Genomic DNA, 72,089 nt, shown 5'->3' on the forward strand with positions numbered 1-72,089 from the left:
GAAAGAAAAACCTGCATAGGAAATGTTTAAAGTCCACAGAGTACACGGGGGAGCGGCGGGTGGCCAAAATATTATCGTCTCCTTTGCCTTATTTAGACTGAAGACGTGACACCTGCGCTTCCACGAACCACCACGTGCCAGTGTGTGCCAACACGGTGTGAAAGCATGGTGGCAAACACACATTCAGCTCAAATGATGAATGAACACACACACACACACACACACACACACACACACAAAAACCCACACTGGTGGATGTGGACGCGCCAGCAGCACCCATCTAAATTCAGCTGGCCCCCGCCGACCCGCCCTGCCTCTTGGACTGTGAGAAGGATACATTCAGTGGATTTTCTGCAGCGCACAAACACAACGCCCACTCGACACGCAACCTGCTGCCACAACACACAAGACACAACAGAAAACAAGACTTTGGAGCCAATGAGCCGCGGGGCAAATGTGTCCCATCTCAACAAGAAGGGTAAAGCTTCAGTAGGAAACTGGAGCTGTGTGCTCCACCACAAACACAACTCAGCGCACAAAGCGCTGCTGGCGTGGTGCATTTCACTCCAAGAATTTGTTTTTATTCCCTCCCCAATATTCTGAGGCGTCTGCTGTGTGTTGTGTTTAAGTGAGCTGTTGTTTGTCAAGATAAAGATGCCATTAAACCCTTTTCTTCACAAAATACATTCCAAAAGGGATAATGAGCATCAAAATAGTGTGATGTATTTGTACTCAACTGAAAAGAAAAACAACTCTGGGGGAACTAATCAAAAAGCACTTTTTCAGACTGAGAACTAACACTTTTTTAATATGTAACTGGACACATAAAAGAATCAGACTAATATCGAACGGTACAGGGGAAAGAAATGGGAAAAAATAAGTCACTATCATCACTACGAGACATTTCAAAGAGACACCTGCAGGGCAGGGCTGCTGAGATCTACCTGAGTTTATTTTTAACTTTCTACATTTTTTTTCCTTTAGAGTATACAATCAATAAAAGGAGGTCTATGACCTTGCACATGTCACCTGGTGCAGCGTTGCTTTTTTTCTCTCTCTCTCTCAAAGTCACAAGAGGCCAGAAATAATAATAATAAAAAAAAAACGCAGGGGCCCAGTACAACACCGCCAGGCAGGAGGGCAAGTCAGCCAATCGCAGGCATGGCAGACGTCAACGCGCTGCAGGCTGACTGCTAGTTTGTGCTGGAGAAAAATATCACAAAAAGCCAAACTGTTGTATCACTGCTATTACACATAAATGCTCGCCATATGGACCCGTCTCGAAAAAAGCAAAAAAGGTATAAATTTACACTGAAAAATTGAGTGGGAATCATTGCGGTCACTGAAATTACATTAATATGCAACATGTTGTGCATATTAAAGGGAGTTGAAGGAAATTAACGGCACTGATGGCTGACGGGCGCAGTGTGTCTGCAGTTTGGGATTTTCTTTTGTGAGGAATCGAGGCGTGGCTGGCTGAACAGGTTATGTTGTGCAAAGCCTCTAGAGGAAAGGAAATACAATCGCAAAGGTCAATTCCAACGCAATCCTAACACACACGCACACACATACATCTTTGGATATATATATATATTTTGGTAAAACCATCCAGAATTTTCTTTAATTTTCTTTTTTCAAGCTACCCACCCCATCGGAAAGACGTCAGTACAATACAAGGACTTTTTAAAGCATGCAACAAATGGGGGCGGGGGACAAATCAATAAAAGGTTTTAAATACATTTTTCCTCTTTAAGAGTGAAGATCTAACGATCTTAAAGATAGAATTCTGCAATCTTATTATAAAGGAGCGGGAAGAAAATGGCAGCAGAAAAAAATAATAATAGAGCGTTTCAGAGGGTAATACTGAAAAACAAATACAATCGCACTGGTGAAACATTGGTGTTGGGTTCAAAGCAGCAGCATCTGTGGATTCAAACTGGCTCGCCACCACTTAAAGAAGACACAAATCTACCGTCACACGTCAGGGTGCAACCTTTCGTAATTGCACTCACTTCCTAAAGGCTCAACCGCAAAAAACCATAAACCGGCAATGTTGTGGGTGAAAATGTGAATGGGGTTGGGTGGTGGGCAGGGGTTGGTTTTGCGTTTGAACAATAATGAATGAGCTTAAACCTAAAGCTGGAGCCACACTGTTTTTTTTTTTTAAAGGGCTGATTAGAGGTTGGGTGGCGTCCCGGGTTACGCCGTAGCAGCTGCAGATTATTTGTGTTCAAGAATTTCAGCTGTACGCGTGCAGCGGCACTGACTCCCATTTGTGTTACTTAGAGCCAAATCAGCCGAGACAATTCAATTAAACAGATTTATCCTTTCTTACTGGTTCATTTCGCGGTCAACGTCTACACCGCAAAAATGCAAAATCTTACAAAGTATGTTTGTCCCATTTACAGTCAACATACCTAATTACACTTAATGTAAAACCAAAATCACTTAAGTACATTTCAGGAAGATACAAAGACTTGTTTTATATAAATGCAGTTTAAATATCACGATAAGCTATAAAGACTTGGAAAGAGCTTGCTTTAAGTTGCATCTGAGACAAAAAACAACTTTGGACTCGCTGCAAGATTTTTAAGCTGCTGTGTTGTTTTTAAAAGATAACACTTGTAAAATAAAGCTCTTGTTCCATTAGCACATTTTGTTTTTACTCATTTCAAGTAAAAAAATGCAACTATAGCGATTAAAAATAATCATCTGCCAATGGAACAGAACATTCACTTAAGATTTTTTAAGATTTCTTAAAAATCTTAATCGCAAGTCAGGAAAAAAAAAAGCTTTTGTCTCAGATATGACTCAAAACGAAATGCTTCCAAGACTCTTTAGCTTAAGATATTTACGATGTATTTAACTAAAAACAAGTCTTTATATCATACTGAAATTAAAGCGATTTTGACATGTATCGAGTGTAATTACATATACAGAATGGATATTAGACAAATGTACTTTGTAAGATGTTGTGTTTTTGCAGTCTAACAGTCAATGGAATGGCAACAACACAGAAAGTTAAGCTAGCATGTAGCCATAGGCTAACCTTTGTGAATACCAAACATTTTCACTTCTAGCCGATATGACACTGAAAACAGCCAATACTGTACCATTTCCTTATCTTACACTATATTTTGCATTTTTGTCACTTTTTTTTAATCTCTACTGGCAGCCATGTTTGCGTTGGTGGGTTTTTTGGGGTGGGGCTTGTAAGTGTGGCCCCAGCTCAAGTTAACACTTCACATACAGTAGTGTTCAGAATAATAGTAGTGCTACGTGACTAAAAAGATTAATCCAGGTTTAGAGTATATTTCTTATTGTTACATGGGAAACAAGGTACCAGTAGATTCAGTGGATTCTCACAAATCCAACAAGACCAAGCATTCATGATATGCACACTCTTAAGGCTATGAAATTGGGCTATTGGTAAAAAAAAAGTAGAAAAGCGGGTGTTCACAATAATAGTAGTGTGTCATTGAGTCAGTGAGTTTGTCAATTTTGTGTGAATCAGGTGTGAATCAGGTGTCCCCTATTTAGGGATGAAGCCAGCACCTGTTGAACATGCTTTTCTCTTTGAAAGCCTGAGGAAAATGGGGCGTTCAAGACATTGTTCAGAAGAACAGCGTAGTTTGATTAAAAAGTTGATTGGAGAGGGGAAAACTTATACGCAGGTGCAAAAAAATTATAGGCTGTTCATCTCCAATGATCTCCAATGCTTTAAAATGGACAACAAACCAGAGACGCATGGAAGAAAACGGAAAACAACCATCAAAATGGATAGAAGAATAACCAGAATGGCAAAGGCTCACCCACTGATCAGCTCCAGGATGATCAAAGACAGTCTGGAGTTACCTGTAAGTGCTGTGACAGTTAGAAGACGCCTGTGTGAAGCTAATTTATGTGCAAGAATCCCCCGCAAAGTCCCTCTGTTAAATAAAAGACGTGCAGAAGAGGTTACAATTTGCCAAAGAACACATCAACTGGCCTAAAGAGAAATGGAGGAATATTTTGTGGACTGATGAGAGTAAAATTGTTCTTTTTGGGTTCAAGGGCCGCAGACAGTGTGTGAGACGACCCCCAAACTCTGAATTCAAGCCACAGTTCACAGTGAAGACAGTGAAGCATGGTGGTGCAAGCATCATGATATGGGCATGTTTCTCCTACTATGGTGTTGGGCCTATATATCACATACCAGGTATCATGGATCAGTTTGGATATGTCAAAATACTTGAAGAGGTCATGCTGCCTTATGCTGAAGAGGACATGCCCTTGAAATAGGTGTTTCAACAAGACAATGACCCCAAGCACACTAGTAAACAAGCAAAATCTTGGTTCCAAACCAACAAAATTAATGCCTCGCAGATGTGAAGAAATCATGAAAAACTGTGGTGATACAACTAAATACTAGTTTAGTGATTCACTCTTTTGAGTTTGCAGTGTCAACAACAGATGCTACTATTATTGTGAACACCCCCTTTTCTACTTTTTTTTTTTACTAATAGCCCAATTTCATAGCCTTAAGAGTGTGCCTATCATGAATGCTTGGTCTTGTTGGATTTATGAGAATCTACTGAATCTACTGGTACCTTGTTTCCCATGTAACAATAAGAAATATACTCAAAACCTGGATTAATGTTTTTAGTCACATAGCACTACTATTATTCTGAACACTACTGTATGACACCAGCGATCTCAAAAGCCACATTCGTCACAATGAAATACTTGTAAATTGTGTTGAAACTAGAGGTTATTTTGTGCATTTAAAGGCAGGCTGCTGTCTCAACTTTCTCTTCACGCCAACAGCATGAAGGTCATGTCATCATGAGGTAAAGATAACCGGGGTGGGCATCAATCAGAAAAAAAGAGGATTTATCCCCAGGAATTCTGATCTATGATAAACTGGTCCAGTGACATGAATGCCAACCGTGTTTGGCACGGAACTCTCAGAGGTCATTTTGGCACAATGTTTTCATCTGAAATATTTGGTTTCCCGATGATGAAGGCATAGTGTACCAGGCAACATACAGCAGATTCAACAAACCCAAACTGTTCAGCTAGAAAGACTCCTGTAACAAACCTTCTACCTAAACCTGAAATACAGCAGCATGAACTTTGGTCCTAAAAGATACCGAACACGTGGAGAACTGTAACACAAGACTCAAAGAATGAAGTACATTTGTAATCCAGAACTATCTTCTTAGATATCATTAAATAAGAATCAAAAACTAGACTAGACACAAGTTGAGGTATTTGAATTGCAAGTAGGTATGTACGACATACTTGAGGTATTTAGGTACTGAGGTATATGAAATAAAAAACAAAAACAAAGATAAATCAATCAATCAATAAGGTAAATGATATCTAAGATATGAGGATGTAAATCCTGATTATGTGCAGACGGCCCCCTCAAACCTCATAGGTGAGAAGCAGTCGATGAATCTTAATAGGTCCCCAATATTCTCTGTTCAGGAATGGGCAAACAGAGTCCTTGTCTAGTGCTTCCAGTGGAACACATTGAACAGAGGGCACGGGAATTCAAAACCCCACAGTGCATTCAACACAACGGTGTACACGCAGTATTATTTTCTATAGTCATTGGATGCAAAGGCTAATTTCATGTGCTATGCTGAGCCAGTGGAAGGCATCATATTGATAAGCACCGGGCACTAAACTGAGGAACAGGTGTCATTTAACGGGCTGAAGTCACTTGGTGTTGGTGTAATATCTCTGCAGACATAAGGCAAATACTAGTACATTTTGAAATTTGCCTCACACAGGTGACGCTTATGTCTGAGCTGGATTTTTAAGTACTTCTGCACAAAAACTGTGACCCAAACATACCGTAAACTTCCAGTTTTAAGTCTCAATTTGACAGTGCTATGAACTCAACTCCACGAGTTTTCTGGACTTGCACTCAGCAATAATGATTATTTAACAAACAAATAAAAAAGTCATCTTTTAAAAAAAAAAAAAAGGTGGGGGGGGGGGGGGGGCACTTTAACTGGCAAATCTATGATGGCCATTATGCAGAAATTCTAACTTTGACTCTACTACTTGGTCTATAAAACATCTTTAGAGGACTGGTCGACTAGTGTGTGAGTTAGAGAGACCTCCAACTCCAAGTATCAATAAATAGGGCGGGGCTTTGTTTTACGCACTCAATGGACTGGACTAAATCCTAGCCCCTAGGAACCAAAACACAGTGGCTTTCAACCACAATTCTAAATCCAAAGGATTGTTTAGTTAGGCCTTAATCTGATGTTAATTATGTCCTCTGGGTGGCCATATTAGGTGTTTACTTCTGAGGCTTTTGTCATACAAGCTGCCTCGCAAAACGAAAAGGAAAAAAAAAGAAAAAAAAGGTGTCATTCCATCAAATGATAAAATCTTTAAACTATGATCAACAATAGATACCCATCTTGGAAAATTAATCTCCAAAATTAACTGGCGGGCCATCATTTTCCTAGAAGAGATGGAGCTCTCCTTGCACACTGATCTTTGCAAAGTGATGACCCACGTTATCTAACTTTATCACAAGATTAGGTCACCCTGTCTTACGAGACACGGGTGTGTATCAAGGCGTCTGGATAATAGAACACTGAATATATGGGTTTATTACAGCGAGTGTTTCATCTGAGGATCATCTGAAGGATTTGGGGGATCATATCCTGAATGCTATAATTTTACTCTTTAATAAATTCATCAAGTCAGCATCCATTATAATCAATTAGCCAGTAAAGCTATAGAGACAAAACTGATCATTTCAGTCCGTCTCCCGTGACCTGAGCTAATTTTGATTCTGTCAAGTTTGACATCGCGTCACACCTTTCCTCTTAGGTCATCATGACACCACCATCTCCACGGAGCTGGATAGAGACAAGGGTAACTAACTATCCTGTGATATCATACCCTAGTTTCCTCTCCAAGTGAAGCCTTCCAAACAGACTAAATCATACAGCCTCTCCAGCAGTCTGAGTATTGTCTCAGCAACAACATTCTGGAGTTTCTCCAAACTCATATTCCAAATGCACAGCAAAAAATTCCCTTAATCCTGTGCAAATATCAACCGAAGAGTCTTTTTTTTGTCTCTCTTAAATAAAAGTATAGAGGTAGACGTTTCTTCTTTGTAAAACTTCACGGACTAAACCTCTGCTCTGTGACTATGAGTACATTCATAAAAGAGCTAAGTGAGGTAGGTATGGAGCAGAGGATACAAGATTTCAAGAAAAGCGTAATTCCCTGAGATGGACATATTTAAGGAGAGCTTGCACAGATAATTAAGAGTAGCTGAGACTGGTGAAGGGAAAATGGCTCTTCTTTTTTTTAAAAATGATTATCATTTTCTACAGTTCCTTATATTAAACAAACAACAAATATTTGATTTGGAGAATATCAATGGAAAAATAAATCATAGTTTTATCAGTTTCCCTTCATTCAACATAGTCTTAATCCTCTATGAGCTCTCCTCCTGTTGTGTTTTGATTCATTCTCTCCATTTCCTTCATCAAGAAAAATACGGAAAAAAAAAAAACACGAAGGAAGAGAATGCAAAAACAACAACAAAAAAAAAAAACAAAACAAAAAAACCCAACCCTTTAGAACTTGAGAATGCGATTATTTCCAAAATCAACAACCATAATGACTCCATCGGGTGTCACAGCCACACCAGAGGGGCGATCCATTTGTCCAAACCCACTCCCCTGTGTGCCAAATTTGCATAAGAAGTTCCCATTAGGCTCAAACACTTGGACTCGGTGGTTGCGAGAGTCGGCCACGATAATGCGGTTCTCCTGGTCCACGGCGACACCCTGAGGCCTTAAAAACTGGCCGTTCCCAGTGCCCTCAGAGCCCAGGAAGCGAGCCGACTGACAGTCCGGCCGAATGACCAGGAGCCGGTGGTTGTTGAAGTCAGTTACCACCAGGTGGTCTTCGTGGTTAAAGGCCACTCCCCTGGGCGAGTCGAAGTGTTTCCACAGAGCCCCTTCAAAGCCGTACTTGTTGAGGAAGGAGCCGTCAGGGGTAAATAGCTGCACACGGTGGTTTCTGGTGTCTGAAACCAGGATCTTACCCTCAGAGTTGACAGCCACATCCCAGGGATAGTTGAACTGCCCATTTTTGGTACCCTTTTCCCCAAACTTCAGCAGAAACTGGCCTTCAAAAGTAAACACCTGCCAGACAATGCAAAGGTCTTCAAGTTTACAATAACCACAACAGTTTTTGTAGTATCTTCCACTTTTTTTAAACCGATTCCTTAAAAGTATAAACAGAAATTATCCTGTAGCAGTTGATGAATGTATGACCAAAGTGGAATATAAGCATTTATACAAAATCACGAGGTTGGAATGTGTTTGTTTTTGTACCTGCACACGGTGATTGTCCTTATCGGCCACAATGATTCGCCTCTGACTGTCACATGCAACCCCAGCTGGACGATCAAACTGACCAGGCCGGGAACCCAGAGAGCCAAACTTATGGTGGAAGGCACCACAAGGTTTGAATATCTGGAGAGGAATGCAGCAAAATAAAAAACTTGTTTTTGGAACCTTTGTGCTTCACTAGATCTTTGCAGTCCATCAGGTACTGATGATGACGATAAATAAATGGATAAATATGTTTACATAACACAGTGGTCAAACTCAGTTGCTGTATTTCTAAGATACTGCCAATGAAACATGCTAATATGAGCTTTAGGAGAAAAATATTGACATATTTAGTATAACTTGGTACAAGACTTTACAAATCAGAATACATCAGAGCAAGAAGGTAATGTTCTACCTGTATGCGGTTATTGCTGCGGTCAGCCACCACCACATATCCCTCCTTATCTACGCCGATGCCCCAAGGACGGCACAGCTGACCGTCTCCCTCCCCCTCGCACCCAAACGATGACACTTGGGAGCCCAAGGAGCCGTAGCTTCTTCCTGACTTGACAATCACCTTGAAGGGGCTGCCCTGGATGTGCTGGTTACACACCAACACCGACACGAGGTGCTCCCCCTCATTTTTAGGCACGTAGCTGACGGTGTACGAGCCATTCTGGTGGTCTGTAATCTCTGCTGCAGACAGGTTTCCATCAGTAACTGACATGACCACTGCAGACACTGTGTCACCACCAGAAAGACGTGGCTCGCCGTCATGGTCGTATCCTATCAAAGTAAAGGAGGCAGGCTTGCCACGAAGTGCACTTTTCAGACCGTCCCCATGGGCTTTGGTGACAGGGGCAAAGGCTCCACTGCTTATCAGGCCCATGGACTGGATGGCTATGTACAGAGCCTGTAGGATCAGACAGAAGAAATCCATGTTATCTCTGCTCAAGAAGCCAGATGAAAAGGCCAACTACTACTAATAAAAGCACCTTGACCCTTGGACGAATTTGATCCCTGCACTGGCACAAAAGTGAGTGCCAGTGAGTAAACACGGCATAAACTGTTGTAAAGTGCATGTGAACTGTGCGCGGCTATGTGCCAGTGCGCAAAGAAAATTTTAAAATGTTCAAAACTTCTGGCACGGATTAATTTCGTTAACTAGTCGTAGACACTGCGGAACCTATTCAAAAACACTGCATGTCACTACATGTCGTACCGCGTAGCACATCGGAACGATTATGACTAGATGTCACAGCTATAATAAACATAAGTTTACAACTACATTATCTAACTCATAAGAAGAAATGAAAATACACCTGTTTTACCAATCCATTTCAATATATATATATATTTTATAAATATTACTGAGGAGACAAGATTCCAAATGCGTTCTCCACCTCATAACGCACACAAGACAACCTGCAGCTGTAGATCAATTCTCTGTGATTCCTGGAAAGATGGGAGAATGGTTTCATACGCTAAATTCTAAGAGAAAATACATCATTGGCGATGAAATTATTATTTTATATAGCGTGGCGTCCAGCGGGATAAAGCAGAATGCATTGGCACGACAAATTGTGCGGCGGTGTGAGGATCAAATTTGTGCAAATGTCAAGGTGTTTCTGTGTAGGCTCTCAGTTGTCCAGGTGGTTTCCATAGTAGAGAAGCTTGAATCTTCGACTGGACTGGGTTGCTTGACGTGAGGACGTTTCGCTTCAAATCACAGAAGCTTCCTCAGCTAAAATTCTTGCTCTGGTAGTCTGACTTCTGTCTTGACTCTTGTAGAGAAGAATAAACCAGAAGCCAACAAAAGCTGGAGTTTTTTTAACCTAACCAGACCCCACCTACCGAGAGGCTGACTGCTATAGGCTAGTGACTAAACAATAGCTCTAATTAGCACCTATTGTGCTCTAGTTTAGCACTCTCCTAATGACAGGACGGAAGCCTCCCCTGATGGCTGATGATCAAAGAGCAACAACTTGTACGGAAAGCCCTCACAGTATGTGGGTACCCACGCTGGTCTCTGGACAAAGTGCAGAAGTCCCAGAAAGCAAAGGAGTCAGCCTCCCCTGAGGGAGCCATCAGGGGAGGCTTCCGTCCTGTCATGAGGAGAGTGCTAACTAGAGCACAATAGGTGCTAATTAGAGCTATTGTTTAGTCAGTAGCCTATAGCAGTCAGCCTCTCGGTAGGTGGTGTCTGGTTAGGTTAAAAAACTCCAGCTTTTGTTGGCTTCTGGTTTATTCTTCTCTACAAGAGTCAAGACAGAAGTCAGACTACCAGAGCAAGAATTTTAGCTGAGGAAGCTTCTGTGATTTGAAGCGAAACGTCCTCACGTCAAGCAACCCAGTCCAGTCGAAGATTCAAGCTTCTCTACTAAATGTCAAGGTGCCTAAAGTCAAAATCAGTATTTGTGTGGGACTCAGAGATCCAGAAGAGTCCCAAGTTGCTTTTTTGGTTAAATAGTTCATTTTTAGGGGCTGATACTGATCGTATTAGGGAGTTAATTTAGAATAATGATATATACATAAAAAATGGTGATGATTCCTAATATTTCATTATCAATCTCCTATGACAAAGAAATGTAACTGAGGCTTTACATAAAATAGACTTCTAGTCTGTTCTGGCCTCATCTAATTGGTGGAATAGCGACCACTTGTCTGCTGTCTATGTAAAATGAATGACAGGTGGTTGCTTTTCCTCAGTCTCACCAAGGGGTGATAGGGTCCCAGCCATGCTTGACAGGATTATAAACAATGCCGTCAGAGCTCTCTATGCTGGACAATCTGTGTGATGATTCCATTTGCAACAGACAAAATGACTTCTGGATTGTTTATTCAGTAAAATTAATTTTTCACATGTTCAAAAAGAACTCCTGTATTGATATGCTCATGAAAGGCTCATGTCGGCCAACTGATATGTTGTTGGGTTCTAATGGTGTGCACAGTGTTCAACAGGTAGCAGACAAACTACATGTAAATTCAACCACTGCTGTTTATTATTTTCCATTATATGTTGAGCATCTACTAACCATTTACTAACTTCATCTGGTGACTTAAACGTAGCCATTTAATTGCCATTTGACGTCGTCATTTGGTGTTCTTTTATTTTGGTGAATTACAAGGTGACACTGCTTATGTCAGCAATAATTTTATTTCTGAGAACACTGTCCAAATATATATATATATATATATATATATATATATATATAAATAAACCCATCAAAGTGGGATCTTTGATTCCTGACAGATGCTCCAGGGCCTACCTGGTCTGGAGGAGTGAACATAAAGCGATCATCCTCCTGTGGCTGCAGCAGTCCCCTGAGAGCCTTGAGTTCATGGATCTGAGTCAACATTCGCTCTCTAGCCAGGAGCACATCTAAATGGCGGCCCTCATCTAACACCTGGCTAACGGCAGCGATGGTACTGTCCAGCTTGGTCAGATTCTGATGCAGTTTCTCCACCTGCAGGTAGAGAGATTTGGCCTTCACCTGACGGATCTTCTCCACCTGCAAGGAGAGAGAAGACAGGGATGTGTTCATTTACTTTATTTAATACATACAGCCCTTATAGTTTTTAAAGTATCATACCACCTATATTAATGTTTGAAGCTAATATACACAGTCTGTCAGTCTATATTTATCAATATTCAAAATCTAATTTACCTTCATAGCTGTTCAACCAAGTCTTCTACCACATATCATCAACACTGATAGAAATATTCTCTTTATGGTACACATAAAGGTCAGAGGTGATTGGGCAGTGGATTGAGTTGAATATTCTTATATATGACAATCACAATATCAGTCACTTAAAGGTGCTTCTTCTGAAAAAGGTCGAACCTGACCCATCCGCTGAGCAAGCACACTGGGAATAGTGTTCAGAAAAAAAAAAAACAATTCCTTGAGAATTTTGATGACAGAAAGGAACCTCAAACACACCAGACTCAGTGTGGTGACTGTCCCTCCACATATCCTGCACCTCCCTTATATACTTCTCTGCCACACCAAACGTCCTCATATAATACCACATCTTTTCTCTTGGCACAATGCCATTAGCTTTCTTTAAGTCCACAAACAAACAAACAATACAGCTATTTTTGGCCTTCTGTCCACTTCTCCATGAGCACTCTCAGAGCAAATATTGCATCTGTAGTGCTCAGTCTGTGTAATTTAAAGCTATTCATACTTAAAATTATGGAAAATTCTTGTTTGAACATTGTTGGTCTTTGATGGATAAGTCTTTGCCATAGGAATTTCATGCTTTTCTATGCATCTACTTTCAGATTATTATTTCCCGCCTTGTGGCACTAACTTGTGACTGACTACTATGAAATTTGGCAGGCAGCTTTTTGTTCATTTTTCTGTCATTGCACCATGTTTCATGTTTATTGGATTTAATCATCTTAATAACAGACACATAAGTGTCCATTAAATGTATGCGCAGGTTGTGGAACGTACGCAGACCGCCTCCCGAGCCCCCACAAAGCCAATGTGAACTAAAAATGAAAATCTGAGCGAAAAACAATAGGATTTCCAGCTCTGCTGGAAATGGGAACAGCGGTACATTGCAACCACTAATAACTATTGATATGGCACTTTACAGTACAAAATTCTATCATTGAAAGTGCTTTGACATCAACAGTAACACTTTGAAATTAGCATAACTAAAAGTAGTACAAATTAAACAGTCCAAGAAATAATACAAAATGCCTAAAATACACCCTAATACAACAAAACTGAAAATGTGTGGACATGATTTAAAGTACAGCACACACTATTCACAACACAAACATTGCCAAATGTTTAACAGACCAAGTTCTCTCCAGTGATTAACTTGACTAGGCAGAACTACAGTCAAAACTGACATACAACTCATAAATGATGTTGGAGAGAATAAATGTGTCTTTCGTCTGGATTGAAAAGACTCAGAATCAGACTGTTCCATCCCAACAGCAAACTATCCAATAGAAGAGGCTATAATAACATTATTGCTGTGTTATTATGATGCGCAAGACATTTTTTAAATTCAACACATGCAGATGCAGTGAAAAGTTAGGCCGCTGTGTGTAAAAATGTGAACGCAGCAGCCACAAACTTAAAAAATTAATTAATTCTATGCCAGGCAGCAAGTTGTTTGCGTCATGCTATTTGCATGTCATTCATCCTCAGAGTGAATGAGGTTACCCCCCCGACACACACACACACACACACATATAATATCTAAATGTAACCAGCATTTATGTTATCACAGTGCAGTCAGAAAAAAAAAGAGCTTTAAAGAGTTTGGGAGAATCTGAGAAGGATGGACGGAACCATGTCTTTGTGCTGTCTGACAAAGTACAGCACAAAAGCTTTTATGGTGAGTGTGACTTCAGATGGCAGGGAGGGTCTCCAAAAGATACAAAAAAAGTCAAAAGAGAGGGGGCGCTCTTTGTTAGTCCTTGGCACAGTTGGAACTGCAATTTGCATTTGTGTGGCTAGAGTTACACTTTATAGCCAAAAAGGACAAAGAACCAATCTTAGGTTTTCTGATGGGTGGAGAAATTGTAATCCCTCATCCGAAAGCAACAGCAGGTAAAACTGGTCAAAAAAGAATTTGTTTGAGATTTTACATTGCAAAAAAATGGTGTTAAAGGAGACATTAATGTTCTTTGATGTGCACAAGAGTCACCAGTGCAACTCCTGCTGCGCACGCACACACACACACACACACACACACACACACACACACACACACACACACACACACACACACACACACACACACACACACTTGTACCTATCAAGTGTCCTTTTTTACCCTGAAGACAGATTTCAGTGCCTTTATTCTGGGTTTTGAATTCTGCTCAGGCTACCTGTCTGTGTCCCTGGACAGGATATTTAAGCTGCAATCTGGACCATGTCTAAGAACCTTACAACCCAAAAGTCCAGTTTGTTTGACTCGTGCGTGCTCTGGGCCGTAGCCTGGTCCAGTGGTGTTTAGCAGTCTGGGGGGGGGGGAACCAAATGTCCCTTTGTCTGGAAGTACTACATTTCACACACCTGTAGCGACATCCTGAGTGTAAACAGTGTGCTGAGCCGTTCTTTCAACAGTGTGTGGGGTATTTTACGAGCTAAAACGACTGCTCCAGATTGCTCCAGGTCAGCTTAAAGCGCCACAGATGTGTTGCGTGGTATTTCTGCCACAATCCCAAACCAACTTTGTAGATTTATCTCTTCGAGTGCCTCTTTAGCACTGCATCCTGGAAGTGTCTTAATTTGTTCACTGTGAAACATCGTGATAATACTATGAGCAGTTGAAACAGGGACTTCAAGATCTTCGGTGATTGTCCTTTGGAATTTAAGAATAGCATTTTTGACACTTTTAGGCTGTTCTCAATTTTGCCTAGTATCTAGGGGAGCTATGACCACTACCTTTGCACCCCCCCAGGATGAAACCAAACCAACTGTTTTAGGTTCCTTAGATGACCCCAAAACACAATCAGGATGTTCCCAAAAATAAAAACTGCATAAAGTCAGTTATCTAAGATGGCCGCCAAAATAGTTTTTTTTTTTTTTTCACTAAAACACCTTTAAACAACATATAAACAACTTAAATATCACAGAGATTCAATGGGAAGACCATTGCAGGTCATTCATAGGTTTAAGATTCAAAATGGCCGCCAATAGACCCTTATCATTAAAATACATAGTAGGAACAAACAATGACAGAAATCATTAGTGTTTTAGTGAAAAAAACTCTATTTTGGTGGCCATCTTGGATAACTAGCTAGAGGCCAGTTTTTATTTTTGGGAGCATCCTGATTGTGTTTTGGGGTCATCTAAGGAACCTAAAAAAATTGGTTTGGTGTAGTCCTTAGTAAGAAGAAACTGGAAATAATCTGGCCCTCTTAGTTAATTGAGGTCCTGTAAACACAGACGATGAAACATATTTGTTCTGTCCAGTTTTTATATATATATATATATATATATACATATATATATATACCGTATTTTCCGGACTATAAGTCGCACTTTTTTACATGTTTTGGCCGGGGGTGCGACCTATACTCCGGTGCGACTTATAAATGAAAAATATACCGGTAGGATCTCAATTAATTTACTGTAACAAAACAATTTTACGTGACAGAGTCGATCTATGTTTTAAAATGGCCACCGGAAAAGGAAATGCAATGCATCATGGGCACTGTAGTATGACGGCCATCCTATAGTTCACGCTGGTCGCGATAACCAATCAGAGAACAGAACTTTGGATGCGTATTCCTCACCTCACCCACAGCGTGTGAAGCTGACGAACTCGGTGCTTGCTGTTATTCTGGCTTGGCGAACAGAACAGCTTCAACCCTTGGATATCAGTGTGAGCAGAGTTGACGCTGAGAGCTGCATGGGAGCACTGAGCGATGGCGGAGGATTAGCGTCTCCACTTGGAAGGAGCTGGATCGACACCGCTGGGTGGTCATGAGCTGCGCAGGTAGGCGCTGCATGGTTCGGCTCGCAATGTGGTCCGCAAAATACAAACATATCCGTAGGTAAAATGCAGCTCACGAGAGGGCACTCGAGGCTTGTGTGACTGTTCCTGCGACTTCTGACTACCATAGAAAAATAAAAATTTTAACGTTACTGATAACATAACAAGACAACGGAGAAGGCCCGAAAAAATGCCACCAAAAAGAAAATCATACTCTGCAGATTACAAGTTGCGACTGGTGAAATATGCATCCGAAAACGGTAGCCGTCACAATATTATCATCTGAACTTTTCATGTTAACATACCTGTATGTCCATGGGACTTATAGTCCAGTGGACCTTATTTATGGTTTATTTTTCTTTATAATGGATAAAGTGGCTGGTGCGACTTATACTCCGGTGCGACTTATTTATGGTTTGTTTTTCTTTATAATGGATAAAGTGGCTGGTGCGACTTATACTCCGGTGCGACTTATAGTCCGGAAAATACGGTGTGTATATATATAGGGGGTTGTTCTAATTCCTGGCTAATGCAAGATTTTTTGTTGTAAAAAAAAAAAAAAAAAAAAAATTTAATTAATTAATTACTGTATGGCAGCAGGACTCCTTATGTTAACAGGATATCTTCAGTAGCACCAGGGTAATAATTTGCAAATGGCAACAGCTCACCTTCCACAGTAGTTCACACTCCCTCTCCTCCAGTGCTTTCTTGTGACTGAGGACAAGAGCCTTCACCTCAGTCTGCACGACCTTGGCCTTGAGCTCCACCTGCTCTGCCATGGCTTGGACCTTGTCCATACTTAGCTAGCAAAACACAACACAAGTGATGTTAGCTTGCTGAAGCAACAGAACATTAATTATTACAGTCAGTTGTACCAAGACAGAAACAGTACGACCCCACATCTGAAAAAGTGGGGATGAAATGGTAAATTGGGGGGGGGGGTGAAATGGATGAAGAAAACCAACGCCTAGATTTGATGTTTTTTCCTGTTTTGCAATCCTTCTGTACTCCACTCAAACATGAAACTGTGAATTGGGATACAACAGGCACCACTCCCAGTTTCTTCACTCACATCCGCAGAAGCCTATAATTCTTTCAGAGAGGTCATGGTGTCTTGGTGGCTTCCCTCACTAGTGTCCTTTCAGCATAATCACTCAATTTTTGGAAACTGCCTACTAGGACACAGATTTGCTGTTCTGATTGCACTTCTTAATATATATACTAAGAGACAACTGTATGTGTATTTTATATATATACAGTGCATCCAGAAAGTACTCACAGCACTTCAGTTTTCTACATTTTATGTTACAGCCTTATTCCAAAATGGGTTAAATTCATTTTTCCCCTCAAACGTCTACTCACAACACCCCATAATGACAACATGAAAAAAAGTTTTTGCGAGTTTATTATAAATAAAAACTAAGAATTCTCATTTACATAAGTATTCACACCCTTTGTTCAATACGTATAGAAGAGGAAATATATAAATAACTAAGGCTGATCAACACTACATCACATGGACGTCCAACGCCCCAGTCGTTTACTACTTGGTATGATGGATGTCCCTCCACTCCCAATAACAGGACACAGATGATCAAGAAATGTTAAACAATGTAAGCTTATGCTTCTCTCAACAATGTATAGGCCACAACTTACTTGGTTATTGTTATCGATTTCTTTCTCAGGTGTGGCTGCTCATGTAGCAGGGAAATGAAATGTGGGACAGGAAACCCACTTCAGTCACAACAGAATATAAGCAAATTTCCTTCCCCCTGTTCACAATCACTGCCCTAAAGGTGCCCCCAGTGTTTCAGTCACTGCATTAAATGTTTACAGCCACTTTTTAAACAAGTTTTTGTGGTGTATAAGAAGTCTTGTTTTTCTTTTTTTGTGGTGTACAGTAGTTCTGCGGGAGCACCCCCAATTCCATTGTAACCCCCACCCCCACGTACAATGACAATAAAGACTATTCTATTCCTACTGTGGTGATGGTTCTCAAAATGTGTCCAGAGCCAAATGTTTCTCACTGTCTTTTTTTTTAAGGCTGAGCTTCGACTCGGCATTCACAGCTGGGGTACCACGTTTGTGGAAGAACGCCGCTTTACTCACACCTGCTGTCAAGCCGAGTGCACCTGATACAGCCAATTACTTTTGGTTGGAACTAGGAAAAATGGAAAACATGCAGGCGTCTGGTTCCTCTGTGAAGAGATTAGGGTTGATTGTCCTAGTGAATCTCTCTAAAATCTTTTAAGCATTTTTGTGCCCCAAAATAGTTTTCAGTCTGATGTACTGTTACATGCCTATGAAAAGAATTTCCCCCTTAGACCTTTACTGTCTGTGTTATCACCCCCCCCCCCAACCAAAATTTATATTTATATATATATATATATATATATATATATATATATGTTAGTATTTTTGACAGCAATTTTCTCTTTAATCTCAGGTCGAAAACTACAATAAAACAAAATAAAAATTCAATTAAATAAAATAAAACTTCAACTAAATAAAAAGACATATACCCCTCCATTTTTCTTTAAGAATTCTTCCATAATCACACTTTTATGATAGTCAGCTGGCATGTTGTAATATGTTACATGAATATCTACGAAGAGATTTTGACAGACTGTTGTCAAAAATACAACAGCGTCTGGAGGGTTCAACACAAGCTGGACCATCCAAAACCAATGCTCGGCGGATCATCTCATTATAAACAAATTAGTGCCGCTACATTTACCAACGTCTCAGGAGCAGAACAACAGCTTTGGCCCCTCTTCTCCAACTCTCCCGCCTCCACATTGAGGAAACGGCAGCTGAAGCCCATTTGCAACTTGAAAGACTCTCCATCGGAGAAACCCAAGGCCTTCATTGAGTCTCATTCGGCCACGTTCTTGGTCAAAGGCCCTTTAATAGCCTCTGAACGTCGTTTGATGGAGAAAAGAATTTATGGAAAATCACTAGTGTCCTCAATCTTGAATGAACAAAGCTATAAGTGCCTTGACACTTGCACGGCTTTGATCCACACACATCGTGATGATCTCCACCCCGTGTTCCCAGCTGGACACCGCGCTTTGTTCCGCTGGATTCACCACAATGTGTGCTGGACGCTGTGTATATAAAATAATTATTCTGTAGCGGATTAATCACTTTTTTCTCAGAGTTGGCTGTTGAAAACGCCTCTAATCACTTCTGGAATCACAGAGGAACGCTCTAGCAGTAGCTTTTTTTTCCCTCTCTCGTGTAATGAATGAGGTGAAGAAGCATTTGAAACAGTCTAAAAAGGTAATTATTTGTAATGCTTATATTGTAACAGCTTGGTAAAACAGTTGCATGTTCAGTCCTTATGAGCAGCTGTAAAAGTACATTTATGACAGATTTAATATCTCGTTATAATCATTCATGAAGAATGGATAACGTGTATTTCTGCAGGGAAAATGACCAGACTGACAGGTAAGAAAGTTTTATCAGCGTTTTTACGTCATGTCATCCTTAGTATAGGTGTGTTTGGGTGGGAAAAAAAAAAAAAAATAAAAAAATAAGAGTTGGTAATTTCTTGTTATGTGTCGTGTGTCTTCAGCTGTTTGTAGCAAGGACAGTCACAGAGTGGCACAGAGTTTGAACAAAATAAAGAAGCAAAAGAATGTCTTTGTGAAGCTCAGTGCAAGTGCAAGATTATTTTTTCAACTCGAAGCTGCAGTGCAAAACTGCAGAAGAAAACGTTCGCAGCAGTTTAACCGAACGCCAACCTCCGCCTGCCCACAAGCAGGTAACACCGGTTTTAATGCTGAGATCAAGTGGCAATACAAAAACAATAGTAACACACAGTGACTCGGAGAAGCAACTTTAATCTGATTACTGATTTGGAGTATCTTGTTAGATTACTCTTTACTCAAGACAGCAGTAAGATTAGAGTAACGCATTACTAAGTAAGTTCCATCACTGCTCATAACACAGAAAAAAAAAGTCCTCTTCAAGAGGCATTTTTAACAGTTGTGACTTATACTCCAGAAAATACAGTACTTTTTTTTTTTTTTTTTTTTTTAAGAGGTACTGCAAAAACACCTAGTGATGCTTAATCAGTTGTGGAGGAAAGAATAAATAAGGACATCATGTACCTTTAGTATAAAGTGTATGACACACAATTGGGGAAATGGGGAGAAGGGAATAAATAAAATCACCCTTTATCTTTTACTGCCCACAGTTTGGGTTAAATGCACATTTTTTGCCTTTGTCCCTCTCCCGCCTCCTGTGTGTTTTATCTGGCTTTTCCTCTGGCGTTTTCTGGGAGGTTAAAGGGTGAAGCCAGACCTCACAGGGGCGAAGGGGAGGTGGGATAAGACTTCCTTTGTGATATCAGCCACAGGGATCAAAGGTCACCTAAACCTCCACAGGTCATGCTTTGCAGCCCCCAGCCTTAAGATGCATCGTGCCAACCCCCCACTGCACTCTCAGGAAGACAAAGCCTGGCAGCAGGGCCCTTTTTCCTGGTCATTCGAGGTGGGCAGCTAAAGGGTCAAATAAATCAGGCCCCCAGAAAGGGCACAGCAGGGAGGGAATTCTGGAAGAATGGGGGGAGGGGCTGTCAGTATACAATGAACAGAGGGTGGGGCCACATTTCATAGCCACTTATTTCTCTGCATTTTATTTTACGTCCTAATTTCTTGTTCTGCATGCCCCCCCTCCCCCAATCTCTCTACAACCTCCAAACACCATCTTCTTAACTTTGTCTCTTACGTACACATATCACTGATTTTCCATCATCAGCTTTTTGATCTCATCACCTTCTCCCATCTCTCATCTCTTTTTTTTCTCTCCTCACATTCCCAGAAAAGCATGGCTTCGAACACAAAGACAGTCAAACTGACCAATCACGCTGCAGAGAGAGAGACCTCCGTCCAACCAGCAGGTTACAAGTCCGATGTCAGAGGTCAGGCAAGATAATGGGAGTGGAGAGGGTGGAAATTTCCTACCTCGGGGAACTGGAGTGTGTGTGTGTGTTTACATATCATCTGGCGTCAGCATTTAGTCGCATGTTGACCTGAGACAAAAAAGAAGAAAAGTACACCAAACACAAAATACTAACAGATGACAATAAGGATCCTGGTACTACCTGTAACATAAGACGTTGGGTTACGGGTTTGATCCTTTGGGTTAGGCATAACCGTGCGCTGTGCGATCTGCTTTTAAATTTAAGGCTTCTATGTGCCCATGAGTCAAACATTTAGAAGTGAGCAGATCTGTGTTATGATAAGAGGTCCTGGAATTTGAAGAACACCCAGAGAGGTATAAGCACCCGTCCATTAAAGTGCACACTGTGACCCACTCAGACAAAAGGTCACATGAGAAAGAGGATAGGTGAAGCACAAATTGTGCTCAGGAGATAATACATGCGAGAACGTCACATGACCTTCGTGGAGCAGCTAGTGTTCCATATTCTGGGTAAGTCTTCACCAAGGTTATATTTGTTGCCCAACCTCCCAGGCAGATTAGACTGCAGCAGTGAGTGACCTCTCCCTGTTCAGCATGGGATAAACGTGACACCAGGCAACTTGACAGAAGGGTCGCAGCTGGCTGTGTCACCACAACGGCATACTGTTTGGAATTTGTGGAGGGAGATGCACTTCAGGGACATACTTTTCCAAAAGCAACCTAGTTGACTGAAATGAGGTAGAAAGACAAACAGGAGGTGACCTTGGCAATCGGTCTGGCAAAGAAGGCATCACGTGTTAACGCCCAAAATGTGAATCAGATGCAAATCATGAATTATCCGCAAACCGTTAATTGCAAAACGTGAATACTGAAAAAATATCTTGAATGCAGGTCTCGCAAAACGTGAATATCATTTATGATATAGTCAGTTTAAGTAGTTTATGGATCAATTACTGTAGGAAGTCTTGATCACGATTCGCGAAACCTATCACCGCAAAAATTATTATTATTTTTTTTAATTGTTTCATTTTTGGCGCGGGGTGGAGGTCACTACAGTCAGGGAGGTGCGGAGGTGATCAGAGCAGCTGTAGCTTCTGGTGTCAAGCACCCAGCCTTGCTGGGTGTGTCCTGCTCCGGGGACAGGTGAGGAGTTTGACTGGGACGGTCCACCTGTCAAACTCACAGAGGACAGAAACCTCCCCTTTTAGTGAATTTTATTGCTCATTTTATGACTTAATTTAAGGATTAAAAAACAAACAAACAAACAAAAAATTTTAAATTTTTGCACATTTTCCAAACTGAGTACTGTAGTATAACCAGCAGGACCCCACTGATGTGTGCAGTAAATCTTGTGTCACTACACCGTATAACATGGACACTCTGTTGGGAAAGTGTAGTGACACGGACCCACAACAGGGGGCGCAAATGAACGGTCAATAGATGAGCCAAAATATAACAATTTAATGTTGTGAATGTGCACAACGAACATACAGACAATCTCAGAATATCACAACAGTCAATACACAAAGGTGACGTGTGGGCAGGCTCGAGGATAGAAGACGTCTGTCCTGAGGAGAGCTGGAACCACACGATTTCCGCCGCCCCAGAACCTGGTGAATACTGGAGCCGCCAAGTCCCGAATTCCCAGGTGATCACCGTCCCCGACTGTCGGATCTGGTACTGCTGGCGAAGAACAAAGACAGTCAAGTGTGGGTGTGTGTACACCCAGTAACAATAACGGTGGGAATGCCACCTCCACCTCACACTCAGCGCGTTGCAGCGGTCTCAGCTGAAAAGGAGCGCCGTCTTGCACAGCCTCCTCAAAAACGACCGGTTCTCCTGCAAACACTCACAATAAACAGATTTACAAAAGGCTGAGGATATTACCTCCAATGAAGTATGATATCTCGGCAACGAGGTGGAGATGACGTCTGGTCTTTATGGAGTGAGATGATGTTGAGTAGATGGGTGACAGCTGTCAAGAGGTAATGAGCGACAGCTGTCACCCCCGGCTGTGTCCATGGCGGCAGCGCCCTCTCGTGCCTGAAGCCCGCACTTCAGGCAGAGCGCCCACTGGTGGTGGGCCAGCAGTACCTCCTCTTCTGGCGGCCCACACACAACACACTCTTGAAAATTTAAACAATAAAAAAATTCTCCAAAGTTTTTCACAATGACATTTTGTGACATGAGACCACTGATGTGTGCAGTGAATCTTGTGACACCACACCTGAATTTATTGAATATTTTTCTAGCGTCTTGTTTTTGCACTTTGTAAATGGTCCCTACGTTTCCGCTTCTCCACAGCCTGCTTGTTCAGATCAATGTTATTTTTCCAGCTCAGAGGCGGGCTCAAATGGATAAAAATAAGGTTGTAGTTCATTGTCTACCTTCCTGAGGTTAGAAACTAGTGTTTGTTTTTCTACAATGTTTCTCTTAAGACTATTGAGCAGTTTACCTGAGGGGGAGGTTTCTGTCCTCTGTGAGTTTGACAGGTGGACCATCCCAGTCAAACTCCTCACCTGACACTATTCCCGGAGCAGGACACACCCAGCGGGGGCCGGGCGCTTGACACCACAAACTACAGGTGCTCCAATCACCTCCACACTTCACCGGCTGTTGTGACTCCCGCCTCTGCGCCAAAAATAAAACAATTAAAAAAATAATAATTTTTGAGGTGATTGGGTTTGCGATCAAGACTTCCTGCAGTAATTGATCCGTAAACAGAAATCCATAAACTACTTAAACTGGAAATTATATATATCATGAATGATATTCAAGTTTTGCGAGACCTGCCTTCATGTTTTTGGAGATATTTTTCAGTATTCATGTTTTACAATTAATCAATCAATTCAATCAATTTTTTTATATAGCGCCAAATCACAACAAACAGTTGCCCCAAGGCGCTTTATATTGTAAGGCAAGGCCATACAATAATTATGTAAAACCCCAACAGTCAAAACGACCCCCTGTGAGCAAGCACTTGGCTACAGTGGGAAGGAAAAACTCCCTTTTAACAGGAAGAAACCTCCAGCAGAACCAGGCTCAGGGAGGGGCAGTCTTCTGCTGGGACTGGTTGGGGCTGAGGGAGAGAACCAGGAAAAAGACATGCTGTGGAGGGGAGCAGAGATCGATCACTAATGATTAAATGCAGAGTGGTGCATACAGAGCAAAAAGAGAAAGAAACAGTGCATCATGGGAACCCCCCAGCAGTCTACGTCTATAGCAGCATAACTAAGGGATGGTTCAGGGTCACCTGATCCAGCCCTAACTATAAGCTTTAGCAAAAAGGAAAGTTTTAAGCCTAATCTTAAAAGTAGAGAGGGTGTCTGTCTCCCTGATCTGAATTGGGAGCTGGTTCCACAGGAGAGGAGCCTGAAAGCTGAAGGCTCTGCCTCCCATTCTACTCTTACAAACCCTAGGAACTACAAGTAAGCCTGCAGTCTGAGAGCGAAGCGCTCTATTGGGGTGATATGGTACTACGAGGTCCCTAAGATAAGATGGGACCTGATTATTCAAAACCTTATAAGTAAGAAGAAGAATTTTAAATTCTATTCTAGAATTAACAGGAAGCCAATGAAGAGAGGCCAATATGGGTGAGATATGCTCTCTCCTTCTAGTCCCCGTCAGTACTCTAGCTGCAGCATTTTGAATTAACTGAAGGCTTTTTAGGGAACTTTTAGGACAACCTGATAATAATGAATTACAATAGTCCAGCCTAGAGGAAATAAATGCATGAATTAGTTTTTCAGCATCACTCTGAGACAAGACCTTTCTGATTTTAGAGATATTGCGTAAATGCAAAAAAGCAGTCCTACATATTTGTTTAATATGCGCTTTGAATGACATATCCTGATCAAAAATGACTCCAAGATTTCTCACAGTATTACTAGAGGTCAGGGTAATGCCATCCACAGTAAAGATCTGGTTAGACACCATGTTTCTAAGATTTGTGGGGCCAAGTACAATAACTTCAGTTTTATCTGAGTTTAAAAGCAGGAAATTAGAGGTCATCCATGTCTTTATGTCTGTAAGACAATCCTGCAGTTTAGCTAATTGGTGTGTGTCCTCTGGCTTCATGGATAGATAAAGCTGGGTATCATCTGCGTAACAATGAAAATTTAAGCAATACCGTCTAATAATACTGCCTAAGGGAAGCATGTATAAAGTGAATAAAATTGGTCCTAGCACAGAACCTTGTGGAACTCCATAATTAACTTTAGTCTGTGAAGAAGATTCCCCATTTACATGAACAAACTGTAATCTATTAGACAAATATGATTCAAACCACCGCAGCGCAGTGCCTTTAATACCTATGGCATGCTCTAATCTCTGTAATAAAATTTTATGGTCAACGGTATCAAAAGCAGCACTGAGGTCTAACAGAACAAGCACAGAGATGAGTCCACTGTCCGAGGCCATAAGAAGATCATTTGTAACCTTCACTATTGCTGTTTCTGTACTATGATGAATTCTAAAACCTGACTGAAACTCTTCAAATAGACCATTCCTCTGCAGATGATCAGTTAGCTGTTTTACAACTACCCTTTCAAGAATTTTTGAGAGAAAAGGAAGGTTGGAGATTGGACTATAATTAGCTAAGATAGCTGGGTCAAGTGATGGCTTTTTAAGTAATGGTTTAATTACTGCCACCTTAAAAGCCTGTGGTACATAGCCAACTAACAAAGATAGATTGATCATATTTAAGATCGAAGCATTAAATAATGGTAGGGCTTCCTTGAGCAGCCTGGTAGGAATGGGGTCTAATAAACATGTTGATGGTTTGGATGAAGTAACTAATGAAAATAACTCAGACAGAACAATCGGAGAGAAAGAGTCTAACCAAATACCGGCATCACTGAAAGCAGCCAAAGATAACGATACGTCTTTGGGATGGTTATGAGTAATTTTTTCTCTAATAGTTAAAATTTTGTTAGCAAAGAAAGTCATGAAGTCATTACTAGTTAAAGTTAATGGAATACTCAGCTCAATACAGCTCTGACTCTGTCAGCCTGGCTACAGTGCTGAAAAGAAACCTGGGGTTGTTCTTATTTTCTTCAATTAGTGATGAGTAGAAAGATGTCCTAGCTTTACGGAGGGCTTTTTTATAGAGCAACAGACTCTTTTTCCAGGCTAAGTGAAGATCTTCTAAATTAGTGAGACGCCATTTCCTCTCCAACTTACGGGTTATCTGCTTTAAGCTACGAGTTTGAGTTATACCACGGAGTCAGGCACTTCTGATTTAAAGCTCTCTTTTTTAGAGGAGCTACAGCACCCAAAGTTGTCTTCAATGAGGATGTAAAACTATTGACGAGATACTCTATCTCACTTACAGAGTTTAGGTAGCTACTCTGCACTATGTTGGTATATGGCATTAGAGAACATAAAGAAGGAATCATATCCTTAAACCTAGTTACAGCGCTTTCTGAAAGACTTCTAGTGTAATGAAACTTATTCCCCACTGCTGGGTAGTCCATCAGAGTAAATGTAAATGTTATTAAGAAATGATCAGACAGAAGGGAGTTTTCAGGGAATACTGTTAAGTCTTCTATTTCCATACCATAAGTCAGAACAAGATCTAAGATATGATTAAAGTGGTGGGTGGACTCATTTACTTTTTGAGCAAAGCCAATAGAGTCTAATAATAGATTAAATGCAGTGTTGAGGCTGTCATTCTCAGCATCTGTGTGGATGTTAAAATCGCCCACTATAATTATCTTATCTGAGCTAAGCACTAAGTCAGACAAAAGGTCTGAAAATTCACAGAGAAACTCACAGTAACGACCAGGTGGACGATAGATAATAACAAATAAAACTGGTTTTTGGGACTTCCAATTTGGATGGACAAGACTAAGAGTCAAGCGTTCAAATGAATTAAAGCTCTGTCTGGGTTTTTGATTAATTAATAAGATGGAATGGAAGATTGCTGCTAATCCTCCGCCCCGGCCCGTGCTACGAGCATTCTGACAGTTAGTGTGACTCGGGGGTGTTGACTCATTTAAACTAACATATTCATCCTGCTGTAACCAGATTTCTGTAAGGCAGAATAAATCAATATGTTGATCAATTATTATATCATTTACCAACAGGGACTTAGAAGAGAGAGACCTAATGTTTAATAGACCACATTTAACTGTTTTAGTCTGTGGTGCAGTTGAAGGTGCTATATTATTTTTCTTTTTGAATTTTTATGCTTAAATAGATTTTTGCTGGTTATTGGTAGTCTGGGAGCAGGCACCGTCTCTACGGGGATGGGGTAATGAGGGGATGGCAGGGGGAGAGAAGCTGCAGAGAGGTGTGTAAGACTACAACTCTGCTTCCTGGTCCCAACCCTGGATAGTCACGGTTTGGAGGATTTAAGAAAATTGGCCAGATTTCTAGAAATGAGAGCTGCTCCATCCAAAGTGGGATGGATGCCGTCTCTCCTAACAAGACCAGGTTTTCCCCAGAAGCTTTGCCAATTATCTATGAAGCCCACCTCATTTTTTGGACACCACTCAGACAGCCAGCAATTCAAGGAGAACATGCGGCTAAACATGTCACTCCCGGTCTGATTGGGGAGGGGCCCAGAGAAAACTACAGAGTCCGACATTGTTTTTGCAAAGTTACACACCGATTTAATGTTCATTTTAGTGACCTCCGATTGGCGTAACCGGGTGTCATTACTGCCGACGTGAATTACAATCTTACCAAATTTACGCTTAGCCTTAGCCAGCAGTTTCAAATTTCCTTCAATGTCGCCTGCTCTGGCCCCCGGAAGACAATTGACTATGGTTGCTGGTGTCGCTAACAGTTGCAGCTGATTCCCGTTTTGGGGGTTAGCATCAACACATATGCGTTTGCGGCACCTGCAGCTTTTCCACTGCACGCCAATCCACTGCACCCTTATCTAGGTAACAATATATTATATGGGCCCTATATAGGCCTGGAGGGCTGTGCTTATCTCTGGAATTCATCATGTGAAGAAGATGAGAGTCTACAACTCCCCCTGAATGGGATGCTAGGACCATGCAGGTTACTTCCAAACCCAGCGCTGGTACCCATTTACAACTTGGTGGACTCAGGAAATGGAGATTAAGCATACTCACACTATGCTCAGGTACCTTGGACCTTTCCCAAGCTTATCATGCCCCCCAACCCACCGTCCTATATCGTAACAGAAGATCTGACTAAGAAGGATGTGCTGTGTCTTAAAGAACAAGTGAAACTAACAAACATGATCTCAAACTGAAAGACCAAGCTCTTGAATAAAGAAAGAGAAGATAACCTTCACATTCCTTGGCACTAAACGTGTTTGGACTTTGTGGACATCAAGAATAGCAACAAGCAGTACAGGCAGGCTAAGGTAAGGCTAATATATTTTAAAAATGTGTAGGAGTTTTAAAACATTTATACATTTAGTTAAAATAAAAAACCAACAAAAAACAAACTGAATGCTACACCATCATCTCCCGCAGACGGACAGATGACAGGGACATTTAGTGAGACATACATGTTTTCATCTCTGTCTCTCTCACACACACACACACACACACACACACACACACACACACACACACACACACACACACACACACACACACACACACACACACACACACACACACACACACACACACACACACCATACTATATAAATATATTTATGTGTGTGCACCTCTTGGTTGGTGTGGTTGAATCAAAAGTCCCAGGACAGATCACTCATCTCTAAGGTTTTCTTTGATTCTTTCTTTGCTCTGACCTCACATTCCAGAGTACACAGGATTACTGAGAATGCCTTCAGGATATTGCATCTAGACGAAGGACCTTCTGCCCTATTGATTAGAGCCCCGACAACGTTGTGCACATTGTGAAAACCTGTGTTGCACTGCACACCTTCCTTCCCTCTTCTCCTGCATCAGATCAGTCTGCTGCAAAAGTATACTATAACACCTACATAACTACACAGCTAAAACTCAAATGCAGCGATTCAGCCAGGAGAATGGAGACACCATGTGTAAGGAGCAATAATGTTCTTAACTCAAAGAAATTTTCCCCAGGAAGGGCAACAAGGACACAAAAGACAATTTAATGACTGTTTTTTTCATACCATAGTGTGACTTGTGCCATGGCAATAAGCCTTGTGAAGCAAAGGTTTGCACATCTGTTCACACTGAGCTGACGGTTGGTGTCAGTGAGACTATGAACACCGACGAGCTGGTCAGTTTAATGGAATTAGTACACGAGAAGAGACATGGAAGAGGCAAAACCAAGTCAAAGACAAGACAAGAAGAAGAAAAAGTTGAATAATTTGGGTCATTATACATTAATCTACAGACTTTATAAATAAATAATGCTGACTGTTTGTCTGCGTGAGCATGTATAATTTTATGTGAAGCAATTGTAAATGAAGTTGAAAAAATATTTTATGCTGACTGCCAGCCACTGAAAGTTGCTCACAGACCATCTTGGTCGAAACTGAGTGACCAGCAAGCTGTTCTTGTTTCCAGCAAAAACAAAGAGTAAACTCTTTGTCTACTTTTGCATTTACACAGTACATAATACGAGCGTAGAGGCAGGTGCTAGGTGCAAAGGGTTAGGTTTAAGGTCTTGGTCATTAGGAATGAGCCTAACATAAAATCAATTAATCGGTGTTACATGTCATTCCTTTTACACAGGACTGCACCGGGCACTTGTGTTTGTGGTATTAAAACGCAAGTGAAATGGTGAGAGCTGTACTGGATTTGGTGGACTAAAAAAAAAAATCCTGCTTTTGTCCAGTCTCTCCCCATCCCGCCTACATCTTCCCTTGACAGCACCCTCACTAAAAGGTGTTCTGGCAAGTTAAAGGCTCTGTATGGACAGATAGCAATGAAATAAGACGGCACAAAAGACAATGCTGGCAACTGCTACAACAGAGGGATATTGTGTCCTTTAACACCTGTTGCATTCGCATACATGTGAGGAGTTTCAATTATTCTTTTTTGTGCATTCACAAACATGTCCTACACCGTCCTCCATCTCTATCTTAATGTTCCTCCATCCCTTCCAATAGCTTGAGTCATTTCCTTCCATAAATTGCTGACCCTTTGCATGTCCTTGTATTTTGTTAATCTGTTATTATACAGATCAGGATACTGTCTGACTTCTTTTACCTGTTTTTCATTAAAGATGTTCCTGGTGCATTGGTCAACAGACGTGACATCTGTGTGGCATTGCATGCATCTAGATTCGGGGGTCAACTCTGCCATTACAGTAAGAAGCTGTCAGATGACTGGACTGTCTCAAATTTTTGCATCAAAGATTAAATTTCTATCAGGTATCCATCAACAACACCCTGAGCTTCAGCTGTCTAAGTAACACTCACTGCTTCTTTACACTGTCATTTGTTTACTGCTGTTGAACATGAGGAAAAGGCTAAACAACTAACACTAAGTAATGTATTAAACAGTGATTAATCCTATGTTATGCCACGTTTCCAAAACCAATAAAAGAAATTGCAGGGATAACTCTGGTCAGCTCTAATCTTTTGTCTTACCTCTGAATGTCAACATGTTACTGGCTGATCGTTAGCAGAGGCCTTGCCACAGGGTGACCAGTGGTGGCTGTAAAATTTCTGGCCACGCTTGTTGTCACGGCACCAGGCCATTAATCCTCAGGAAGGTCACACCAGCCACAGGTCTAAATAATTTACAACTTAAATTTTTGGCTGTGCCACAGACAAGCACAACAATGCAGTTTAAAGTTGTTAAATGTTATTTTCTCCACACAGCTAAAGCAGAACTCAACAATACAGACAACATCAAAGTACTTCTCACATTTACATCTTACAACCATGAGACTTTCTTTGTGAATTTTTAGGGTACTCCTTGAGCAGACAAAGGTGGAAAAACAAATAGTACCGCACTTACACAACTGCTGTCCACAGCATCTCTCAAAAGATGGACTTTGAATATGAAATATTCATGTGAACATTGCACAAGTAAGAACATGAAGTTGTGATGGTGAGATGAAGCCTTGCTGAAGAGTCAAAGCATCAACATTTTAAGCAAACTGCTTCCCTAAAAGATTTGTAACTTAAAGGCTCATTTAAGGCTCAACTGAGACATCTACTGGTCAAATGATGTACAGCACACTTACTATGACATTAAAAGTTGGAGACTACATGTGCAATCTTTGAGGACATGAAATAAGCAGTATTATAGACATTATCAACAACATGGAGGACTACTTGAATCTTTGTTCCTATCATCATTTTTTCACCAAATCTAATGTAAATGCTCTATTGTTGATTTTAGGAAGAACCAGCATTTTGCCAATCTAAGAAATGACTTACCATCATTTCCAGATTATAAACCTCTACCTCTACTGTTCATACATTTTGAACAATGCGGTTTAAACAATGATGCAGCTAGTTTATGGATTTTTACAGGCTCTCTCATAAGTTGAAATGCGGCAATTGATGCTGTCCACTGATTCACTGAAAGCTGCAGTCCTCATGTGATGTAAATTCACACACAAAGTAAATATAAAGTTTTACCAGTTCATTTTAGTGGATTCATCATCACGTCCTGAAGAAGAACTATCTACATAAAGCCCCTGATTTTGGAAAACGATGTCTGAAAATACTTTAATTCCTTGTCATGGCTGAAGAAAAGCCTGTCAGGCACTTTGCTCCGTCAGAGCAGTCAGCAGAGCCTTCTCTCCACCCCCCGCTTCCCCACCGCATCTCTATCTTTGCGCTACAAGTTGAAAAAGTCACAGCGCCTCATTAACGTCTCATTTACCACAGACACCAGGCGATCCTGGATGCACGCGAAGAAATTATCTCATGATCCACAGAAGAAAAAAAAAGTTAAAGTTACTCAGTTCTCCGTGTGGAGCGGAGACGCTGTGTGCCACCATGCGTGTGCTGGATGTCATGCTAGTCAATATGTATGTGTAACACCTTCAGCAAAAAAAATAAAATAAAAGCATTCACGGTATGCATTTAATTACAATTTTAAAAATCTTTCTGTCTAACATATTTCTGTGTAAATATCTCATGTTACAATGTGGAGATCTGCAGCTTATAGACAAGTGAGGCCTATTTATGTACAATTTTTTTTTCTTTTTAAAATTGGTGGGTGCAGCTCATATTCAGGTGTGCTCTATAGTCCGGAAATTATGGTATAATCTCTACACAGAAGCAGAAGAGCTCTAAGTAACATCCTGTAGAGTTGTGTATCCAATCAACAGTCCAAAACTGTTTTTTTTTTTTTAACCCAGCAACTGTTGAATGTTTAGTTTTTAATTGAAAAATTCTTAAGAATGAATAGAACAATTATTTTAATACAATTTAATCAGACAAAGTGGAATTTAACTGGGTCTACAAAGCTACCAGCCCTTTTAGAAACATTCAAATGAAATGAGGCTGTGCGTGTGGAACACAGAGTAAATGCAATGCCGTACTAAGCGAGTGAATGAGTGAGAGGCTGAATAGAACCAGGGACAAAGTATTCCCCTTCTTCAAAAGAGGGAGTCTTCCTTCCTGTGAAATCCTTTAAATACCTCCTTTACCCTCCCCCCTTCCACCTCCTCCCCTCTGACCTTCAATCCTGCCCCCTCTAGACCTTAACCCATGGAACCAAACCCCTTTTCCTGGGCCAGCTGGACACCTCTAACCCCAGGCTACTCGCCAGCCTAGGCCTGGTCACTCTCAAATAAATACAATCTGATCATCTCTAAAAGCTTGGTGCGCTGGCCTAAGCGATGATGGAAAGATACTGACGCTCTTGATCTTCATCGTGGTCAAACCAGACATCCCTATTTGCCGAACTCCCTAGAACAGCCAACCAGCTGATGAGGATAGAGACAATAGGTTTTTTCTTTTTTCTTTTAAACTTGTAATTGTAACTAAACCAATTTATCCTATGGACCGATAAGATGATTGTGTTAAAGCAATCATATAGTACGTCATCAAATGTTAAATCAAATTAATGTGATCATAATGTTGTCTTTCAACATCAACCCCAACTAATTTTTAATGGCTTTCCCCGTTTAGCTCACGGTCGCCACATCAGATCCAATACAGATCCACATGTCGATATGGAACAAATATTACACCGGACACCCTTCCTGGTGCCACTCTAGATGTACAGAAAGGGTTGTGGCCTTGAACTGAGGACTGTCTTACATTTATTTTATGTCAGTTTTAAGTCTGTCTCAACAATCGCAGTCTTTCCCCCATGTAACTGTCTTCTCCAAATTCTTGCCTTACCTGTATGGCTTGTCGTCCCTGCTGTGCGTCTGCCAGCAATTGGATGGTAATGGCCCTGCAGTCCTGCACAGCATCCTGCAGGTAAACGAAGGTGTGGCCCATATGACGGCCCACGCTGCACTCTCGACAGATAGGCACCGAGCAGGTTTCACAGAAGAACAGGAACACCTGCAAATGCAGAGAGGTAGAGCGTCTATGTGTGAGTGTACAAAAATGAACAGTGGATAACCACCTGCTGTTGTGGCCAATTATAGAAAATAAAGAGTTGCAGATCACAAATTCAACTGTCCATTTAAAGACATTTAACTTAATTATCTCCATGAACAAATGGAGAAAGGAGCTGATATGATCATCTCTGTCTCTGCATGTCTGGTTTGTGTATAAAAATGACCCAAAAAAGTATTGGACTGAATGTGTTTGCATAAGAAAGAGTTGATTAAATTATAGTGGAGAGCTGAATCTGCCTCAAAAGCCTTTCTTTGGTCCTTTTATTTTTCCCCATGAGATCTAAGAACAATCTAACATCCATACCTTATGACCAGGGTTGGGAGGGTTACTTTAAAAATGTATTCCGATATAGTTACTAGTTACCTGTTGAAAAATGTAATCAGTAACGTAATCCAAGTACCATAATATTAAAGTAATGTAATTTGATTACTTTCAATTACTTCTGGATTACTCCAATATCAAATATGCTAATACAGACAAAAGAAACTAAATATAAATAGTCTTGACTACATAGTACAGTTTATTAAGCAAAAATAAAACAGTTTCTTTTACATGGCATGCTCTGTTTTACTTCACATTATGAATTAAGAGCACCACAATATTGTTTTAAACACACCCAGTGTTCACCTGCTAAATTTTCAACAAAAAATGCCAAACAAATGAAGGATAATGAAAACTCAGAGGTGTTTGAGGATGAACTTGTAATTAAAAGTGACTTGCAGAACAATATACAAAACAAAAGTCTACTACTTGTTCAGTAAATTCACACGTTTAACGTATCAGTCCACTTATTGAACTTTCAAAATAAGAACAACAGCATAATGAAAAAAAAGTAAATACTGTCAGTAAGGAGGCGTGATCGACATTTTAATTCCGGGCAAGTTAGTGATTTGCGTGCATAGAAGTTCAAGAAACAGGTGGAATATGCCGGAAAGCTGCACATGTTGGCAAAGCCACAAACGGAGGAACAAGGGAGACAATATTTCCTTCCATAAGTAAGTGGTTTTGGTTATTCTTGTCATTTTGTCCATGATATTTGGATGATAAACAGCTGTATGTCTCCTGCCATACCTGTGTCGCCCAATGACACGGACCATTAACTCTTCACTTATGTCTAGTTGATATTTTCCACTGCTAGACCAATGTCTAGTTAAAATACTTGTCATTAGTGATTAAAATTGTTCCACAAGACTGGGGATTTTTTTTAAATTTGCACCTTAAAATAATGTGATTATAATGACCCGCGCTGTGCCGCTCACAGTCACACCCACACATAGAGATGTGCACCCACACCACTGACTTCATGAATGAAACTCGGTCAATAAAGGATAATTGTGTAAAAATATAATATGTATATAAATGTATTGTAATGGTTTTAGGAGCTGCACTGTGCTGAACAACAGCTGCAGCAGGACGCCTCAGCTCAGCAGCTTGAACAGCGCAGATCCATGTAACTTTCAACACTAATATTTGGGAATGTGTGTGTGTCCGAGTAAGTTTAATACTTTCCTGACATAATTTAATGCAATTTAATTTTACTGGCTCAATATCCAGGTCAAAATGGCATTTTTTAACACGTATTTTGCAAGCATTTTTCCGAGTGTGTCCAGTCGCGGATCTCCATTGAAAATGCATTAACATCCGGGTACTTCATCAATATTTTGCCCGGTTAGGAGACGTCATGTCGCTGTTCATGAAGGGACGTTTTCGTTTCAAAGAAAAAAAATATATAAATTAAATTATAAATAAATATAAATTTAAAAAAAAATATATACAGATAATATCATAAAATGCATTAAACTTGTAATCCTGCGAAGTAATCCCCATTTTTACTAAATATACCTGTAATCTGAATATGTCTTTTTTTTCTGTAACTGTAGCGGAATACAGTTACCTTTTTTTTGTATCCTAATTACGTAACGCTGTTACATGTATTCCGTTACTCCCTAAGCCTGCTTATGACATTAAAAGTCATAAGGATCTGGACCGTGCCTTTACTGTGGATGTAACAACAAAAACCTCTCAATTTAATATTTTTGTTCACAATGTGATACGTTACTTTGAGGCATGTAATGATATGCATTTTTGAGACTTCATAAAAAGAGAAAACCTTACTTTTTTATTTGACTACATTTATACATGGTGACAAAGTATTTATTCCAGAAGAGAAATTCTGCTGTGCAAAATGAATAACTTGCAATTTCAGCAATCAGGTCCAAAACTAAATCACATGAAACATCATAACAAATAAATACGTAATTAAATAAATGTTCCCTCATATAGATTTGCAATGTCCAGCTCCAATGGTAGGTCAAGGAAGGTAATGATGTTGATATTACTCCAGTGGTAGAGGTGTACATTCAACAAGTTCCTCTTTAGAATAAAACTTAATCTATTCATCTGTGTGAATTAATTATGAGGCAATTTATAATTCTGGAAAATTAATCTAAACTGCTCTCAGTCTGCTGTGCTGCATGAAAAACATGCAACTACTGCCGTAATAATACCAACATCTTAGTAATTCAATAAAAGGTCAGTTTTAAATCTGAATATCTGCCTGTGATGTATTTTTATTTCTCTGAATGTAACTTCATAAGATGTCAACACAACCCTGTGAATTCACATGTATCTAGTTTCTATTAGCTGACAATGAATGAGACTGACTAAATGAATACACAAATCAGGTGTTAAAATTCTCCAACCCCCGTCATAATAAAAGACTGACTTATCTCCCCAGTTCATTCACATGCATGCGTGACTGGGAGCCTCAACACCCCGGAGAGCCACTCCCTTTCACAACAAAGTACCAGACAGAAGCAGTACAGAATGAATAAAAACCCACCAAACCAAGATCAACACTTATTCTGGATAATCTTTTAATCATATAAAGAGATGGGCCATAAAGACATTTTATTCACTCTTCTATTTTATGAACTCCAGCTGCATCTTAAACAATCGTGGTAGAGAAGCGCCAGAGGCACTGATCGCAGATGACCAAACTGTCCCTCAAAATAAAAGAGAAAATGTGATTTAATCTTTGCAGATTCTACCTCAGCTTTGCTTTTACATCCCTCATCTCAATACTGATCGTAGTGTAATGGAAGGCTAATTAAATATGCACTGCCCATCATACCCCAAAGAGTCACCAGATCAATGCTTCCAACAGTAGGAGACCTGAGAGGAAGGGGAGGAGCCTTCAATCAATCCATCAATAACAGCTGTCCCCCCCAGGGAAGGTATAATCTAATGACATGCTCACACACCTCGTCCTATATGGGACTTCCTCCTCCTCCAGATCCCCTTTCTTCTCTGCTGAATGCTCTAGTTTACCAGCACCGCACCGCTCTGTCACTCAGTGCCCTCCTCCTCTATACCCTCTTGTCCTATACCACCCTGACTGACATTTTTTAAATTCCAAGGGGACAGGACACACAAAAGCCTGGAATGCTACTGGGCAGAAGCAGAGGAGGAAGGTGGAGACGTGATGAAGGACATAAGGCTGGGACAGATGGGGTGAGGGAGGATCACAAAAGGACAGAATGCTGATCCACACCATCTGCATCATACTCAACAAATGAAATTGTCTCATTCACAATTACAAAGGTTGAGTTGATTATAAAATGTCACTTATTCATTAACAGTTCACATGGGCAATAAAATGTGTAAAGCATCTAAGGTTTTACAAGAAAATATAATGAAGATGTCCTTGTAGAGTAGCCTTTTAGCTTTAATGCAGAGGGTTTAAAAATACTTGTTGCATGTATGTACAATGACAATAAAGGCTATATTATTATTATTAATACTACAAAAATATTACATGATCCATTTAGGAATTTCAACCATATTTTTTATACAACCCCTGGCAATAATTATGGAATCACCGGCCTCGGAGGATGTTCATTCAGTTGTTTAATTTTGTAGAAAAAAAAGCAGATCACAGACATGACACAAAACTAAAGTTATTTCAAATGACAACTTTCTGGCTTTAAGAAACACTATAAGAAATCAGGAAAAATAATTGTGGCAGTCAGGAATGGTTACTTTTTTAGACCAAGCACAGGGAAAAAAAATATGGACTCACTCAATTCTGAGGAAAAAATTATGGAATCACCCTGTAAATTTTCATCCCCAAAACTAACACCTGCATCAAATCGGATCTGCTCGTTAGTCTGCATCTAAAAAGGAGTGATCACACCTTGGAGAGCTGTTGCACCAAGTGGACTGACATGAATCATGGCTCCAACACGAGAGATGTCAATTGAAACAAAGGAGAGGATTATCAAACTCTTAAAAGAGGGTAAATCATCACGCAATGTTGCAAAAGATGTTGGTTGTTCACAGTCAGCTGTGTAGTCATACTGGTAGACCAAGGAAGACATCAAAGCGCCAAGACAGAAAACTTAAAGCAATATGTCTCAAAAATCGAAAATGCACAACAAAACAAATGAGGAACGAATGGGAGGAAACTGGAGTCAACGTCTGTGACCGAACTGTAAGAAACCGCCTAAAGGAAATGGGATTTACATACAGAAAAGCTAAACGAAAGCCATCATTAACACCTAAACAGAAAAAACAAGGTTACAATGGGCTAAGGAAAAGCAATCGTGGACTGTGGATGACTGGATGAAAGTCATATTCTGTGATGAATCTCGAATCTGCATTGGGCAAGGTGATGATGCTGGAACTTTTGTTTGGTGCCGTTCCAGTGAGATTTATAAAGATGACTGCCTGAAGAGAACATGTAAATTTCCACAGTCATTGATGATATGGGGCTGCATGTCAGGTAAAGGCACTGGGGAGATGGCTGTCATTACATCATCAATAAATGCACAAGTTTACGTTGATATTTTGGACACTTTTCTTATCCCATCAATTGAAAGGATGTTTGGGGATGATAAAATCATTTTTCAAGATGATAATGCATCTTGCCATAGAGCAAAAACTGTGAAAACAGGATATTGGCTCTTCAAGGAGTCTTGTTTTGCATCTTCATCTTTTTTTTATTCACAATTTTACAGTCGAATAAATCGGCCACAAATTCAAACTTCACAGAGAAAACCATGTCACATGAAAAATGAGTTCTTTACAAATGATCACAGTTGCTCCAAAAAACATATTATTAGAACAGACCAAGCGTTTCACAGCCACGCCATCCCAAGACTTGTACTACGCAGAAATGTGGAAAAACGGAATAAGATGTGAAATAGGTGCAAAACAGAGCTATAAATTCCACAGATACCAACCTGGAGGTGCATCGTTCAGGTAGAGCGGATTCACCATCATACTTTCTTGTTTGCTTTGAGGGTGCTTAAGACATTTGCACAGAGAATATAAATTATTTACTTTAAATAAATATTTATATTATTATAATTTATATAATTTAGTATACCATTTTAAATAAGAGTAAAATATGCATGCAAAATGTGCAGGAAGTTGAAAACTGATGTCACGCTATCAAGATTTGGAAAACGCACAAACATACATGTGCATAAAAAGTAACAAGCTAACTCAATGCTTGGGTAGTTGTCGCTGTTGGAGAATGGCTGGTAACAGCAAGCCATCACCATAACACGCCATAAAGCTCTGTGCAGCAGCACTGAGGGGGAAGTGAGTTATTGTATTTCATTAGTGCACCGGATGTTGCTCATTCTCCTTCTTTCCCCATTATCAATTTACACACACCCACACCTATACTGGAGTGTTCGTGTGTGGTGGAAATGCCTGGCCATAAACCAAATGCATACATCTGGAGGAGGTTGGAGACTGTTCAGGTGGTCACGCTATTTCAGTTAGACATTACTGAAATATGAGCTAAACTGCGCTGAATACAGAAGTGAATTGTCAAAATCTGTAGGTTATTCTTGGGACAAACACCTCTGAGAGTCACAGGGATGGCTGTAGGAGATGACACAGGAAGCAAATGTACACTCTTGGTTGTAAATACTGATAGGAATTAACCGGTTCCAGTTGAGAGCTGGTTCCAAATTCTTCAATCCAATGAAATTATACGCCTCGGGCAAAGTAATTCCTCTCATCAAAGCTGGCATATTTTTTCCTGACAGCTCTATGTTGCAAAAACTCATGTGTCATGACAGCAGACGCGATGTCATAATGTGAAACTCTGCATCGAACAAGGAAGAGCTGCAAAGACGCTGACAACCTGTTGTAGGGCTACATATCTCCATGCAGAAAAATGGAATGCTTGGTCACCACACCAACAAGTAGGCTGAGAATAAGCCACTGAAATAAAGGTTTTTATATAACACTTAAATAGATCTTGTCATTTGATTGGTGGTTTGTATGTCATGTGATATTGATCATTTGTCCCATTTGCTATTGTGTTCCGTTTACCGTGCAAATTTGGTTCCATACGTTTTGTACCATTGGACGCCTGACCACCGCACGTACTCACACAAGCCGTGACGGCGCTTAGCTTAAAAACAAACATGGCAGGGTTTGTTTTGGTTTGCTTGTTTTTGCGATGACTGTTTGGAACCTGTTGACCTGAAAGGACCAATGATGCACACCAAAATGTAAGTCCCTTTTCTCTTGTTTATAAATTAATAAAATATCACATGACAAGGATCTATTTTAGGTGTTATTCAAGACAAATAATGAATGTTTTTTGTGCCTCGCTAAATGGAACATTCCATCTTTCACTGAATTAAATGTTCTTACCATTGCATTCAAGCATTTATTAGTATTATAAAACATACTTTAAAAAAAATTTTCAGTACTGAAAGCAATGTGGAGCGTCAGGTTTCAGTACACATCTCTCGCACATTTTAGATGATGGCAGGTAAGGTTTTCGTTTATGCCAAATGCTTTGACTAAACACAGCCATACTCCCTCCTTTTGATGTGTTGACACACCGTGCGCACAGACTTATTTATGTACTTGATTACGTCAATGCATCTCCCCAGCCTTTGTCACAATAAAAAAAAAAAATTGATCATTTTATACTAAGAAAACTACATTTGTTCAATTTGGACAACAGCTTTTCTACTTTTTCCACAAACTTCATACCGAACGCTGCCACCCACCGGAAAGCGCTCACACTACCGACTGCAACGACATAACATTTTGCGATGCACAATTCGTGGATTGGAAGTTATTATGTTGTTTTATCAAAGCTTTTTTTTTTATTATTTATAGTGCTCCTTCATGTTTTTCACTGGCCATTTTTGTGGTACTGTGCTCTACCAAGCCTGTGAATTTCATATTTCAACTCCTGGTTTAGGCTGCCCACTGACGTTTTAGTGCCTAGAAAAAGAGAAAAATAATAAAAAGTAAATAAAAAAAAATGTTTTTGAAACATTTGCACAAAAACAACAGGGTCAACCCTAATAAATTTAAATCTGCTGGGGCTGGGAACAGCACTGCTTTGCAGGTACCTACTTTCCCCTTGAATCTATTACTCGATCCTCTTGCCATTTCTCTTTCTCCGCCACTGCTGCTCCGCCCCTCTCGTACCAACCCTTTCTGGCTCGCAGCCATAAATGCATCACGCCTCCAACATTCCTGCTAGTGTTTTCAAAGTGGCATATACAACATGAGGGGGGCAGTGGCTACAAGCCTGTGATCTGATTGGATGGCCTTCAAGTGAAGAAAGGACGTGAACAACAGCTTGCACGAGACTGGGGATCCAAAAATAAAACAGACATGAGAGAAAGGAGAAAGCTGATAAAGCAGCACTGCAGGAAGGAAAGGAGAAAAAGAAGGGGAAAAAAGGAAAAAAAAGCATCAACAACAAGAAGGTAAATAGAGCAAGGGGGAAACATGAGAGAGAGAGGGAACGCTTAAAGGGCAAACATGGGATAAACTAACAAAAACATATCAAGTCAGATGAGGCGTGTTTAACAAATTAGGCTTTGTATTTTCATTGAGATTACTAATATATAGAAATACACTTAAATTTAATTAAATTTTAATTTTTAGATTTATTTTTATTGGTTTACTAGATAAAAAAAAAAATACAGAATGCAATCCTAAAGTACCCTCAGCCGTATGAGCATGTAATCAATGAAAGAGTGTGCAGAAAGAATGTGATGTTTTGACCACTTAAAATAGGTACAGGTCAGCCATCTTTGAACTTGTCCAAGGTCTGTGACCCAAGAATGTTCACTGTGAATTTGAAGACCCTGGCAGTAATAGAAACTGAGTTATGCTGAGCACAGACAGTCTTCACAATCCCCGATGGCCATATTTTGGCCTCGGATAAAGTCAGCAATCTAGGTTCGAGTTTTCCAACAGACGTCAATAATAATACTTTTCATAAAGCACTTCAATTTAAACAAACATAAAAGGATTACAAAGACTATAACATTAACAAATAAGCCATACACAGACTGTACACCACATGCAGCAAATTCACTTCAAACCAATTATGAACATAATCTAATTTTATATATATATATATATATATATATATATATATATATATATATATACACACACACACACAGTAGAAAAGCGACAGACTTTAAGATTTAAATGTTTGTGTTGAAGTAGACCTCTAACAAGACTCTATCTAGCTTTAATTTTATGTATTCTTTTTAAACTATAGCTTACTCCATTGCAATGATTCATCTGAGAACGCCACCTGTATCAACAATGCAATAAACATACAAAGTAATGCATTGTTCTTATCTGTAATGTGCACAAAGACCACATCGATATGTTAATTTAAATTTCAACGCCTTGATGTCCTGTGGACATGGAAAGGCGAATGTGTCGAGATGATCGTTTCACTGATTTTGATGGTGGCCATAATACTTTTAGGACATTGCCGACCATACAACATTTTACGACATGTGACTGACATCATTCATTGTTCAATTCGCAACTACGGGACCATTAAATTTAAAGCAGATGTGAAGAAGTTATTAAGTGCCACTACAGTGATAACTATTTTACTATAAAAGTAAGTGCAAAGTAATGAAATTATTAAACATGCATACTATTTATACAACAGCAATCACATATGCATACAAAGGGGTTTAGTCATAAAGTAATAAAAATAAAAAGCCTGTGAATCGTGTGTCAAATGGCCCACTGAAATTGCAAAAGGCCTATTGTTGTCCGTACCAAGGGGTCAATGGCTTAGTCACATATTTTACAGATTGAATCCCTAAAAAGGCAAAAGCTGCATGCACAGCTTCTTCAATCAAGTCCTTCAGAAGCTTCCTAGATGGGTTGTTGTCACTCAGCTGAATCACTTTTAATTTGTTAATGGTTGAGCAAAATTTTTTACTTTTCTTCTGTAAAGAAACCAGATATTTAATTTTGATGTCAGAAAAAAAGAAAAACACACAAATGCCCAAAAGGTACTTTTTATAGGTGCCATAAAAGCTGCAAACAAGTTGGTAAAGTCCTTTAACCCCATCATGACTGCAACAACCCTTCCGAAAAATGAAGGCAAACCATGCTACAGCAATTGTACTGAATGCAATTACATCAAAGTGTTACCGTTGTACCCGATATGATCACTTGGGGCAGATAAATTGTGGCTGAAAGTCGCGAAAGGCATGCCCGGCTAAAGGTCAAAAGGTTTAATGTCAAATGTGTCAACAGCACAATCCAGTTAAGTTGGGTCAAATAATGGCCAATTAAAGCCCCATTTGTGCACAACCATGAGGTAGAAGGTAGCAAGTTCAAGCTTTTGAAAAGGTTTTAGGCCCAGTTGTCAAAGTGAAACGTGACAAATGCCTTCCTTTTCTCTCCATTAAATTTATATGGTCTAAAGTCCTCAAATGGACATCAAAGCAAGAACACATACATGCTCCCCCTTTAGCCTACATGAAACACATTCACAACACACAGGAAACAGGGAATTCTCTCTAATTACTGGGCATATGTTGTGCATTAAAACCCTGGAAGTTCAACTTCATATAATCCGACTCTGTTGGCTGCCGGGAAACACGCACTCCAACAAAATCCTCTTCAGAGGATAACTGCGTGCAGATGGAAGGTGTTCACAGAGGCAAATGTTGCTTACGCACGCCGATTCTTTAACAAGTGATGAAATGTAATCACTTGCTCATAGCAGCAACAGCTGCTAAATCATGTTCAGACTTCACACGTCCGTTACAGGTATTGTCTTTGATACAGAACAGACAAACAGCGCTGATGAGAAAGCAAGGAACCAGCAGAGGAACTACCCAGTGAGAGAGGGCGATGGGGGAGAAATCATTCAGAAGGTATTAACTCAAGTTACAGGAATTCCTCTGGCCAAGCATTAGCGTCACTGCTGGGTTAGGTTTCCTTACCAATATTCTCCGCCTGACATGTCCACAGATGGAGAATAAATCTGGTACTTATAAATCCAATCCTACATTTTGTGTTGATCACCAACCACTTCCATGCATATATACCTGGACGTTCTTTCACCAAGTATAAAACAGCAGCACCAACAACTTTGTTCTCACTTAACACTTCAATTCTGCTTCAGCAGCATTTGTGGTCCTCTCTCCTCATAATGCCACTCACCAATCTAGAGCAGGCTTTCTTAAAGTGTGGTCCACAGTAGAGCCCGACCAATATATTTACATTTTATCGGCTGATAATATCGGCCGATATAATGTACAGTTGAATGAACAGTTACTGAAATAATGTTTGTGTCGGCAATGTAAAATATCCTTGCACCGTTTGTCCAGTAGATGAGAGCACTGACTCCATTCAACTGAGAGCTGCTTACACCCCTGCTTAAATGTGTTCATCACCGGCCCCCTAGTTCGCCATCAGACTGCACTGATCGGCTGACAAAAGCATACAAGTAAGTTTATAAGGATGTTGTTTGTAATAACGTTGCGATTATATTCACCCCACATTTCTCCCGTTTCAGTTCAACTCAGTTTGATTAACTCAGTTTATGTAGTAAGATCAGATGTTATTCACAACTCTTTTTAAGGATATGTATTTTCGAATTTCACAAAGGTTTAATTCTTGATTGCATTTTTTGAACTTGAAAATTCTTCTCTGTTATAACGTTAATCAATATGAGGACAAAGCTTCACCTTTTAGCTCATACCTTTTTTGTTAAGGGTCCCAAAAAGAACATTTAATTAATTAAAAAAAAAAAATAATAATAATATCGGCTGATTTATCAGCTATCAGCAAATCAGCCAATTTATCAATTATCGGCATTGTTTTCATCCAAATATCGTTATCAGCCTCAAAAAATCCATATCGTTCGGGCTCTAGTCCACAGACTACTGGTGGGCCGTGAGCAACCCATAGTGGTCTGTGAGTATACTGGTAAAATGTCACACTTTAAATTCATATGTTTAGACTTTGTTTAGAAGTCTAACACAGAGTGACATACTGTTGCAGTGGTAAGCCGTAAAGCACAAATAAACAGAGACACATGGCAGCAACGTTCTTGTCTGATGCATTCAGTGGAGCTCGGAAATTCTGCTTAGTGGCGATGCTTTCAGTGTGGTTCGCAAATTCAGCATAATAGTAGAGAGGCAGTGAGAGGTTTTTTTTTTATTATTAAGATACAGGTTGAAGTCTGCCGCAAAGAATTTAAAAATGAGATTCTTATTGTGGATATGAAATTTAAATATATATAAAATTAAAAAATAGTCTCTATAAGCATTTTCATAACTGACAAATCCAAAGATAAAGTCAACAGTGAACCCAAAATAATTTAACAGAATCACAAACCTAAAATAATTTAAATAAATCCTCTGGAAATATTTTTTTCTTCTTTGCACAGCTGTGCTTTGTTGAGCAAGAAAGAAAAATGTTATCATGGTGACAATTTAATTTAAATCACTATGTGACATTTTGCAGGATTATCATATCATTAAGGAGATCATCTGTCTCTCACATGGAGGTGCTTGTGCATTTATATGTTGAGCAGTGACTTCACAGCAAGTAGCAGCCACTCCTCCAATGTAATCCAATTTTCCATCTCCATACTCAGCATGAGATGCTCTGTGACAGCTATGGCTTCGGACAACCCTTTCCATTTCAGTGAACCCGTTCTTCCAACTGAAGTCCATCTGAGTTTTAATCATTGAAAAATATCCAGATCTCCTCCTTCACCCAGGTCAACATCAATATCTAACTATTCCAGCACAAACCAAACCTTTTCACCACAGGGTTTTTCCTCCATACAAAAAAAAAAAAAAAAGGCGAGGCGACCGGCTCGTTAAAATTTCATAGCACCTCCCTCGGCTGCCGTCAACACTGGGCTTTAACCAATGTAAACATTTGTGAGCACACATAGTGGAGTCAAAGGCACAGCTAGCTACAATGCAACATTTTTGATGGCAACATAAAAGATGAAAGTCAGATAAAAAGTCTTGGAATGGTGTTAGATTAAACTGTGTTTCATTTAAGTGTTGAACCAGAGTCGTTCAGTGAACGCATCAATACCCATGTCTCGCTAACGCGTTCTCCATGAATTGTCGCCACAGCAGCCAACGTCACAATGGCAACTACTGCTCAAATAATTTTTCACACAATACTATAATTTGGATTTTCAGCAAGTAATATTTCTACTAATTATTTATTAAATAGATAGAGAACAACTCCAAGTCATTGAGCAGTTACTTTAATTAACTGCTGTAGGCTTTTCCTTTATCTGCTGTACAGGGCATAAACAAAATGGACAAACACCCCAGTCCTGTGGCGGGTGATCGCCTCAATTTTTTTTAATGCTATAAAAATTAATAGATGTTTGACACCACCACATTTTGTGAAAGTCGACCCTTCTAGCAAAATCCTGCAAATATCATGTAATACAGATGGTGATTTCAAAACATATTACATATCACTTACAGCAACAGCATTCAATATTTATTACAACTGCAATGATTAATAAATTATTCAATGAATTTCCAACGATTACGGTCACTGATGAATGTCTGTCTTTTTTTGTCTCCAAAATATCCAAGTTCTCTGACTTCAGCTTGTTAAATGTGAATATTTTCTATTTTTGTTACTTGTCTCTGACAGTAAACAAAATTTTTGGGCTGTGCACAAATGACATCAGAGGATGTCATTTGTCATATAATGCTGATAAATATTTTGCAACGTTTTCTGACATTTTATGAAAACAACTAATGAATTAATCCAGACAATAATCAAGAGATTAACAGAAAATGAAAATATTGTTAATTACAGGCCTATGAAATATGTTAAGACGTCAAGGTTAGACCTTACTTGTGTGAAGAGCCTTGAGGCAGCTTTGCTGTGATATGGCACTATATAAATGTAATAAATTGAGTAATAATAATAAACTGAATTGATTTTATTTTCTGTCTCTGAAGAAGAAGCAAAGCCGTGGGCAAGATTTTATTCCTTTTTTTTTTTGCCCCAATGACTGTCTTTTAAATTTCTGGCACTGTAACACTTTATATTTTTGGATTAAGACTAATTTTATAAAAGCCATAGCTTATTCGATTAAACAAATAATTATTAGTTGCAGGCCTAATATTTACAAAAAGGTAAAGGGAATAATGAGGATCTCCATTGGACATCATTACTATAAAAAAAAAAAAAAAGAAGAAAAGGAAATGCTAAACAGAGCAAAGAGGGGAAAACTGGTCCAACAAAAAGGCCAAGGACCCACTATAATGCTCAAAAGCTGTGGATCTGGCCGAGGAACAATAATTCTGCTTGCTCAGTACTCACAGGTAGAGAAAGACTAGCTTCTCCTGTGTCATTCCCTCCCCCAGGGCTGGAGACAAAATGTGAGCCAGGCATTACTGGGAAACAAAACTCTTACTGGAAAACTGAAGCCACCCATTTACTGGCAATGGAAAGGGGGGTGGGGTCATTGTAAAACTAAATTGGAAATCTAAATCAGCCACAAAACAATATTTGTGAACAGACTTGGTAAATATTCCAAATAAATCCTACGGCTCTTCGATAGTCAATTTGAAAACAGGATGTGTGGCACCCAAAAACAATCCTGTAAATGTCACTAAATAAGAAAAAGAAAAATGGAAATACATTACTTGCCTATTAATTTCAATCCCTGTCGATTTACAGAAGGTTGTACATGCTGGAAGCACCGTCTTACTACAGCTGTACAATTTGTTAAGTTATGCCACACACGTGTTGCAATCCCAAATTTGTCCAGATGTTTACCTGGAGGATATAGCCTACATGAAAACACAAAGGTTCCCATCAGGTGTGCCACAGATTAATCTGACTTTAACTTGCCAGCTCCCCGGTACAAGTTCTGTGTCACGCCTAGGGATGAGTATTGAGAACCAGTTCTTTTCGAGAATCGTTAAGAAATGATTAACTCCACCGACATCAACAGAGATTTTGCTTAATGATTCCTTTATCGGTCCTTCAGAGCGGCCGTTGTTTTTCAGGGTGTTTGGCGGGAAAATGAACATTTCTCTACATTGACTGCAGACCTGCAGCGGGTCTGTAATCAACCACTTCTGTAATGGCTCCATTTTGAAGCTTGAACCAACGAAGGAGTGCTCCGACCCGCTGCTTTGTTGGTTCTTTGCTTCGCTGCTTTTCAGAAGCGGCAAGTCCGCTTTTTAACCCCTCTCAAAGCCATTTAAAGATGTCAATCATGAGTCACTTTTGTGTGGATCAAAGTCACTAACTGGGATTCTTGTCTTGTTGCAGACAAGAAACGAGAATCGTTCTCCGTTCCATTCGCACAGCTCCAAACGCTGTACCACTCTGCCGAGTCACTTTAGAGTCCGGTCGGAATTAATAACTTCAAAGCACATCACCGTTTTAAATCAAATGACACCTCTTTCCAAATGTTGTAACACATACAAACTAAAATCGACCAAAAGATTTCTTCCTCCAAAAATGAGACGTCCTGTGTTCTTTATGAATTACAATGATGCTGACTTGCAGCACAGCAGGCTGAGCTCAGCTCAGAGATATGGAGTGACATTTATGCCATTAATGTCTGAAAGGAAATGCTTTTGACAAAAACTACAGATTTTGTTATTTTTCTATTTATATCCAAAAATCAAGGAACCAGGGACCAATTTCATATTTATTTACTTTTAGGACTCAATAAAATGTTGTTGACATAGAAAACCTGTAAAGCATACTTTTAGTACACAGAAAATTCACAAGAGGTATTGATAAAGAATCTGATCGATAAGCGGAATCCATGACTAAAATCATATCAATACCCATCCCTACACTGGGCCCATGTGTAAATAGAGTACGTCACTGTACAAAGGATATACGGCAAGAAAAGTGAGCCAGCGCTCGATCCACTGGTCACCAATTGGTAAATACATTCCAAAATGTAACACCAGTCAGCAACTTGAAATTTTTTTTTTTTGTCTTGCCAGAAGGTTCCTTTATTGTTTTTAGGTTTGGTTTGGTTGTGTGGCCACACTGAGTACTAGAAGTTGAAAATATTTTCAGAAAGATGTGTCATTACTGCATTCAGTTAGACGACAGGTCAGGCACAGCAAATGGAACAGGTTTTTGCTGTTTCTCTCAATTACACACACTCCTGCTGCTACCGCCCGCATTACAGCTTTCAACAGAAGGCGCCAGACATCAAAATCTGACATCTACCCATCAGGTGTTTTTTTCTCAAAATCTTTTTGATTTACAGACATCTTTTTGCTGTAGGGCTGAAATGATTACTTGAATAACTTGAATAATTTGATTATAAAAATGTTCGAGGCAAATTCTGTGCCTTGAAGCTTCGTTTAACGTTGTAGTACATATGCCAGGCCTGTGTGTGGCATTGTAACATGCCCAGAAAAACAACAGAAGAAGACTAGAGCATGTGCTCAGGCCATTTAACAGCTAATAATTTTTAGCCCTTAAAGCTACTGCTTTCCAATGCAACACACAGTAAAATAAAGCCTTTTAAGAGAAAGAGGGTCCACACTGATCATCTGAAATAGACTTACTGCACATTTAAAGTGAAGCAGTGCGTTTGTCTATTTTTAAAAAACACACGGTCTGCTCGACGTGGTGAGTGATTATTGACCCGATGGCTGGGTGCCCACAGTCGAAGCCCGGCTGCTGTCTCTTTTGTTCAGACTCGCACTGAGTGTTTCGCTTTTTTTCCGCTTTTTTTGGGCAACACAATGTTTCACAAACACGGTACCCCCCCCCCCCCCCAAAAAAAAACAGTGACTGCGAGGCTTGCATGTTCAACCTCCAGCTGAAATGCATCTGCTGAATCGCAGAGAAAGGAGGATAAAAAAAAAAAAAAAATCACGTAGGGACCCAGTGCACCAACCTTAAAAAAAAAACCCTCAAAATGGTTACATTTTACAAGTTAAATTTTACAAATATCTCAGTGACAGATACGTGAAGCTTTTGTACAACAATCATTTCCACATAAATTCAGCACTGTTTCATAATAAAAGACGGGGGGAGCGATCAGAGCGCCGCAGCACTAATAGTTTTTAGTCTCATGTAACCATGGCGAAATTGAAACGGTGTTCTGAAATGTTCCAAAACCTTTGCAATACCCACATTACTCTCCAGTCTATTTTAATCTGGAGCAGTCATGTGTCTTGACTGAGGCCCCGTTCAGACTGGGGCTGGCAATCCAGTTTAAGTGGGATTTGGGCCAAATCCGGTTTGATCCAGAAAGGATTTTTCTGAATCTGAACAGCGCAAATCAGATTTAAGCCAGATTGTTTATGCAAATGTGGCTGGAATCCAGCCATCTTGGGGTCCATGTTGTCAAACTTTCTCACTATGTTCATGCGCCTACAGCGTCCTCTGCACTGTGGTGGCAGGTGCGTTCCCTTCCATGTGTCACACACCTGCACCGTCATGTGCAGATCCACACATACGAGGTCTTTGAGAAAAGTATCGTACCTTTTTATTTTTTCAAAAACTATATGGATTTGATTCATATGTTTTTACGTCAGCCAAGCTTGAACCTTCGTGCACATGCGTGAGTTTTTCCACGCCTGTCGGTTGCGTCATTTGCCTGTGAGCACGCCTTGTGGGAGGAGTGGTCCAGCCCCCTCGTCGGATTTTCATTGTCAGGAAATGGCGGAATGATTTGGGCTTTTTTTCCCATCAGAATTTTTTCAGAAACTGTTAGAGACAAGCAGCTGGAAACCATTCGAAAAATTTATCTGGCTTTCGGTGAAAATTTTACGGGCTTCACAGAGAATAAGGAGTGTTACTACAGCTTTAAGGACGCCCCACAATGGCGCACCTCGCTCCGAGCCGCCATCGAGAGGCAGAAACCACCACATCATTTCTAAACGGATCGCTGTGTGGAGCTGGGACCATCGTGAGCAATTTCTCTGGTTATCACAAGAGCTGGACATCAGCCATTTTCCGGCAGATTTCACTTTTAACAAGAGATTTTGTCATGGAAAGCCGCGCGGAAGCTTCGCGCATCAGGACCGATTCGCTGATCGAGCGAGACAAAGGAACACCTCCGTTTTTGGAGTGCCAGGGGACAAGTTGGGACATGCCTATCTCGGCTTTCAGAACTTGTGAAATGTCCAGCTCTTGTGATAACCAGAGAAATTGCTCACGACGGTCCCAGCTCCACACAGCGATCCGTTTAGAAATGATGTGGTGTTTTCTGCCTCTCGATGGCGGCTCGGAGCGCGGCACGCCATTGTGGGGCGTCCTTAAAGCTGTAGCAACACTCCTTATTCTCTGTGAAGCCCGTAAAATTTTCACCGAAAGGCAGATAAATTCTCTAACAGTTTCTGAAAAAACTCTGATGGAAAAAAGCCCAAATAATTCCGCCATTTCCTCGCAATGAAACAACGATGAGAGGGGTGGAGCAGTGCTCACTCAAAGCCTGCCCACAGGTGAATGATGCAACCGACAGGCGTGGAAAAACTCACGCATGCGCACAAAGGTTCAAGCTTGGCTGACGTAAAAACATATGAATCAAATCCATGTAGTTTCTGAAAAAAATAAAAAGGTATGATACTTTTCTCACAGACCTCGTACAAACTCTGTTTTGCAGACATCTCTTTCGGTTTGAGTCATACTGAGTTTGGGCGGGTGTATAGGAGAACACGTGAAAAAAACTATCTGGATTAAAAAACAAACAAAAAAAACAATCAGGCTTAAATCCAATTTGCATCATTCACATTCAGAAAAAAAATCCAATCCAGTTCAATCCAGATTCAGCCTGAATCCCACCCAAGATGGAATGCCAACCCCAGTCTGAACATTTCATAGTGAAGTCACCCCACTCCAGGTGAAGTAACCCCACTGTGTTTTGAATGAAATCACCCCACTCCACTCCAATCCAGGTGAGGTCACCCCACACTAGTAATACAATATTTCAATTGTGATATGTTCATGTGATAAATTATTTATACATACCAGTGGCATAATACACGGTTCTTACTCAAGTTTTGTTAGCGAGATGATTTGTTTTATTTGCTCTTGTCCCACAAGAGGACAAGATCCCCCGTAATAAGTGCGCTAATCCTCATCAAGTGCCACAACAGCTTCATATCTTCCTCTCCCCTAACATAGTTAAACAATGGTAGTGTACACAATGAGTAGTTAGGAATGATTCTGGTTTCATACATGATTGTTCTACAAAAACATCTTGGTAGATGTACAACCCCTGGCAAAAATTATGGAATCACCGGCCTCGGAGGATGTTCATTCAGTTGTTTAATTTTGTAGGAAAAAAGCAGATCACAGACATGACACAAAACTAAAGTCATTTCAAATGGCAACTTTCTGGCTTTAAGAAACACTACAAGAAATCAAGAAAAAAAATTGTGGCAGTCAGTAACGGTTACTTTTTTAGACCAAGCAGAGGGAAAAAAAAAATATGGACTCACTCAATTCTGAGGAATAAATTATGGAATCACCCTGTAAATTTTCATCCCCAAAACTAACACCTGCATCAAATCAGATCTGCTCGTTAGTCTGCATCTAAAAAGGAGTGATCATACCTTGGAGAGCTGTTGCACCAAGTGGACTGACATGAATCATGGCTCCAACACGAGAGATGTCAATTGAAACAAAGGAGAGGATTATCAAACTCTTAAAAAAGAGGGTAAATCATCACACAATGTTGCAAAAGATGTTGGTTGTTCACAGTCAGCTGTGTCTAAACTCTGGACCAAATACAAACAACATGGGAAGGTTGTTAAAGGCAAACATACTGGTAGACCAAGGAAGACATCAAAGCGTCAAAACAGAAAACTTAAAGCAATATGTCTCAAAAATTGAAAATGCACAACAAAAATGAGGAACGAATGGGAGGAAACTGGAGACAACGTCTGTGACCGAACTGCAAGAAACCTCCTAAAAGAAATGGGATTTACATACAGAAAAGCTAAACGAAAGCCACCATTAACACCTAAACAGAAAAAAACAAGGTTACAGTGGGCTAAGGAAAAAGGACTGTGGATGACTGGATGAAAGTCATATTCAGTGATGAATCTGGAATCTGCATTGGGCAAGGTGATGATGCTGGAACTTTTGTTTGGTGCCGTTCCAATGAGATTTATAAAGATGACTGCCTGAAGAGAACATGTAAATTTCCACAGTCATTGATGATATGGGGCTGCATGTCAGGTAAAAGCACTGGAGAGATGCCTGTCATTACATCATCAATAAATGCACAAGTGTACGTTGATATTTTGGACACTTTTCTTATCCCATCAATTGAAAGGATGTTTGGGGATGATGAAATCATTTTTCAAGATGATAATGCATCTTGCCATAGAGCAAAAACTGCGAAAACATTCCTTGCAAAAAGTCACATAGGGTCAATGTCATGGCCTGCAAATAGTCCGGATCTTAATCCAATTGAAAATCTTTGGTGGAAGTTGAAGAAAACGGTCCATGACAAGGCTCCAACCTGCAAAGCTGATCTGGCAACAGCAATCAGAGAAAGTTGGAGCCAGATTGATGAAGAGTACTGTTTGTCACTCATTAAGTCCATGCCTCAGAGACTGCAAGCTGTTATAAAAGCCAGAGGTGGTGCAACAAAATACTAGTGATGTGTTGGAGCATTCTTTTGTTTTTCATGATTCCATAATTTTTTCCTCAGAATTGAGTGATTCCATATTTTTTTCCCTCTGCTTGGTCTAAAAAAGTAACTGTTACTGACTGCCATAATTTTTTTTCCTGATTTCTTATAGTGTTTCTTAAAGCCAGAAAGTTGCCATTTGAAATGACTTTAGTTTTGTGTCATGTCTGTGACCTGCTTTTTTTCTACAAAATTAAACAACTGAATGAACATCCTCTGAGGCCGGTGATTCCATAATTTTTGCCAGGGGTTGTACCAGAAACTGTCAACTTGTTCACAGTGTTTCTTGTAATCATTGTGATGAGTAATACTTAACCAATGTGATAAATACACCAGTAACTCGCATAATTTGGATTATAGGTGTTCAACACAGTGCCACACATAACCAACTGAGAAATCATGTGATACTTTTACATGGATCATTCCAGCTCTGTGACAGAAATATAAGAAACAAAGTCGGGTGATGTCACCTGGAGTAGAATTACTTCACCTGGGGTGAGTTGGCAGTGGGGTGACTTCCCTCGCTACAATCTTGACAAGGCCTAAGTGTTCCAAAGCACTAGTTGGCTTGGTTCATAGTGAAGCCACCCCACTGCAAACTCGCCCCAGGTGAAGTCACCCCACTCTAGTAACACAATATTACAATTCTGATATGGTCATATTTATACACACCAGTGGCATAATAAACTGTTCTTACTCACATTTTGTTAGTGAGATGAGGTTTTAAGGTAGGGGAATGTAATTAGCAGATAAAAAGCTGATTTTTGACTCTGCTTTCATACATGATTGTACACAAAAAAATAAATAAATAAATAATCTTGGCAGACGTAATACCAAAAACTGTCAAACTGATCACAGTATCTTGTAACCATTGTGATGAGTAATAATTAACCATTGTGACAAATACACCAGTAATTTACATCATTTCGATTAAGGGTGTTCAGCACAGTGCCACACATACCCACTTGCGAAATCACTTAGTACTTTTACATTAGAGCTGTTCATATTATATAGTGAAAAAATAAAAGTTGTGAGAGACTTCGGGCCACATGTTGTTTTTGTTCCACTTGGGGTTTTATAGGTGCAGACCAAATTTGAACTCAATCAGATAAGATTTAGAGGTCCCCCAGAGTGACACATTTTCCTCTCCCTCCGCTGGCAAGACAATGCCACCCTAATGGGAGAAGACTCTGATGACAATATCTTTCTTTTACAGGTACATGTGATGGCTTCTAATCACAAAAAGTGGTGGTTGATTGGTCACCCAAAGGAGAACATTACTGTAAGTTGTCTCCCCTTTTTGCTTGTTTGGGGAAAATTGTTGCTTTGTGGGGGACCCCTAAACAATGCCCGATTACAATAAAATTTGGCACAGATCTTTCATTTTATTAGTGGAACAAGCAAGAACATGTGGCCCAAAAGATTTTGTAACATTTGACATTTTGACCAGGTCTATTTTACATGTATCATAGCTAAGCCAACTATAATAGCTCCTGCAATCATGAAAAAAATTCCAGTCAGGTTATAGAAATATAAGAAACACACACTTAGGTGACCTCACCTAAATGATTTGGGGTGACAGAAATGACAAACACATTGGGGTGAGTTCGCCTGGAGTGGGGTGACTTCACTCACTACTGCTGTCTTCTCCTTTAGCAGTATCAGCGGCCTACAACTATTAAAAAATAAAGAAGTATTCACATTCTATTAAGACTATTTGTTCATTTTCCTGAACATTAGACTGGCATAAGAAAGTGGTTGTTATGTTTCCTCTTTGTAGATGAAATGGTATCAAAGGGAACAGGAGTCCAAATAATCGGAAACGTGTGCAGTCACTACAGGGATCTTAATCTGCCCTGAATAGGTGTGCAGTACAGATTGAGTCTGCATGCAAGTGTGCATGAGAATGTAGGTCTGTGTGTAAATCCAGATTTCCTCATGTGACTGCTCATCCCAAGGGAACTAGGTGAAGAGCCACTGAGCTTTTGAACCTAAGGCCATATGGCCCCACAGTAGCGTGTCTGCACCAGCAAATGTGCGAGTTGTGTAACAGTTTGTAGTGCTGTTAGACAACACTCAGACTACTACCACTAACACCACCAGTTTAAGACGGTAGAGGTTTTAAAGGCTACAAATGGCTTACTTGGACCACACATTTGTAAGACTACATGAGCTACTGCAACAACTTCGTAATCACTCACCTCGCTGTCATGCTGCTGGCAGAAGCTCATGTGATCCTGGAACAGCGACAGCAGGGCGAAGTTGTTTTGAAGGGACTGGGTGAGGGACACTGGCACCCCTGATTGGCCAGGGTTGCTGTTGGTACTGACTCGGCCCAGGTGAAGGTTTTCTCCCAGGCGCTCGATGAAGTGGTCCTTGGTCAGTCGAACTCGCTGGTGTGCCCGCACACAGTTGTCACACAGGTGCTCCTGACAGTCCAGGCAGTGAGATGTAGCTGAATTCTCCTCATCGCAGGAACTGCACGGTTGGTGTCCCAGGTGGTGTGGGCGCAGCAAGCCCCCGTGGGAGTGGTGGACACCAGAAGACCCCCCTCCAATGCCTCCTAGGGAGTGGTGGTGGCCATTTTTGGTCTGCATCCGCTCCTCAGAACTGACCACCACATCCAGCAGGTTGCTGAAGAGAAAGTTGGACGAAGGCAAGGAGTCAACCCCAGCCTCGGTGATGGACACTTTCTGGTCACAAGTGGGGCATCGCAGCTTAAGCGGGTCCCCGGGACTGCGCTGACCCTCTAGGCACTGCCTGCAGAAGGCATGGAGACAGGGGAGGACATGGAGCCTCCGGGTGGTCTGGCTTGAGGAGGTTGAGGTATGAGAAGAAGTTGATGAGGTAGAGGAGCTGGAGGAGATTGGAGCAGAGGAGCCGCACAGCTCTTTGCAAAGAGGGCACGTCTGCAGGTCCGAATCTGGAAATGAAGCCATCGGCAGGCTTGTTAAAACACAGGCTCAGATCACAATGTGCAGCTGGAAAGATGAGGTATTCATTCAGTCTGTTGTGCAGAAAATAACCAGTATGAGGTAGATTCATGAGATATTTAAGCCAGTTCAACAGCGCACATAGTGCTCGTTCACTTAGATGTTTCTTGGAAAAACAACTATACAAACTGAGGTAGGCAGTAATTCCAAAAATGTTAAATAGTCTCTGAGGATAAAAATTAAAAAAAATCTGCAGTGATCATATCAATTCACACGAATACATTCGAGGGACTCTTAGATATCGGCTCAGCTCGGTGACGATGAGCTTCGATTAATGGTTGACTAATAAGGCAGATCTTCACCGAATGAACCTGAAACCGGAGTGACACTGGATCGGCTCCGACTGTGTTCGACCACCGACTTTCCAACATGATCACTGGGCTCCAAGCTGCAGAAGTGAGCCCAGATGAGTACCGGGTGCGTTTGTCCGTCTGGTTTTCCCTTAAATTAAGCCCATGCAGTTGTGTTCTTTCTCCTAGTCCACCATGGAGGCCCCGGGCCCGGTCAGTGGGCGTCAGGCGCAGCTAATGGTCGGTGGACGACGTCACGGCGTCGGAGCGAAACCATAAATTATTCATTTCACTCATCAAAAAAAAAAAAAAAAAAAAAAATCCGGAGAGGTGAAGTCTCGTACTAAAGGAAAAATGTTAATTAAAAGTCAGGCTTCTTTTTGCGAATTGACCGATTCAGCCATTACGGTGAGGCCGCTCCCACGGCGCTCCTTCCCCCCGCTCGGTGTGCGGCTTTCTGCCTGGAGGAATGCGGTGGACACAAACCACCACCACAGTGTCGCTGTCGGCGGACCAGCTCCTGCTCCTTCGTCCGTCCGTTGGTTTCCCTCAGTAAATCCAACATGAACGTAAACACTCCCGACGCTTTAACGCACCTTCAGGAATATTACCGACGGAGACAACAGAGAGGAAAAAAAAAAAAAAAAAACTTCCGCCCTGAAGAGAGGGGTGTGTGTCTGAGTGTTAGGGGCGGGGCTAGAAGCATGAGGGTGCGTACGTGCGCGTGGACACTGATGCCATACAAATAAATACAAAAATGAACACTGAAAAAGTTACAAGTAAAAGGTTTGTGCTTTTATTTAAACAAAATATAGAATGTGAAAAATGGCATTTTTTTAATTTTATGTGTACAGAATATATTTATTATATGTTGATTAATGTTGACTTTAATACTACGGACAATGTTTGTCTTTTTTTTTCTGTTTGCTTGTGTTGCATATTTTTTCCTCCGGATTTACAGGGGGTGGGGCTGTCTTTTTTTTTTTTTTTGCTGTGTTTTTGTTTGCTTTTGTAACCCCCCCCCCATCATCACCATCACCACCACCACCACCACCACCACTACCACCAATTAGGTTTTATGCTTTATTGTGTTAACCTCGGCAATATTATTTGCATATATTTTGTCTTTAGCCTGAATAAATCAAATCACAAAATGTTTGTAAAAATATCAATTTGTAACATTATTATATGTATATTTTTTTTTCCATGCTGAATAGAGATAATGTTAAGATGGGTTGATTAAAATGAATAACAGTAAATCTATTTATATAGAAAAATTTACAAAGTGCTCAACATAATGAAACAGGTTAAAAACGGTTGATATACAATGTTAAACAAATAAAAAAACAAAAATGTAAATATAGTTCAGATTGACAAAAAATTAACAATATTATGTGGGTCCTTAACGAAATTAACGATAAATAGAAGAAAAATAAATACTTTTTAAGATTTTCCTTAAAACGTTCAAGTGAAGCAAACTTTTTAATATCAGCAAGTAAACTGTTCCAGGTGCACGGTGGGCAAAGGCTGTGAAACCTGCTTAAGTGTTCTTAACCCTGGGGATACATGATATATGTCAGCAGCAAAACCATAAAATCTGCCCTTATGTTAACATGAAGCAAATTTGTTATTAGTTTTATATTGTTTTATTCTAGTGTGTATGCATTTTAATGGGATGTTTTGTACATGTCATAATAATATATACATATATTTTATTACCTATGAATTCTAATCATATTGCATTATACATCTGCTTTATTATAATGCACGTTTTAATACACATTAAACTCCAGTAAGAGTCACAATGACTGGTTATTGTCAACAAACTCAAATAACGTCTGGTCTCAACTGGGCTTGAGACCAGAAGATCCTTGGTTCCAATCCCAGCGTGACTGGAAAATCACTAAGGGCCCTTGGGCAAGGTCTTTAATCCCTTATTGCTCCCGGTGTGTATAGTGAGTGCCTTGTAAGGCAGCACCCTGACACTGGGGTGAATGTGAGGCATTATTGTTAAGCGCTTTGAGCATCTGATGCAGATGGAAAAGCGCTATATAAATGCAGTCCATTTACCATTTAACTGTGCATAAATCACTCCACCAGCTTGTTCTGAGGTGATATGAGCAGCTCTAAAATCAGAGGAACAACTTCATGTCATCACCAAAAAACACACATCAAAGCAGCTCATTTTATGGCACTAAAAGAATGTGACGCTTGTCTGCGGTGGAACTATCACTGGAGGAGTGCGCCTTCTAGTGCCCCCAAACCGAACAACTGCAGTAATAGGATTTTTAAAATAAATTAATTCTAAAGGAACAAATAGAGAAACATTTTCCTTCAGGAGGTTTAATCACAGAAGCTGTCTCTACCTATGCTGATATTCATCAGAGCACATTTCCAGAAACCCTTCTGTCCCCTCCGGGAGAGGCGGGGCTGTGTGCCCCCCCCCTCACGGAGGGTCCTGCACTCAACACATGTTGCATCTGGACTCTGCAGGAACCATCTTCCCACATCTTTTGCAGTTCTTCCTCCAGTGCCTGGTACTTCTCGATCTTCTTGTGGTCTTTGTTTCCTGTTGCCATCACTTGGACTCGTCACATCTACCACGACACCTTTTCTGCTCCTTGTCGAGCAACACTACAGTTGTCATTATTGTGTATTTGGTTGCATACAGCACCAAACTGTTTGCATTTCTTAATGTCTGACTTAAGTGCAAGATATATACACCAGCCTACAAGGATTAATATTAAAAAAAGTGTATTATTGTGGTAACTGCACTGACAGTGCCATAACAATGTCCTCTCACATATTTTTCTTACTACTCTGACCACGGGAGAAGCAATTGTTTTCACTGGCATGTGTATGATTGTGGACAAGATATAATAATAAAAAACAAAAACCGCTGCCAAAATTTCATTAAAACTTGGACAGATATCCAGAGGTGATTAGATTGCTCAAAGCTTAAGGAAAATGATCTAAAGCAGATACTGATCAGCAAAATATTTGTGATTAATTACGACTATTATGAAGTCACGCAGAAGTCATATGATTAAGTTTTTCACAATCGAAAACACTATTACAGATGTATATTGAACTCCACCAACAACGCTGGAGGAGGTTTATGTTTTCACACCTGTTTGTTTGTGAACAGCCTGGAGTCCACAATTTTCCATATATCATTATGAAATTTTTACTTAAGATTCATATCCTGATAGGCAAGAACTAATTCAGTTTAAGGTCATAGGTCAAAGTCAGGAAAAATCTTGGAATACTGGAAAAATCCCTATCCTTTAACAGTGAACACATTTTCAAAAATGCATAACTTAAAAGAGATCAAATTTAAATTTAACATTGAAAACCCCGTTTAATGCACATTTTACATTTTATCTTAACCCAATGTGCCCCAATCACTGTCATATTTGAAAATGAGGTGCAGACTGGCAATCACTATCGCATGGTAAAGTTTGATCCAGATTATGGATTTTGTGGACATTTGAATTTAATATTGAAAAGTCCATTTGGTCAACGTGACAGCTATGGGCTGAAAATCACCCCCAGGTCATCTGGCGTAGTAAATATTTACATACATGTAAGTTGGTGAGTTTAAAAGATGTTTGACTATTAAAATTAAGAGCAGCTCCCCTTAAAATAAACAAACAGATGGATTATCTTGTTTACTTAAGGTCTCTCCACCCAGTTCATTTGCCTTACAGATTTACCACGCAAATGTTTTCTTGAGGACATGTTGAGTCTTTCCTCTGTGTTTTATGCTTTACTATTTCACACCTCATTCAGAATCCGTATCTGAATTTTTGTTAATATACCAGTATGGAAATGGCTTGTAGCTCATAAAATGTTGGAAAGGAGGATGAAGTAGATGAAGAATAGGACAAAGTCCAAACCAATCAATTTGAAATGCATATAATCATAATAACCATTCAGTGAAACAGAAATCAAAATGATTCTTGGAGCTGATCATCTGAGCTCGTGTGAGATACAGTGAGGCCCATCTTGATGACGGTGTAACACAAAGTGCATTTGGGGCATTTCCAGATCACATCATCTGAATGTAAAGTAAAACACAGGATGCAAAATAATTGTATTTAGCCTCCCAATTGTGGGGGTGTTTTGGACATATCATGAATTAAACCAGCGTTGAAACTGCTGCATTGCTATTTCAACAGTAGACTCCAGTGGGTAACAGAAGTGAAGGGGTTTCTGGTGAGTAAACCGAGTGCACAACTGTGGTTTTGGGGGGATCAGTTACAGGACCACCAATTATCCACCACAGCTCCCTGAGGTGAAGCAATTGAGCACCTCAATCCTGCAATCCCTCCTCTGCCGCCCACCCCAATCTCCTCTATAACCCATCAGGTGCACAGACATTGCTCCTGGACCATCTAGTGGTGCGCTTAGTCTTGTTGCTCCCCCTCTGTGAATCAGGGGAGGAAGAAAACATAAAACACGCTTTTTCCATTATATCATTTTCAGTTTAATTTCAGTTTAGTCTGATTTGATGAGTGATGGTGAGCGCTCGTGTTCATCCATGTGCAAAAACTGCATGTAGACATATTGTGAAACCACCCATGTGAGGTATAACAATACTGTGTCAAACAAATCATAGAAGAATCTCTCCCGTTGATTTTAGACCAGATTTATGCTCTTCTGCTGCGCAACCACTTGCTGCTACCTCATAATGAAGTAGTCAGGGTGATTCTTTAACTATGGGCACTATTGGCCTTGTAAATGTAATTTCCACCACACCATTGCCTTACAATAAAGCGCCTTGGGGCAACTGTTTGTTGTGATTTGGCGCTATATACATGTGCTCTGATGTCAGTTTATCTCCATAGAAACTACCCAAACAAGCTGTCATACAAACTGTTTAAAGGGACATTACAGTGTTGTGGTGGAAATTACAGCAATAGTGTGGGACAACTACATTTTGTTTAAAAAAAAAAAAAAGTCACAACAGTTGTATGACATTGAATACCCCAATTATGTTTTGATTATTTTACTGATATTTTATTGAGATATTTTAAAACATTAGAAAAAACGTTTCTTTACCATTCATTTTTATAATTGAAGATCAAAAGTCTGGGTGTGGGACAAGCACAAAATGGCAATATTTGCATATGATGATGCTGAAAAAAGGTGAAAGTGTCATCAAACTACTAGAACAAATGTCTTAACACACTTTCATTGTAAAGATAACTATAAAAGTTTGACATTTCAATAATATTGATTAGCAAAAACTGAATATAGCATCAATAACTATCTGGTCAATAAAATACCTGCAACAATCCTATGTATTTCCAAAAGCTTAGAATAAATGCTTTGGTGGTATGTGAGAGCGGGCTTCCATGTTGCTCTGCCACGCTGAACCGTAACCCAGAGGGACCACGTGTACTAAGGTTTGTGGCGTACGTTTCACACAGGCTATTCTTGTGATGAACACTACATCACAACAGGGCAGATTAAGGCGTCGTCACGTGGGGGTGACCCGGAAATGACGGCTGAGGAGCTAATTCAATAGCGTCAGTGTTCTGAGTGATGCACACAGAGATGCTCATTTTCCCCACATTTGTCCATCTGACGTCATGTATGTACATCATGTATCCGCAGCATGTGATCATGTCAAAGTTTTGGGGTGTTGTGTTACAGTTGTACAGGCAGATTTCATTAGTTGACTGCCAGATTACACTTCAAAAAAAAAATAAAAAATACACACACACATATATACATACATACATACACACACACATGCGCATTATATTCTTGGTGCCCGTCCTCTAGTTTTCTTTTATAAAGATTCAGTCACTTTCAACATTTTGTTTGTACATTTATTTTAAATACATGCCAGAAATTGATATTACTCTCAAACATCACAATGTGAAGTGTAAGTTAACATGTAACTGCTAACCTTGAACGCAACACTGAGGACATGTTTTAAAACAAATTTTGAAGAACTAATCTTTTAAGTGAACAAAAACATCCAAGTCTGTCAAACTTGGTCACCTGGTTCTTAACTTGGGTTACAACATCGTCCGAGCCTCACTAGACCAGTGGTCAAAGTTTAACATTATACTAAATATACGAGGGCTGTCAATAAAGTATAGGTCCTTTTTATTTTTTTCAAAAACTATATGGATTTCATTCATATGTTTTTACGTCAGACATGCTTGAACCCTCGTGCGCATACGTGAGTTTTTCCACGCCTGTCGGTGACGTCATTCGCCTGTGAGCACTCCTTGTGGGAGGAGTCGTCCAGCCCCTCGTCGGAATTCCTTTGTCTGAGAAGTTGCTGAGAGACTGGCACTTTGATCAAAATTTTTTCTAAACCTGTGAGACACATCGAAGTGGACACGGTTCGAAAAATTAAGCTGGTTTTCGGTGAAAATTTTAATGGCTGATGAGAGATTGTGAGGCGATACTATCGCTTTAAGGACTTCCCACGGTGTGAGATGTCGCGCAGCGGTCCCAGGCGCCATCATCAGCCTGTTTCAAGCTGAAAACCTCCACATTTCAGGCTCTATTGATCCAGGACGTCGTGAGAGAACAGAGAAGTTTCAGAAGAAGTCGGTTTCAGCATTTTATCCGGATATTCCACTGTTAAAGGAGATTTTTTTAATGAAAGACGTGCAGACAGGTCCGCGCGTCGGGACGCAGCCAGCGCGGTGCGGCGGCACAGGAAAAACACCTCCGTGTTGATAACCATTTGTAAAATCCAGGCGGCTTTTGATGGCTTTCAGTGGAGTGAGTATATGAGAAATTGTTTAACAGCTGGACATGTTCCAACTTGTCCTTAAGGCTTCCAACCAAGGGCGTAAGTTTGGTCTCAGCTTTGGTAGGGACAATACCATCCCCCACCCTCTAACCCACTCATACCATTAGACGCACAAGTACAGCATAATACATAACATATGACGACATAATGCTGAATAATTTAACACTTTATTTACAATATTAAGTGTGTAGGCAAACAAATAGCTTAAATAACAAAATTGCACCCAAAATCACGAATCTATTCTATAGGCCTGCACCTGAGAGAACAAGACAACAACAAAAAATATACTTGTGGAGCTAAAAAAAAAAAAAAAAAAAAAGCTTTTGCAACCAAGATGTATAATCTATTCTCTTCATCAATAATGCAGTTGTAGGTATCTGGCAACCTAATTTGCCAAAAAAAAAAAGGGATTTCCAATAACATATATGGTGTATTACGGTAAACGTAAGCCTGTGATGTCATAACGCAGAGGAAAAACACGGAAGTTTCACACTAGTGCGCCGCTGATTCTCATTACCGTAAGTTCTCATGTAAGCCCTCACTCTGAAAAATTTCAACACTGACAGCAAGCCAAAAACCCGTGCTTTCCAACAGTGTGCTATATGTTGCATATATACTCAACAAAAATATAAACGCAACACTTTTGGTTTTGCTCCCATTTTGTATGAGATGAACTCAAAGACCTAAAACTTTCTCCACATACACAATATCACTATTTCCCTCAAATATTGTTCACAAACCAGTCTAAATCTGTGATAGTGAGCACTTCTTCTTTGCTGAGATAATCCATCCCACCTCACAGGTGTGCCATATCAAGATGCTGATTAGACACCATAATTAGTGCACAGGTGTGCCTTAGACTGCCCACAATAAAAGGCCACTCTGAAAGGTGCAGTTTTATCACATAGCACAATGCCACAGATGTCGCAAGATTTGAGGGAGCGTGCAGTTGGCATGCTGACAGCAGGAATGTCAACCAGAGCTGTTGCTCGTGTATTGAATGTTCATTTCTCTACCATAAGCCGTCTCCAAAGGCGTTTCAGAGAATTTGGCAGTACATCCAACCAGCCTCACAACCGCAGACCACGTGTAACCACACCAGCCCAGGACCTCCACATGCAGCATGTTCACCTCCAAGATCGTCTGAGACCAGCCACTTGGACAGCTGCTGAAACAATCGGTTTGCATAACCAAAGAATTTCTGCACAAACTGTCAGAAACCGTCTCAGGGAAGCTCATCTGCATGCTCGTCGTCCTCATCGGGGTCTCGACCTGACTCCAGTTCGTCGTCGCAACTTCGCACAGCCATTGAAGAGGAGTGGACCAACATTCCACAGGCCACAATTGACAACCTGATCAACTCTATGCGAAGATGTGTTGCACTGCATAAGAAAAATGGTGGTCACACCAGATACTGACTGGTATCCCCCCCCCAATAAAACAAAACTGCACCTTTCAGAGTGGCCTTTTATTGTGGGCAGTCTAAGGCACACCTGTGCACTAATCATGGTGTCTAATCAGCATCTTGATATGGCACACCTGTGAGGTGGGATGGATTATCTCAGCAAAGGAGAAGTGCTCACTATCACAGATTTAGACTGGTTTGTGAACAATAGTTGAGGGAAATGGTGATATTGTGTATGTGGAAAAAGTTTTAGATCTTTGAGTTCATCTCATACAAAATGGGAGCAAAACCAAAAGTGTTGCGTTTATATTTTTGTTGAGTGGTAAAGTGCGTTCGGTGACTTTTGAAACGAGGGAAAAGTATGAAAAAGCGCGTAAAACTGACAGAAAAGTACAGAGACAGACAGCAAACATAAATGTAGTAATTTTTGAGGAAAAGGCAGGGTGTTAGTGTCATTTGTGAAGATGTGTTTGTGTGGGTGTGCAGTTTATTTTAAGTGTGGCGCACAGCATTGTTCGCAAGCCCCGCCCTTCTTGTTTTTCTGCACCGGAGCAGTGTTGCCAGATATGAAATATGAAACTATCGTACCAAAACCTCAAAATTATCGTATTTTGGGAGAAATTATCGTACACAAACAAAACGCATACAACGTAGCTATTTTTGCGGTTTTTTTTTTTTTAATTTACAAAGAATTTTGTCACATTTTTAAACAGTAATTATAGTAATGGGGAAACTATGGCACAGAAAGAACACAAATGCACAAGCAAATGCACTACCAGACTAGAAAGATTTTTTTTTTTTGTCTGTGAAGGGACACAAACGTGTCAATTACCAGACTAGAAAGAGTCGAATTCAACCTTGAGGTCGCTGTCGTCATCCGATGCCACTTGTGCAGATTTTGTTGAACACAGAAAAAATGTTGACACCTCCATAAGGAACTTGAACCTTTTTTTTTTATTTTTCTTGTATATCTCTTTGCTCTTGTGTTTTGTTCGTTTGTTATTGCATTTGTTGAAATAAAGTTTCGAAAAAAAGATGTTGGCTGGGGAATCTTCCTGTCACGGCACAGATTGGATGGGAACTTGTATAGAGAGGGGGCGGGCTTTCAAATGACACTGTCCCGGTCGCCCAAAGCCAGCAGCAGCCCTGTGTGTGGTGTGTCTTTGATGCCGCCTGAGTGCAACGCCTGCAAAATGATTCTTGGGTGTCAGAGAGAGATGCGTGTTTGGGCAACCAACTGAAATTATCGTACATATTGGATTTTTTTCCCATTATTGATCGTACAGAGGGCAAAACTATCGTACAAATACGATAATTATCGTATATCTGGCAACACTGCACCGGAGCCACCCATCCTCTGCGCTCTGGGACCTCCCACTTTACAAATGAAGCACTGCCTGCCACGAGATCCGCTTTGTTTACATCCATGTGAGAAGAACGTGAGCCAATGAAATTGCAACATGGGTAACCCTGTCACTCTGGCACATCGAAAACACAAAACGTGACTCCTAAAATTATAGTATCGAGTTCGCAAAAAAATAGTGAATGATTTTGATATATAAAAAAAAATGCTAAATATTGGTAGGGACTATTTTGCCATCCCAAAATATTGGTTGTGACTTGTCCCTATGGTCCATATGCAAACCTACGCCCCTGCTTCCAACAGAGGTATTTTTCCTGTGGCGGAGCGTCGCGCAAGCCGACGCTGCAATCCGTCTGCACGTCTTGCATTAAAAAAAAAAAAAAAAAAATCTCCTTTAACGGTGGAATATCCGAATAAAACGCTGAAACCGACTTCTTCTGAAACTTCTCTGTTCTCTCACGATGTCCTGGATCAATAGAGCCTGAAATGTGGAGGTTTTCAGCTTGAAACAGGCTGACTACGGCGCCTGGGAGCGCTGCATGACGTCTCGCTCCGTGGGAAGTCCTTAAAGCGACAGTATTACCTCAAAATCTCTCATCAGCTGTTAAAATTTTCACCGAAAACCAGCTTAATTTTTCGAACCGTGTCCACTTTGATGTGTCTCACAGGTTTAGAAAAAATTTTGATCAAACAAAGCACCAGTCTCTCAGCAACTTCTCAAAGAAATTCCGACGAGGGGCTGGACGACTCCTCCCACAAGGAGTGCTCAAAGGCGAATGACGTCACCGACAGGCGTGGAAAAACTCACGCATGCGCACGAGGGTTCAAGCATGTCTGATGTAAAAACATATGAAATCCATAGTTTTTGAAAAATAAAAAGGACCTATACTTTATTGACAGACCTCTATATATATATAAAAATAAATAAATGAGATGTTTCAAGGTTCCAGATGAAAGGATCTTTGACTACAGAAAGTCCTGAGGTTGTGTTGGAAGTACTCACCCAGCAAACAGCCTCAGTGTTCTCCTTCTTTGGGCGCGCTCTATCACCCAGAAACTCATTTCATCTCTTTCAAATTTATTAGCACATATTCTGTCGCTGCGAAACCTCTTTCCATCCACACGGAGCAGCAATAATGCAAAAAAACCCAACACAAAACCCTACACTCTGAGAAAATGTGACCCAAAAGAGAAAAGCTGCTTTTGAAATTAAACATGACAACAAAGGGACAAACTCCAGGTTGAGTCTATATGCTTGAGGTAAAATTTTAGTATGCAAAAACTAAATACTAGGGAATTCTTATTTGTGATATTTAGTCAACACTGTAAGAAATGCTTAAAACTATGGGGTGAAGTTCTGGAACCAAAAGGCAAAGTTTTAATCACCCCAGCCCCCCCCATTTTCGCCAAGCAGATTATTGAGCGGCAATTTCGAAGATGGAAAAAAAAAAGAATCTTTCAGTTATCAAGTATGTCTGCATGCATCTTGCTGCAATCTTCAATGAATATACAGTCAAATGTCTTAAATATGCGACCTGCTTTGATATGAAAAAGGATCCCTCCATTCAAAATCAGCTAAAAATATTGCAGATTTTAAGGGATTTAGGGAGGTGGTGGCGTAACAGCTTGCACGTTGGACTGGGATTCTGGAAATAAGTCAGACTTGCGGTGGCTACCCACGTTAAATGAACTTGTTGGGGATTTCACATACATACGTATGTTAAGATTTTGCATACAGTGAACCAATGGATGAAATGTTTTGAACCTCAAGGGACTTATTGTCCACTCTCCTGTAAAAACCTTAAATTTGAAATTACATGCTGTACATCATGGTCAAAAAAAAAAGTTAACGTTTCCCTTTTATTTCATCTTGTTCTCTGAAAAGACCATCTCTATTGTTTTATACACGGGGTTAGTGCACGACTGGTTCCCTACTGGGAACAGAAAAAATTTGTTTCCAGATATAGGATGTCAACGTCCAATAGGTGAACATCTCAAGAGGGAAACCGGCGACTTTGAAAAAAGCCTCTATCGACACAAGTGCGGCCTTATGTCCGTCTTGAAGCACAACTGCTTCCATCTTAGCCTTCGACCAGGATTAAAACTCAAACCACCTCAAGTGTGTGGTCTAAATTTTAGACCTTTGGGCTAGAGCTAGACCAATCTAACTGACCTCGTCTGTCACACCATTTATTGTTTTACAAAGTTTAAGTATCAAGACTTTGGCTCAGTCTACTTCCCTTTGTACTGCTTCATAAAATTGGGTCTTGGTGTTTTTGTACTGTTCGCTAACTCAACTGAATATCTGTATATCAAATCATTCATGTGCCATGGCAACGTTTGACTGAAAACGCAAGTGATTAAATGAAGCAATGGCATGGCAGAAAATGTGTATGGAAGTCCTAATGAACAAATTATTCTCTAACTCGCAAGAAGCCATGGTGAACAGAACAATGGATGAAACAAACCGCTTCAAGGAGCAAAATGTCATAATGGATGATACAAACTTTTCAAAGGAGCAGGAAGTCATAATGAACAGTGCGTGATAAACTGCCCCAAGGGCCAAGGAGTCACAATGAATGATACAAACTGAAGGAACAAAAAGTCTTAAAAAAAAAAAACTTGTGAAAACTACAAGAAGTAGGATGTTGCAATCAACGTTTGATACAAATTGCCCTAAAGATCAGAAAGTTACATTGAACAAGGTATCTTAAAAAATTAGAACATTGTGGAAAAAATTTAATTATTTTGTCAGTTATCAGAAAGTGAAAATTTTATATTCTGGACTCATTACATATAAACTGTTTCAAGCATTTTTATTATTATCATGATAATTACACCCTCCTACAGCTCCAAAAAAAATGGAAAATGTGTGTATCTCAAAATATTTGACTATTTCATTTTAAGACAATATTTCTACAGTATACCATAAGTCGCAACACAACCGTAATCACAGGGAAGACTGCTGACTTGACAGCTGTTTAGAGGACACTCTGACACCCGCCACAAAAGGTCACTGAACAGCCAGTCCTTTCAGCAAAGTGCTAGATCAAAGCATATAAGCAGAAAGTTGACTGAAAGAGAAAAGTGTGGTAGGATAAGATGCACAAGCAACGGGGATGAACACAGCCTTGAGAAAACTGTCAAGCAAAATTGATTCAAGAACTTGGGGGAACTTCACAAGGAGTAGACTGAGGCTGGAGTCAGTGCATCAAGTCACCCCACACACACACACTCCAGGAAATGGGCTACAATTGTCACATTTAGTGTTTGGACTTAGGGTTAGGTTAGTTACAAAACCTACAGACTTTAGATCAGATTTATGGTCATTACCTACAGTAATAGCATGTTTTTTTTGCTATAACGCAGTAATGTAAAGGTATTACTAATACATTTTGAGTGATGTACTCGTTACATATTTTAGTAACACTTTAAATCTGAAAACAGCCTTGTGTGAAGCTGTGGAGTATGTCTTTTCTGCATAGATTTTATTGAACCCTGCACTGATAATTCCGCTGTGCTCCCCTCCTTGATGAACAGACAAAATCTTGAGAATCAGCCTGATAAAGGAGTTTTTTTTTTTTTGATTAGTCAAATAAACCTGAATCACTAAAAACAGTGGGCACTTTCTCTCACGTTCATCTATGAGGTGGCGTGAGCAGCCAGTGTACGCAGAAGGTATCAACATATAGCACTGTGTAAAAAAACAAAAACAAAAAAAAAAAGACCAACACACTGCTTCCCTTTAAATACGCAAGACACTGTTCAATCAACAGTGCGCATCTGTTTGTGTTTGACAGCAATGACTCGTGCAGCTGACACAGCGGGGGGGGGGGGGGGGGAGCCCTGTTTTCATGTGTTCTGTAGTTCACACGCAGATCATGCAGTCAGATCCAAAGAGGTGGGAAAGCCCCCCACCCCCGTCCAACTCCTTAAAGAGCCACTTTTGAAGATATTTTAAAACACGATTTTTGATCATATGACAACTAATACCGTATTAACCAGATTCTACTACTTTGGAAAAATGTATAAATATCTAAGAATAAAATAATGCAGTTTGAACCATGTTGACTTTGAAACTAAGATTGGCTTTTACTGATTTTTTTCTGAGACTATTGAATCAAGCATGCACAGCAGAGCTGGCTGAAACTCCACAGCTAGAAGACTTTTTTCAATCAAATAACTTGTAAAATCAGTATTTGCATTTTCTGATGGTCGTCTACAGATTCCATGTATGTAAGAAGTTTTTTTTTTTTTTTAATATTTTGATAATTAGGCCAATATGATCCACTGTGCTTTATCAAGCCCAAAAGTCAACAAGCAATTACCTTTTACAGAAAGACCTGCCCACAATACCTAGTAACTCACTTGCCGACCACAGTATTACTCTACTTGATTGGTCCCATAGACAGCACCTCAGTTTATTTATGGGGTACTGGCAAGAGAAAACTATTCTCATTTTGTGATTTGTTTTCTATTTTATTTTCCTTTCCCTACCACTCACTTGTGTGCTTGCTCTTGGGGTTGGTAAGGTTAGACCTTACTTGTGTAAAGCGCCTTGAGGCAACTTTGCTGTGATTTGGCAATATATAAATGAAATGAATTAATTTTTTTTGTGGAGCTGTAAGCCATAATTTTCAGAAGAAAAGAATTTCAAACATTTTAGTTTATTGTAATCAGTCTAGAATATATCAAATATTTCTGAAATACCTGACAGAAGTTATAGAACTTTAATATTCAAATTTTTTTTAAGCTGCAACTGTAGTCGCAGATTGAAGGAGCAGAAAGTCACAACAGAAAAAATAAAGTCTGAGGAGGAGGAACGCTCACTGGACAGGACAAATAACTGATCAAGAAGTTGCAATGAAAGATTAATAGTACAAACTATCGCAACCAGCAGGAAGTTGCAATGAACGATGGACAGTACAACACTTCCAAACAGCAGGAAATGTTGATTAAAGATGAATGTTCTGTAGATGAATGCTCCAGTGAGCAGGAAGGTGCATTGAACAATGGGCAGTAAAAAACTCAAGATGCAGGAAGTCAGAATGAATGGTACAAACCACTCAGAAGAGCAAGAAGCCACAGTTAAAGAACACTCCAGACTGCACTGTGGAACGTGAAGTTATAAATGTATGTAGTTCCTTTAGGAATTACCGTAGCGGTGATTGATTGACTTACAAGACGGCAATGGATTATAAATAAGATGGAAATATGAATTATCAAGAGACAAGTGCCACCAGAACAAAGTGCTCAGAGGGAACAGCGACACAATGCCCACATTTCATAGTGTTAGGGATGTAGAGCTTTTAAGCAGTCAAGTTCACCAACAATAAAATATCTGTGCTCAAGCCCATAAAATCATATTAGCCATTTTCCAATATATTAGAATTGACCTTGACAGCTGACCGATTCCAACCGGAAAACAGATCATGTCTTCCCATTCAAAGGCTGCACTTGCCAGGTTTGATGAAAATTAGATTTGGTGTTCTTAAGGTAGCTTTTACACACACACACACACACACACACACACACACACACACACACACACACACACACACACACACACACACACACACACACACACACACACACACACACACACACACACACACACACACACACACACACACTCTTAAGAGTCTATGCCTCTGAAAGCGTCGTTAACAAAAAGAAATATGCACAACAAAATCGTTACAAAAAGCATAATTTCAATAATTCCAGGTTAGTAGCATAAATTTTTTTTTTTTTTTTTTTAAGTTTAGTATAGTTGCACCAGCTAAAAAAAAAAAAAAAAAAAAAAAGACTTTTGACCGTCTGAATTGGAGTCCTTTCTTGGAGTACTAGAACATCCAAAACAACATTAGTCTGTTACATTCTTAAAATTGATTATAAAAATAGTTGTTTGTTACAGTCTGACTATAAAGTAGAAAACTGGAGTGCCAAGGGCCCTTACCAGCTCAATTAAAACCCAAGACAAAATGGCCATTTCCAAACGAAGGAAGGAATCTATGCAAACAATTTTGGGACAGGAACAATGTAATGACCAATATTGTGACCTTGTTAAAT

General features: G+C 40.1%; 1 protein-coding gene across 1 annotated transcript; it reads right to left on the minus strand.

Moving 5' to 3' along the window:
• Nucleotides 1-7,597: 7,597 nt before the first annotated feature.
• trim71 (tripartite motif containing 71, E3 ubiquitin protein ligase) lies at nt 7,598-57,098 on the minus strand. The gene is made up of 7 exons (XM_034161281.1): nt 55,387-57,098; nt 33,001-33,168; nt 16,505-16,639; nt 11,633-11,875; nt 8,779-9,276; nt 8,364-8,504; nt 7,598-8,171 (listed from the first exon to the last, which is right to left on the minus strand). The coding sequence occupies exons 1-7, from the start codon at nt 56,122-56,124 to the stop codon at nt 7,599-7,601; spliced, it is 2,496 nt and encodes an 831-aa protein (XP_034017172.1). The 5' UTR covers nt 56,125-57,098; the 3' UTR covers nt 7,598.
• Nucleotides 57,099-72,089: the final 14,991 nt, after the last annotated feature.

The sequence above is a fragment of the Thalassophryne amazonica genome, chromosome 20 (assembly GCF_902500255.1).
Source record: "Thalassophryne amazonica chromosome 20, fThaAma1.1, whole genome shotgun sequence".
In the NCBI taxonomy this organism is placed as follows: Eukaryota; Metazoa; Chordata; class Actinopteri; order Batrachoidiformes; family Batrachoididae; genus Thalassophryne; species Thalassophryne amazonica.

Coding starts and splice junctions, on each gene's coding strand:
- trim71 (XM_034161281.1), bottom strand. CDS start 56,124: ATGGCTTCATTTCCAGATTCGGACCTGCAGACGTGCCCTCTTTGCAAA. Junction 33,169..55,386: donor GCCAGCAGCATGACAGCGAG/GTGAGTGATTAC, acceptor CTGCATTTGCAG/GTGTTCCTGTTCTTCTGTGA. Junction 9,277..11,632: donor TGTTCACTCCTCCAGACCAG/GTAGGCCCTGGA, acceptor CTGATCCTACAG/GCTCTGTACATAGCCATCCA.